General features: G+C 48.4%; 15 protein-coding genes across 15 annotated transcripts in view; 11 read left to right on the forward strand and 4 right to left on the reverse strand.

Annotated features, from left to right (window-relative positions):
• Positions 1-2179: 2179 nt before the first annotated feature.
• Positions 2180-5390, reverse strand: DFJ58DRAFT_750051 (glycoside hydrolase family 37 protein). The gene is made up of 11 exons (XM_041387714.1): positions 4996-5390; positions 4531-4942; positions 4334-4468; positions 4248-4282; positions 4127-4195; positions 3950-4076; positions 3698-3901; positions 3306-3642; positions 2908-3255; positions 2766-2856; positions 2180-2713 (listed from the first exon to the last, which is right to left on the reverse strand). The coding sequence occupies exons 1-11, from the start codon at positions 5233-5235 to the stop codon at positions 2441-2443; spliced, it is 2271 nt and encodes a 756-aa protein (XP_041236516.1). The 5' UTR covers positions 5236-5390; the 3' UTR covers positions 2180-2440.
• Positions 5391-6585: 1195 nt separating this feature from the next.
• DFJ58DRAFT_867515 (uncharacterized protein) lies at positions 6586-8833 on the reverse strand (the record flags this gene model as incomplete). The annotated part of the gene is made up of 8 exons (XM_041394214.1): positions 6586-6696; positions 6751-6900; positions 6952-7408; positions 7458-7627; positions 7688-8224; positions 8284-8349; positions 8403-8573; positions 8627-8833. The coding sequence occupies 8 exons, from the start codon at positions 8831-8833 to the stop codon at positions 6586-6588; spliced, it is 1869 nt and encodes a 622-aa protein (XP_041236517.1).
• A 250-nt stretch (positions 8834-9083) lies between these two features.
• On the forward strand, positions 9084-10181 carry DFJ58DRAFT_820518 (cytoplasmic protein). The gene is made up of 8 exons (XM_041391970.1): positions 9084-9155; positions 9206-9253; positions 9309-9476; positions 9532-9584; positions 9639-9689; positions 9747-9756; positions 9806-9945; positions 9998-10181. The coding sequence occupies exons 1-8, from the start codon at positions 9131-9133 to the stop codon at positions 10133-10135; spliced, it is 633 nt and encodes a 210-aa protein (XP_041236518.1). The 5' UTR covers positions 9084-9130; the 3' UTR covers positions 10136-10181.
• Positions 10182-10276: 95 nt separating this feature from the next.
• DFJ58DRAFT_820524 (uncharacterized protein) lies at positions 10277-10747 on the forward strand. The gene is made up of 3 exons (XM_041391971.1): positions 10277-10435; positions 10504-10584; positions 10651-10747. Exons 1-3 carry the CDS (start codon positions 10308-10310, stop codon positions 10694-10696), a joined length of 255 nt encoding a protein of 84 aa, XP_041236519.1. The 5' UTR covers positions 10277-10307; the 3' UTR covers positions 10697-10747.
• A 4485-nt stretch (positions 10748-15232) lies between these two features.
• On the forward strand, positions 15233-17384 carry DFJ58DRAFT_735505 (S-adenosyl-L-methionine-dependent methyltransferase; the record flags this gene model as incomplete). Its single annotated transcript, XM_041386647.1, has 8 exons — positions 15233-15485; positions 15536-15585; positions 15637-15736; positions 15790-16065; positions 16121-16358; positions 16413-16663; positions 16717-17184; positions 17239-17384. The coding sequence occupies 8 exons, from the start codon at positions 15233-15235 to the stop codon at positions 17382-17384; spliced, it is 1782 nt and encodes a 593-aa protein (XP_041236520.1).
• A 1563-nt stretch (positions 17385-18947) lies between these two features.
• Positions 18948-21932, forward strand: DFJ58DRAFT_908599 (common central domain of tyrosinase-domain-containing protein; the record flags this gene model as incomplete). Its single annotated transcript, XM_041395116.1, has 16 exons — positions 18948-19270; positions 19381-19435; positions 19486-19589; positions 19640-19814; positions 19871-19968; positions 20028-20111; positions 20161-20263; positions 20322-20339; positions 20400-20414; positions 20465-20489; positions 20550-20576; positions 20627-20709; positions 20761-20896; positions 20943-21070; positions 21113-21667; positions 21726-21932. 16 exons carry the CDS (start codon positions 18948-18950, stop codon positions 21759-21761), a joined length of 1965 nt encoding a protein of 654 aa, XP_041236521.1. The 3' UTR covers positions 21762-21932.
• A 21-nt stretch (positions 21933-21953) lies between these two features.
• On the reverse strand, positions 21954-23707 carry DFJ58DRAFT_820548 (uncharacterized protein). The gene is made up of 11 exons (XM_041391972.1): positions 23589-23707; positions 23438-23532; positions 23278-23369; positions 22995-23218; positions 22860-22944; positions 22705-22799; positions 22639-22645; positions 22478-22584; positions 22397-22425; positions 22243-22346; positions 21954-22191 (listed from the first exon to the last, which is right to left on the reverse strand). Exons 1-11 carry the CDS (start codon positions 23645-23647, stop codon positions 22093-22095), a joined length of 996 nt encoding a protein of 331 aa, XP_041236522.1. The 5' UTR covers positions 23648-23707; the 3' UTR covers positions 21954-22092.
• Positions 23708-25425, reverse strand: DFJ58DRAFT_917883 (2OG-Fe(II) oxygenase). Its single transcript, XM_041395554.1, has 11 exons — positions 25285-25425; positions 25138-25232; positions 24994-25085; positions 24716-24939; positions 24577-24661; positions 24424-24518; positions 24357-24363; positions 24205-24311; positions 24111-24139; positions 23944-24047; positions 23708-23885 (listed from the first exon to the last, which is right to left on the reverse strand). The coding sequence occupies exons 1-11, from the start codon at positions 25332-25334 to the stop codon at positions 23784-23786; spliced, it is 990 nt and encodes a 329-aa protein (XP_041236523.1). The 5' UTR covers positions 25335-25425; the 3' UTR covers positions 23708-23783.
• Positions 25426-25467: 42 nt separating this feature from the next.
• Positions 25468-29741, forward strand: DFJ58DRAFT_820580 (uncharacterized protein). The gene is made up of 4 exons (XM_041391973.1): positions 25468-26133; positions 26187-28015; positions 28038-29517; positions 29571-29741. Exons 1-3 carry the CDS (start codon positions 25551-25553, stop codon positions 29514-29516), a joined length of 3891 nt encoding a protein of 1296 aa, XP_041236524.1. The 5' UTR covers positions 25468-25550; the 3' UTR covers position 29517; positions 29571-29741.
• A 738-nt stretch (positions 29742-30479) lies between these two features.
• DFJ58DRAFT_820585 (uncharacterized protein) lies at positions 30480-32688 on the forward strand. Its single transcript, XM_041391974.1, has 13 exons — positions 30480-30496; positions 30656-30714; positions 30775-30941; positions 30997-31016; positions 31065-31097; positions 31158-31254; positions 31508-31650; positions 31703-31757; positions 31809-31907; positions 31968-32078; positions 32136-32179; positions 32239-32264; positions 32324-32688. The coding sequence occupies exons 3-13, from the start codon at positions 30917-30919 to the stop codon at positions 32439-32441; spliced, it is 771 nt and encodes a 256-aa protein (XP_041236525.1). The 5' UTR covers positions 30480-30496; positions 30656-30714; positions 30775-30916; the 3' UTR covers positions 32442-32688.
• A 2290-nt stretch (positions 32689-34978) lies between these two features.
• On the forward strand, positions 34979-36955 carry DFJ58DRAFT_750060 (uncharacterized protein). The gene is made up of 15 exons (XM_041387715.1): positions 34979-35116; positions 35187-35196; positions 35252-35271; positions 35321-35353; positions 35417-35513; positions 35571-35599; positions 35656-35686; positions 35748-35780; positions 35833-35909; positions 35962-36016; positions 36068-36163; positions 36224-36334; positions 36392-36435; positions 36495-36520; positions 36580-36955. The coding sequence occupies exons 1-15, from the start codon at positions 35051-35053 to the stop codon at positions 36695-36697; spliced, it is 846 nt and encodes a 281-aa protein (XP_041236526.1). The 5' UTR covers positions 34979-35050; the 3' UTR covers positions 36698-36955.
• Positions 36956-36990: 35 nt separating this feature from the next.
• DFJ58DRAFT_200914 (uncharacterized protein) lies at positions 36991-37480 on the forward strand. Its single transcript, XM_041379201.1, has 2 exons — positions 36991-37401; positions 37455-37480. Exon 1 carries the CDS (start codon positions 37143-37145, stop codon positions 37359-37361), a length of 219 nt encoding a protein of 72 aa, XP_041236527.1. The 5' UTR covers positions 36991-37142; the 3' UTR covers positions 37362-37401; positions 37455-37480.
• A 2947-nt stretch (positions 37481-40427) lies between these two features.
• Positions 40428-41467, forward strand: DFJ58DRAFT_735512 (uncharacterized protein; the record flags this gene model as incomplete). Its single annotated transcript, XM_041386648.1, has 9 exons — positions 40428-40456; positions 40518-40537; positions 40603-40679; positions 40711-40786; positions 40838-40933; positions 40994-41104; positions 41162-41205; positions 41265-41290; positions 41350-41467. The coding sequence occupies 9 exons, from the start codon at positions 40428-40430 to the stop codon at positions 41465-41467; spliced, it is 597 nt and encodes a 198-aa protein (XP_041236528.1).
• An 11170-nt stretch (positions 41468-52637) lies between these two features.
• Positions 52638-53724, forward strand: DFJ58DRAFT_201082 (uncharacterized protein). Its single transcript, XM_041379202.1, has 4 exons — positions 52638-52682; positions 52735-52815; positions 52871-53093; positions 53150-53724. The coding sequence occupies exons 2-4, from the start codon at positions 52799-52801 to the stop codon at positions 53396-53398; spliced, it is 489 nt and encodes a 162-aa protein (XP_041236529.1). The 5' UTR covers positions 52638-52682; positions 52735-52798; the 3' UTR covers positions 53399-53724.
• An 8258-nt stretch (positions 53725-61982) lies between these two features.
• Positions 61983-65473, forward strand: part of DFJ58DRAFT_847386 (uncharacterized protein) — a gene marked incomplete at both ends in the record, with an annotated part of 5270 nt that continues 1779 nt past the window's right edge. The window contains 16 exons of the mRNA XM_041393448.1: positions 61983-61999; positions 62058-62078; positions 62162-62211; positions 62308-62376; positions 62449-62489; positions 62556-62624; positions 62735-62765; positions 62788-63376; positions 63453-63849; positions 63932-64055; positions 64108-64280; positions 64329-64381; positions 64493-64558; positions 64609-64781; positions 64841-65090; positions 65267-65473. The exon at positions 65267-65473 is cut by the window's right edge and continues 401 nt beyond it. Of these exons, the coding sequence (XP_041236530.1) occupies positions 61983-61999; positions 62058-62078; positions 62162-62211; positions 62308-62376; positions 62449-62489; positions 62556-62624; positions 62735-62765; positions 62788-63376; positions 63453-63849; positions 63932-64055; positions 64108-64280; positions 64329-64381; positions 64493-64558; positions 64609-64781; positions 64841-65090; positions 65267-65473 (2330 nt within the window). The remainder of the gene's footprint in view (positions 62000-62057; positions 62079-62161; positions 62212-62307; positions 62377-62448; positions 62490-62555; positions 62625-62734; positions 62766-62787; positions 63377-63452; positions 63850-63931; positions 64056-64107; positions 64281-64328; positions 64382-64492; positions 64559-64608; positions 64782-64840; positions 65091-65266) is intronic.

Raw genomic sequence — 65473 nt, forward strand, 5'->3', positions numbered from 1 at the left:
AACCTGCAAGATGTCAAACCATTGAACAGCTTGCCCAAGGCTACGTCGAAAAGGTTCTTGGATGATTTGGCCCTTTGTAATGAGCAACCGTCTGAGAGACTGATGAAAAAAAAAGACTTACATCTCCACGTGTCATTTGAAACCCTCTGCGAGCATAGTGAGTCTTGAGAGCAGATGCAAGCGCATGAATGGCATCGCAGGAACGCTCGAATAAGGCTCGATAAAACGCAAGTAGTTCGATGGAAATGGCCATGCATGGTTGAGAAGGCGCGGTAGGAAAGAGGCCGTGGTGGATGAGAACTTGTGCGAGTGTTGAGCATGCACAGACTAATACATCTACAAGAAGGAAACCTGCAATCGTCAGTTGGAGCTGCTTGAACAAATGAACAACTCACGATCAAATAAAAGGCAAATTATCGAAATTCGTCGCGGTGCGCAACTACGCTTTGCACAGGCAGATATCACCGGGCATGCTTCTGGAAGAGGATGCCCGTGTGTTCTGGCTGAATACTTCAAGAACACTTCTACCAGGGTAGGTACAAGTGCCTTCCAAGCGCTATGGAGATTGTTGGACATCTTGTTTGGCAGGATGCGACGCCCAGGGTTCTCATGCTCCAAATCTGTAGGGTCAGAAGTGCCTGGGTCAGGCTGGTCTGCAATGACTACATAGTCGTCTGAGTTAGCGTCATAGATGTAATCTGTCAGGTCGTTGTAATTAGAATCGTCGATACTCATCGCGGCTTCGGATTGAGGAGGGGTGGAGACAGAACTAAGATTTTGGGTATGCAGAACTGGGGGTGGATTCATCAGGGTGGCCATTTGGTCAAGGAGACGCTTATGCTTGGCATCGACGCCAGGAATGTGAACAAAGCCTGAGTTTTCTTCAGGTCTCGAGATTTCTTGGGGCTTATAAAATGAAGGCCAAGCCCTGAAGATGTTGGCAGAGTGCCACGCGCATTGCGAGCGGGGGGCATGGCTAGTAGTGGAGGACAAGGAAAAGGAAAAATTGAAAAGGACTTAGTGCGTGAGCAGAGTACTGTCAGGCACGAATGGCAGCCTTAAGGACATATCGACGAGGTTTGTGATCATCACAGGACATATTGACGATGTTTGCGATCATCACAGAGGAGTGCCGTGTATCCTGGGAGGGCCAGGATGGTTTGTCGAGGATCCCAGGAGGCGCTGCAGGAGGAAGCAAGGTATATTTGGTGGTACTAAAAATAGAACATCTCTGAGGCTAGGTCTACGAGATAGGGTTTCATCTAACATAATAATACCCTCTAAATGACCTTTAATACCACCGAGAAGTAATGCCTGAGGTGCACTACTCTCACTCCCCAATTTGCGCGCTTTCGAAGCTCGCGATATATATCCATGGCCTCATAAGGAATTCAAGGCATTTTTGACGCGGTCAAAGTGTCCTCTGGAGAGCCTGACTCTCGGCTTCCAAGTACCAATAAGAAATGAGCAGCGAGCGGAATACATTGCCCTTATTCCTTCTCTCAAAGTACTAGTAGGTTAGAGGTTACTTGGCGTAAACGAACTTGTTACGGATTTGCGAAATGACGATGTCAGGTTCAGATGGAATCAAACTTAAACCGTTATGATCTCTATGTATTCCACGCAAGTGATTTAAACTCAGATTCTATAACGACTTGTGTGCTTTCCATGATCAAGATGAGTCGCTGACTTCAGGGAAGCACCACGCCGTGACGTTGTACTTGTCTTTTTAAGGTGCGTCTCATGCTGTGTAGGCAAAGCATCCAGATGGGCAAAATGGTATGCGCATTTCGCACACCTGGATGCTTTGTTCTAGGCGCTACATCGTCGGTTATGACAAACAGTTGACCAAGTGTTGCATTTCCTAGTTATCAGCATCCAGATCGTGTTTGAGTGTGGATAGCAGCTCGCCTGACGTCTTGGCATCCCGGATTTCCACCCCAATGTTGCCTCCTCCCATCGCAATTTTTGTGTTGTCTAGCGAGTAGATCGCCGCATGCACTTAGTAGTCCCCGGTTTCGATTTCCAAGACTGTTTCGCCGGTCTTGACATCACGTACTCTTGTCGTCCCGTCCGAGCATCCCGCTCAGCACTTTCTCAACATTTGGACTCCGGCACACTGACTTCGCCCAATCAGAACCACTATATGTGACACACTCCCAGTTCCCGAATCGCCATGATGCAATTGACTTGATGCGAAGTCCGCTGCAAGTCTCGATTGCTACGACTGCATACTAAGAACCCACGGCAAGAATGCCTTTGGTGGAGTGGCGTGCTCGCTGCTGTTGTATATTTGTAAAGTGACTAGTAAGAGTCACGATGGATTTCTACACACCACAAGGGCAAAATAACAATAACAGTGTACTGGTGTAACAAATTTGCGACATACTCTGTGTACGCGAGGTTTTGGACCTCAGCCAACAATCGGCATCTACAACATCTACAAGAAGATCCAAGATGCCATAAAAGCCGTCACCACGGCAGTGATAACGGCCCCAGACGATGCCTGTAGACCGACAGCCGCGCTCGTGCTGCTAGTATTATTAGTAGCAGTAACGATGACTGGTGGGCATTGCGGAGCAACGAGCTGCTCGCCGTATGTCGAGGCAACCCAAAGAAGCACGCCGTTCGTCCATCCGAATCCAGCCTGAACGGTGTATTCACCGCCATAACCAGAAGAGTCGACATTGAGGTTGGAGAACTTCTCGTACATCTGCATTGCACGTGAGTATGTGGCCTGGAGAATCAGATCGAGCATTACGGACGTTACCGGTGTTACCAATGCTACCAGTTACATTTAATTCATTAGCTGGGAGCTGGGGCAGCAGTCCTGGGATCGAACCACCAGTGGCATGCCTGATGAAGTCTCAGCATTGCTTTATTGGAGAACAAGTGTATCCCACTTACCAACTGCAGAGCACACTAGTGTAATATCTGTTAGCCATCTCGCGTTGAAGCGTGTCCCTCCACCCTTCGCCCGCAGTGGCATTTCCGCCATTAACAACAGTACCGTTTAACTTGTTGATGTCCGCTGCTGGACCAGTTGCAGTCGCGTTCGCATTAGCTTCTGCTACGAGGAAAGGTTGACCAGGAAGCTGAGCTTCCGTAAAGTCAAGTTGGCCTGCCGGAACAAGATCATATGTAGATTGATCTGAACTGGGTGTAGGCAGCCCGTTGGTGGTAAGATTAGACGGAATAGCCCGGAGTGCCTGCATGATGATGTACTGATGTGGAGGCCAAGAGTTCGGGGCGTCCCTGTAATACACGTGCCATAAGGTCTACATGGAAAAGGCGTAGAGAATTACCATTGCAAGCCCGTCCAATCGACAAAAGTAACCGGAACTGAACCATTGTACTTGTTCATCACCAAATTGACCGCTGCGAAGTAACCAAACGCGTTGGATTGAGAAGCGAGGACTTCGTCGGGGATGATACCGTTCCAAACAGGATAGAAAGTCGCGGCCGTAAATATATCATTGCGTGCATTCGAAGTCAGGTTAAAGTCGTAAAAAGCCAGCTTGGCTGGGTCCCAGAGGAGGTCGAGGATACCCGCACGAATGCCGGCAGCGACCTGGAGGTGGGTGCTGGATGCGGTCGCATTGGACGTGCCATAAAGCTCAGCAAGAAGTATATTGGCCTTGTCTGACATCCCGAAGTTCCCATCAACAAAAACGCACAGCAAAACAAATCAACATACACAGAATACTGTTAAGACAGGTTGGGATGTGGTTCTTCACATTGAGCGAGCGCAGGCCAGGGTTGCCAAGCTGAGGGATAGCCTCGAAGCGTGAACTATAATCCCATCCGGTCTCAGCGCCAGACGCAAGCTCGCTGTAAAGCTCGGCAGCCTGATTATCCGTAAGAGGTGTAGAAAGCGTTGGGTCATAAACGGTCAGATAATCTAAGTTGAGAGATAAGTGGGGGGATCAGATTCAGTACGACAACCCACCAGTGAGATATGATTCGGGTCGAGGAGCGGTGTTGTTGACTGCATAGTGTGCCATCATGTAGGTCTGGTTGGTGTACGGGCTCGTAACTTCAATTGTACGATTATTTGCCCACCAGGCAAGCTCAACCTGGACAGATATTCAGAATCCGTACTCCACAGACACAATAAGCTACTGACCTCAGCCAAAGGAAGAGCACGTTGTAGAATCGAGGTATCTCCAGTCACATTAACATAGTCATATACCATCTGTGTCACGTTTTGATGCCGATCACATCGAAGAATGCTAATCAGAACTCACATGAATAAAGAGAGGTGGTTGTGAGCGGTTCAAGTCTGTACCACCGACAATGAGATGCACCGACTCATTCAAAACAGTCTACTCACAATAGATACGACCACCATTCGGAATGAAACCGAAGCCCTCGATCTCATCCATGAAATTTTGCAAAGTCGCGTTGACAGTGTCATATAATTCCGACTGAATTAGACCCTGAATGATCCAATAGCTGTCCCAATAATCTGTTGAAAGCCACCAGATATCATCGATATCCACCTGAGCAGAGACATAGAGAAACACGAACATTGTTCTCTAAAGCGACCACCGGGAATAACGAATGTATGGTTCAGGGGAATGAGCGAGCTTTCGCACGAGCCGCCGGGATATTCGTTACAAAGAGCAGACTGATTGGTGTTACGGGCAAGTTGAGTCCAGTAATCGTTAACAGTTTGCGCAAACGCATTCAACAAAGGGTCCGTCACGTTGTTGAGGAACGCTGGAGTAGGATTGAAGTTCGTGAGAGTAGCAGCTTCCAGTTCAAGCCCTTCTCCAAGGAAATCGTTATCAACGAAATTCACGATCTGCCCTTCGGTAACCGTCGACAAGTTGAAATTGCTGAAGTCTGCAAGAACTTGCTGAGAAGTCTTGCTGGTTGGCTTGTCTACGAACGTCTTCGGATCAGTGTACACCTGAGCAATATTGACTGTCTGTAGCAACTGGGTAGATGTTAGTACTGGGACCCATAAAGTTGATGTAAACTAGAACGTACTGAACCAGCGCAAAATATTTGACCAATGCACCATCCTTGGGTTGGGGGTAGTGGTGCCTGCGAAGGTAGAGTGGCGCCTAGTGGTGCACTAGGGCTAGCCACCGCTGTCGAAATGGTCAACGTTGGCACTGCGGTGCCAGGCGCAGTGGTGGTGGTACTAGTATTGGTGGCAGCCGCCAATATGGTAGGAACAAGGCCGGCGATGACCGCAGCCTTCAAGTTCAAGCTCGACACCATCATGAGCGCGGGATATGTATGTCCTAGTCACCAGCGACTCGAGTAGCACCAGATATCGTATATATACAAGGAGCTCGTGAAGCCTGCCACGACGCAGGCTAATAATCGCCAGCTCATGGGACTTTTTATAGGCGCTCCGTGCATAACGCTACCCTGGCTACAAAACATTGACAAATCCTGGTAATTGTTGACGGAATCAGATGGATGGATCAGCAGTTGCCTTGACCAAGGGTCTGCTGACTGGTTGCAAATGCACTGCTATATTACCCAGATCTCCCACTGACATAATAAATAACGTTTCAACGCACGTTCCGATGAGCTAGTAACCGTCAAGCGTTTGAAACTGCCATAAAATATGGAAATCAGAATGGAACAAGATAACTCATTCGAGTGGCCAATCGGTAGGGGCACTTCCCGAGTGATGAAAGCTGAATTCATGCAGTGGGAGCTTGACCTTGTGGCTCGGAGCTACATAACGCCGCAATACATAAGGTTTCGTAATCAACTCACGCCTTTATTTAAAATCACTCATGTGCATGATCATTGGCCATGGCACACTAGCATTCGTCCAGCAAATTCCCCACAGTGCAGCACATGCCAATATACCAACTAGCCAGCAGACCCCGGGCGCTCACGAAATAGCGCTTCACTAGCTAAACCCGCCCATGTCATAAGTAAGCATGTGGACGTACCTGAAAATCCCTCATCGTCAAATCGGTAGCGACAGCAACGAGGTCAAGTCGAACGTCAGAACGGATGTCACGTTCACCGGTAAAGCTACAGAAAAATATGGTCGAAGAAAATCTTGGCAGCCACGGTCGAATAACATTTTGCTGTAGTCCGAGGCAAGCGGCTTAGATCGGGTCAACGAGACCAACAACTATCAAAGAAAAGGCAAAACTCAACGAGTCGAAGGGTGCTTCAACAGGAGGGCTTGTTCAACAATTGTACCTTGATGCGGCGACAGCGGAAATAGTCAGGTCTAAGCGCATATCTCATTACTTATTCCCTCATCAATTAATAACTCCACACTGGTAAGCAGATCTTGAGAACTCAACAGCAAGGTGCCATGTGCAACGTGCGCTTTGTTGAAACATCCCAAAGGTCTTCACCGTTCGATTGATACAGGTACGCTCAGAAAGAAGTATCATTCGTCACGGGAATAGGTCAATGACGTACTTACGGATGCACCCTTTTAGCCCTTCCGCAACCTATCAAGCATCCTAAATCCTCATCTGGCGTAGTGTAGTTGCTTCTCGAAGCTCATACACCTCAGCAGTCATGATATTAATGCTACAACGCACCTGCCCTCCTGAGCAGAGCAACCCCAGCGTGCAAAAGCCCACCCTCTGTTCAATCGACCATCAGCTTTTCCGTGTGCAGGCCTTCGCCGTATGCCATGCTCTCGAAGATTATTTGTCTCCAGATGCTGATGGTGAATTCTTGTGCCTCTTCTTCCAAAACCTGTCCATAGATGTTTAGTAAATGCCAAGTACACCAATTATATGCAAGGCGCACCGGCTCCAGCCCTTCGATAAGCTTCTGAGGTCCCTTGTGATCCTTGAGGTGCTCTACGACAAACATGACGAGGTCGTCATCCTCTAGTTCACCGAGATAGTTTACCATTTGGCGTCGTATCAATGGCTCCAGCTTGCGGTCAATCATGGGCTATGGCACATTATTAGCAGGCAGCTTGTACACGCAAAACCCAATCCTTACATCTGAAACACCATCCCATCTGACTTTCGCCTTGAATAGTGCCTCCCTATTGTGGGGTACAGATTCCTTGATCATCTGGAGGCGTTCTTTGGCCTTCTCGCCCTCGGTGGCGCTGAAGTCAAGCTTAACGAGCGGTACCTTCCGCTTCTTGATGCCCTCTTCCTCCTCCTCTTCCTGCCCGAACACAGTCGATTTCGTGTCCTTTGGAATAGGTTCTGCCTTGACAGGCGGGGGGTTCAGTGACACGCTAAGCTTGACTGGCGCACCGTCATCAAGAAGCATGCCTGCTTTCCGCTGCTCTTCGGCGAGAGCTTGCATGTCCTCCATCTGGCGTGCGAGGAATTTCTCAGACTCGACACGAAGATTCTCTGTCTCACGTTCTTCATAGATGCGGGACTCGGCATCCGTTGCCTCCTCTGCGGTAAGTCTACGGGAACGAGTCTGTCTCCACCGTGTTCTGACATAGACTATGAGCGAAATCACGCAACACAAACTTGTAAACGCACCTGTCGACGTAAAACATTTCATCACTTTCATCATCATCCCAAACGTCCAGACGAGCTTGCATCTCAACACGATCTCGCTCTTCTGCCTCTTTAATTGCGGTCTGACGGGCTATCGAACGCTCCAGAGCTGCTATACGGGTACGCTCTCGGGGCTCGTAGCGACGTTCACGCTAGATCGTGAAGGTTAGCATGATGATTCTGTATCTGACGAAATAGTCACTGCAACTTACGTCCCGGAAGGAAACCTCCTCATCTCGCCGTCTGGCTTCCTTGCGGTCCTTTTCGAGTTCCTCGTCTGTCTTTCCACTCTTGCCTGGCATACTCCGATCATCAGACCCCATTGCAGCGGCGCCATCTTCGGCTTTCACAAACCCCACAGGTTTGTTGTATCCCTGCGCATCCTTTCCGCGAGGAGCAGATTTACCTGGAGCAGCCTGTGGTGACTGTGGGGTTTGTGGCTTTCCCCACTCGCGGACTTTCGGCCCGCTTGGGGTAGGTGTAAGCTGAGGCATGGCGTCACGAACGTCGCGCAACTTCTCCCGCTCCCGCTTTGCAGCTCGTTCACGAAATTGGGCGATTTCGGATATGACAAGACCACGCTGCGTCTCAGGAAGATCGGCTTCTTGAAGATCGTGTAGATGTGGTGGGATGACATATTTTTCTTTATCGAGAAGACCGCTGTTGGCTGCTTCTTGTGATTGCTGATTGATCTCGGCGACTAATTCATCGACCTTCATTTTTGCGTGTTGCAACATTGTCTCATCAGCCTAAGCGTATCGCTCGTCAGCCCATTGACGGTCAGATAAAGAGAGTGGGGAATAATTACATCGGTTTTCATTTTTTGTGCAGAGTAGGCATCGAGAAAAAGTTTCGTCTTTTCATCGGCTTTGATCTGGATATTCGACGTAGGCTTGAAGGGAGAAATAGATATAAAGCACGACGCACCAGCAATTTCTTGTTCGCGCACCCATCCTCGAGTGCCGGTAACTCAACACCCTGCAAAAGAGCAAGACATCGTAATGCAGAGTCAGGATCTTCGAACTCAGCAAATCCAAAACCCTGCGGCTTGTTCGCTGGGGTGATAAGGCGTTTGAAGGACTTGACGGGGCCACACGCCTTGGAAGCCGCTGTAAGCGATTAACATGAGGATTTGGACAACTGATCCTTACCACAAGAAGTCTGTTCAGAAAGCTATCGGTGACACCACCAGATATTGAGCCGACAAACAGAGACGTCAGTTTCTGTGCTTGAGGAGGGACGAAGCCCTGGTGAAGCATTTGTTGCTGCTGTGCGAGAGCCGACATTGAGGGCCCCTGGCCGTATGATGGCAAAGGTGGACGCAGACCAAGTCCTAACCGATTTGGAATGGGTTGCATTTTGATTGAGAATGTATCTTGAAGTAACAGAAATTTGGCAATCGATTCTTTGGAGGAATCAGTAAGACTCCATCAAAAAATAGAATCAAGACGCACAAATGAGATACTGTAAGCGTTTGTATAAACAGTCAGAACAGTAAAGCAAAGCGGAGCTCGAAGCAAGTTTGTAGCTAGTGGATGTCACCGGTAAGTAAGCGCTCGTTGTGGTTCGCGTGCAAGGGCAGCAGCCGATGTTTCCCACGCTCTTTCTTATTAGTTTTCTAAAACTACATCGTCCTCCCTCAAGTCACAAGCGTAATGGTCCTCTTCTTCACTTCCACTGGTGAGCCCTTCTGTCAGTTCAAGTTGCTGTAATACCGATTTCCGGTATAGTGGTTGATCCGCCAGCAATGGTTTACATGGGCAAGGATAAAGTCGAGAGTGAGCCCAGCAACACCCATCACATAACACACTGAAATTCACCATCCCAGATCAGACGAAGATTTGATCAAATATGCATGGCCTCAAGATGTGTGGTTTCACGTCGACAAGCTGTCCTCAGCGCACGTCTATCTTCGCATGCCAACGACCATGACCTGGGACAGCATTCCCCAGGCGCTTTTGACCGATTGTGCGCAGCTAGTGAAAGCTAACTCGATCGAAGGTTCGTGAGCATATTCAGGTCATCTATCCCCTGAATATTGATTTTGGATACGTAGGAAATAAGAAAGACAACCTCGCCATTATTTATACTCCGGGGAGTAACCTCAAGGTGGGCCTACCACAATGCTCGCACTGGGCGCCCACCTGAAGATGTTCATACTAGAAATCCGGAGATATGGCCGTCGGTCAGGTGTCATTTCATAGTGACAAACAAGTGCGTGCGCCTTTATCTCTCGATCGTCGCCGTCGGCTGAATGTTGTTGATTTGCAGGTCAAAAGAGGTTCTCAAGTTCCCCAGTCAATTGTTTTTATTGCTCAATACTCCCTCAGTTCACATCCCAAAGCGAGAAAATCTAATCGTAAACCGTCTCAACAAGACAAAAGTCGAGAGGGATGTGGATCACGAGCAAGAGCGCGTAGACCGGATCAAGAAAGAGAACGCAGAGAAAAGAACTACAGCTGCTCAAAATGTTCGCTTCACATTATCTCCCTTTTAAATCAAACACTAATCTAAGAATACAGAAAAAAGCTGAAGCAGAGTTGGCCAAGGCTAGAGAAGCGGAGAAGGCTGCCCGGTCGTATGATTTATTATTCGAAGTCGAGGAGGATCCTGATGCACCGAAGCTTACCGGAAAAGCTATCGAAGAGGACTTCATGTGATCGTGTAAATCTAACTCAAATGATATTGTGCTCGATGTTTGGTCTCGCGTCCGTTCGTATACCCTTAAAGCACGAATGACCGCCGGCTCGGTGGATATGGCGTTCACCACGTCATGCGCGTTTTTGCTATTGGTCTGTCCTGTTCTGCATCCCTCTGTGTAGGGTCGATGTCATGCGACAAGAGTTTCTTTGTCTCCTCCCGTTGACTTTTTTCTTTCTCGCAGTCGACCGAAAGGAAGTCCTCGTACTGACCAAACCCGGGTCGATTAATGAGAAGGAGATTAGTGATGAGATTACCAAGGTGAGATAGGTCGTGATTCTCGGTTTTGTGTTCTCATTCATGGTCATTTGCGTTTTTTATATATACGGAATACTGGTGTTCCGGAAGTTGTGGCAAAGGTCCAAGAGATGTGTCAATCGCAAACCCATTGTAGACCAGTGGCAGTTGTGTGAGTGATGGTATTTTCGTGAATGGGAATCTAAATTAATGGTCTTGCGCTGCCTTGTTACTCCAGAGCGTGCAAAGCTCAACGACGAAATGTTCTGGTGGCCATGTATTAGAATGACTGTAGCATTAAATCATACACGTCACAGAAGCGCGACAAGGATCACACTTCCGTCTCTTGCAAATCTAATCCAGAACTGATAGATAAGACTTTGACAGTCAGCAGCCCTGACCTCCAGGTCAGACGGATCATATCAGAGGCATGCCCACGGACAGCTTTAGCATTCAGATCGCGGCTATTACAAAAAGCTCATACCCAATTTTTAGCGCTGCGGCGCCGGAACCAGTGAAAGAGCGATCATTGTAGGCGAGTTTTTCGCAGCAGTGCTGAAAAATTATGCGATTGTGTCTATGAAGATACTTTTGAGAGGTTGCGATGCTCGAAGAATGATAGTCTGACGCACCGTTCTCGTCCACAGCATTTTCGACTGCCTGTGTAGTTCCGGATGTCCATCGTGAGATGTGCTTGGAATGAACTCATGATATTGATTACCCCCGGTGGCAGGAGTAGTCTACTCCGACTCTACTTGAGGGATGAATTGATATCACTTGATAGGAACTAAAATTTCGGGGTATAATCAATTCTTCAGGGAATATCTATCGATATCAGTGCTGTGAACAAAATGAAGGACTTGATTATGACAGGCATTTATGGACAGGCACTGATGGAAGCAGCGAAATGAGATCCACGCTGTAGCAACGTGGTGTGGAGCAAACGATAACACAGCGGGGGTTTCGACATTTGCCACATTTTGCCAGTAGTGAAATCACATTCGAAATGCAATCTAGAGCGCTCCAGAGCGTTCCAGGCTAGGTCTAGATGTGCTTTTGATTGAAAGAGGTAAAATGTCCACACCTCCGATGTGTAAGTATAGTATATAAAGAGCCTACATGAATTAGGTTATGGGTAGAAATCCAGCTCTACTTACGACGCATAATATCGAGGACGTAACCACAGAGTACGCTCCTCGTCAACCTCAAACGCTACTGACCGTCCATCTTCCTGTCTAGAGACATGTCAGGATTGCTCGATGTAGCAAAAAAAGCATATCTTACTGTAGGACGGGGCGCGACGCCAGCGCAGACAATCCAGCCGACGCCAACGAAAACGATGCGAGTGCACAAGGGTGCAGTATTAGCAGTCGCGTTCTTCAAAGACGGTCGACGTATCGTCACTGCTTCCAAGGATAAAACCCTGCGAATCTGGGACGTGGAGAAAAGAGTATTGGTGGGAGGGCCATTCGAGGGACACAGTGACTATGTGCATTCAGTCGCTGTATCGCCAGACGATAGGCGAATTGCGAGTGGTGGAGGAGATAAAATCATCATCGTCTGGGACGTCGATAACAAGCAAAAAGTGATACTCGGTCTGCTGGTAGGGCATACAGGCCGCGTTCGGTCTGTGTGTTTCTCCCCCGATGGAAAAAGACTCGCAAGCGGGTCATATGATAGGGGAGTTATTATATGGGATGCTGAGACTGGCGCCGTCCTATCAACACTCCGGGGTAAGAGTGCGGTGTTGTGTGTCGCCTTCAGTCCAGATGGGCTAAAATTAGCATCCGGCGGATCACGCGGTAACGTTCGAGTTTGGAGCACCAATGGCAATAATGCCGAGTTTCTGTTCGACATTGATGCTCATCACGATAGGCTTCCAAGCATGGTTCCAAGCGTTGTGTGGTTGCCCGACGGCCAGCAACTTGTCTCTGTATCACATGACAAAACAATCAAGTTTTGGGACTCGTCGAATGGGACCCACCTCGGTCGATCTTGCACCGGTCACACCGACTATATCAACTCACTTGCCATTTCTTCTGATGGCTCCTTCTTTGCAACCGCCTCGGATGACCGTACTGTGCAACTGTGGAACACAAAGTTACACAAGCGGATAGGACAGCCACTCAAACACACCACGTGGTTTTCATGCGTCGCAATTTCTCTCAGTGGAGAACTGCTCGCGAGTGGAGACTATGATGGAAATCTTCAGCTCTGGTCTATCGAGGACACATTTTCTGCAGCATTCGAGATAAATTCCTCATACTTTGCGCACCGCAGTAAGGTGAAGTTGGGCCAAAAACTGTACGCGGAGGCCCTTTCGGACGCGGAAAAGGTGCAGACAATGTCCATCATTGATTTGACAAATGTAATGATATTCGCAGGTCATTAAGCTCAACCCTTCGTCTTATCTCGGGTACGAATTGAAGTATACAGTGCTTCGTGGAGCACAGTGCTATGATGATGCATTCGAGGCCTTCACAATCATGCTCTCCAAGTTGGATGATACACCAGACCCGCAGATACGACGTAAGTCCCAAACAATTCAAGCGCCGACTTGAAGATAATTTATCTTTTCTGCAGAACTACGCCAGCAGTACGTCGGTCCGACATCCGAAGTAGATGATGCTATTCGACGAGCCATTGGCGCCCAACTGAAAAATGCCCCACTTCGTCTAATCAACACCTCTACTGGATGTTTGTGCAATCGAGTTGAGCAGATCAACGCATTCATGGAGAGTACCGAATACAAAGAGCTTTTGCATTCACCCGACATGCATGCGCCCTTCCAAATTCAAACAGAGCCCATCGAAGAAGCAGTCGTGAAGTACTTCGGTTGGGTCATGTTGTCCCATAGGTGGGGAACCAAGGAGCCGCTACTGTACGACATTCAGGACAGGGCCATATACGACTTGGATCCGGTCGGAACCGTTGTGAAGTTGCAGGAGTTCTGCAAAGTCGCTCGCGATGCGGGACATCGTTGGGCGTGGAGCGACACATGCTGCATCGACCAGAACAACAATGTTGAGCTCGGAGAATCAGTAAATTCCATGTTCATCTGGTATCGCTGCTCAGCGCTCACTATCGTCTACCTATCGGACGTTCCTCCTTCATCAAAGTCTGGCGCGCTCGCAAAAAGCATTTGGAACACTCGAGGATGGACCGTTCAGGAGTTCCTCGCTCCTAAGATCATTCTCTTCTACCAAGCAGATTGGACCCTATATCTCGACGACCGCTCACGCAACCACAAGCAGTCTTACAGTATCATGAGGGAGTTGGAGCGTTCAACTGGCATAAATGCGCGGGCGCTCATTGACTTCTGTCCGGGGACAAGAGATGCCCGAGAGAAACTTCAATGGGCGTCAAACCGTGACACCACGAGGGAGGAAGACATCGCGTATTCGCTCTTCGGCATCTTCGGCGTCCACCTTCCTGTAATCTACGGAGAAAAGAGAGAGAACGCGCTTGGACGACTCTTGCAGTACATCATATCCCGTTCGGGCGACATCGCAGCCCTTGATTGGGTGGGACAATCGTCCAATTTCAACAGTTGTCTCCCAGCCGAGATTTCCTCATATAATGCTCCGTCATGCACGCAACCATCTCTATCTGAACATGACGTGGAGATATCGGTCTCCACGCTGCGAAACAATATTGTGGCTGTGAAGTCGGCTCCCAAATTGTATACCCTTCTTGAAACTCTCAGCATTCCTCGTTTTGCAGACAACAGACTGCAATTGCCTTGTATTGTATTTCCTCTGACAGAAGTCAGGCGGAGGCCTGGTCAAGACGGGGCCAGATATTGCACTTATGACGTCAAGGCAGACGGGCTACAAGACCTGCTGGTCACAACGGAAGACAAGCTTGTTCAATTCTCACCTAAAAGGCGTATTCGACAGACATTCCTGCTTATCCGTCCGTGCAATCAGTATGATCTCGAGTTGGACGACTTTACAAACGAGCCGCAGAGCGTGGACGACTTTACAGACGAGTCACAGAGCGTAGACGATTGGACTGACGAGCCTGGAGATGACGAACTGGTCACCAGAGGGTTGAGGTTGCTCGTTCGCCTTACTCGTCCTTTTGGCGCATTTTTACTAGCGCAACAGCGTGGAGGGGAGTATAAGAGAATTGCTTCGGATAATAATATCATCGCGCAAGCCAGAGACATGACTTATGTTGGTGACATGATGGACGTCAGGACGCTGGAGATATTGTAGCTGCGAAGAACGGGTCATTTTCATTTTATACCTTGACAACACCTAGTCCACATGAACAGCATCCCTAGAATTTTGCATCGCATCAATCGTATCATATTGTCTCGTATGCAAACAAGCTAATCCCCAAACCAGACGTCCTAGGGTAGAGGAGAGAGTGCTTGCACCAGAGCTTTATAAGACTGCTCGTTCAGATTCGTCCGGTCTTCCTCAAGTCATGTTGACACAATTGTGCAGTTCATAATGCAACAGACTATCTTTGAATGATATCCCACCGCGGAAGATTCACACCGTGACAAGCACCGCCAGTTCTCTAGATCATGTATAGAGAAAGTGCTAAATAGTTCGTCATGTTTCACCAATGTACAACTTACACAAACGAACGTGCCTGGCTCCAAGATAAATGCAAGTATCTCATATATATAAGCCTGCGTACCTCGATTAATATCCCCAGTACTTCATAGTATAGGTTCAAACGAATATACTTATGCCAAGTTCTTCCCTTGTATATATTAGGCAAATTGCCTCCTGTGATATCGGTAATCGGATAGTTTGGGTCCTCGTTTCCTTCTGGCACCTGCCTAGACTCCACCAAAAAAAACTATGACCATACGTTTTGCCGCAGCCACAATCCATACAACAGGGGAGGATGTAGACGATCAATCAGTGTCATCTGAATCAGACTCAGATTACGCCGAGGAAGACAACAACTTCGAAGATTGGGTATCAGATCAAGCGCAGAATCAGTCTTGCCGGTCACTCTTCGAGGACAAGGCCTTTCCTTCAGCTGCTGCTGCTCGTGCACACGATAAGGATGTCCATAACTTTGATTTGCGCACCATAAGCGCGAAACTGGGTTGGTGTTCAAATTGTCGTGAATTTTCAATCAGTGACGATCAAGCCTAGAATTGGACCTTCATCAGCGCATACGATTAATCAATTTCATCAGAAAACATGTACGATTCTATTCGATCTCTCACGTGTCGTCGACTGACACACAGCTTCAGGCGCCTATACCAGAGGACATCGGGAACCTAACAGGGGCGGAGACTTTCTTCTCTTCAGATGAGTACCTGATCCCACAAATTGAAGATGATCCGCTACTTCGTGCGTATCATTACGTCTCTCCCGTCCTCCATATGGTACTCAATCATCCAAAGAGCTAGAAATGGATGACTGGTCAGATGATGAAGACCTCTCCAGCACTGACCAACGCCCGGCACCACCCGCTGATCTACCAAGCGCGCTTCGGCAGATGCAGCTCCTTGAAAGGAAGCTCGCACAGGCTCATCGGGACATGGCAGAATACCGCTCACTCGTCGGTCAACAGTTTGACGCGGAGCGTTTCGCAGAGATTATCAACGAACCGGGTCCTTCATCAGGACCGTTGCCGCGAGATGACGACACCCATTATTTCTCCAGTTACTGCGAAAATGGTGCGTGATTTTCCAGGGGTTAAGAATGTTTCAAGATCTCATGTGCTGTGAAAAGACATCCACGCTGTTATGATCCAGGACAAAGTCCGCACTTCCACCTACGCGTCGTTCATCCTCACCAACCCCATCCTATTCCGCGATGCTGTCGTACTCGATGTTGGATGCGGCACCGGAATACTCTCCCTCCTCGCCGCCAAGTCAGGGGCGAAGCACGTTTACGCAGTCGATGCAAGCGACATCGCCGAGAAGGCTGAACGGATCGTTAAAGCAAACGGGCTAGAAGATGTCATCACGTAAGAGCATTTATTCTCCCTGTCTGCTCTGCATGACTGATCACGCACGCGCAGCGTCATTCGTGGAAAAGTTGAAGAGATCTCCCTCCCGGATGATGTCGAGCACGTCGATATTATCGTCTCCGAATGGATGGGCTACGCATTGCTCTACGAATCCATGCTCGACTCTGTGCTTCAAGCACGCGACAGATTCTTGAAACCAGAGGGAGGCGTGATGGCCCCGAGCCAGTGCCGGATCATGTTCGGGCTCTGTGAAGGTAGCGAAATCTTGAAGGAACGCATAGGATTCTGGAGTGATGTTTACGGTGTGTATTGTTCTATTTCGTCGGTATTGTATGATTCTCAAAATACGTCGCAGGCTTCGATTTGTCGGTCATGGCAAACGATGTTTATGAAGAAGCCATCGTCGACGTCGTCGGGCCCGAAGCAATAGCGAGCGAACCTTACCTCCTCAAGGACCTCCACATAAAAGACGTCACAACCCGCCAACTCGACTTCACTTCCCAATTCACCCTCGTCTCAACTACCCCGAAACGCACCAAAATCCACGCGTTTGTATTGTACTTTGACACGTTCTTCACGACGACGGGCGAGCCTGTCGCTCCCGAAGTGCCCGTCAGGATAACGAAGGAGGGTGATGTGGCACTCGCTGAGGTATGGCCTGTGGGTGGGAAAGCACCCCCGCAACGCCGTGCAAGCACGGGTCCCGGTCTCAAGCAAAAGGAGGATAAGAGAGTGACGAGCTTCAGCACGGGGCCTCGTAGCCAGCCGACGCACTGGAAGCAAACAATCTTCCTATTAAGAGATCCGATCCATGCAGAAGACGGTATGTTGCACATCTCCACTCTGAATCTAGATGGCTTAAGCTCAACGAATGCAGGCACCATTGTGACGGGGTCGTTCTACTGCAAGAAAAGCGCTACCAACTCTCGCGAACTTGATGTGGAAATCCATTATTCTGTGAGACAGAATTCTGAGACGACGGAAGTTGGAGAGACTGTCGTTCAGATATATAAAGTGCGATGACATTTGTTGCTTGCTATAAAATATTGTATACAGGTTACTGTCCGTAGATAGCCCCAAGTTCGTTGCTGACTAGCACATAGCACATCATCTTCGGGTTCGACGTTTCGCCCACTTTGTAGAGATGCAACTTGCATCGGGGAGTTGTTAATTGGTCGCAGAGTCGAGGAAACCAGAATGTGACAACCGTGGTGCAGAGACAAACCACTTGCAATGCGAGGTCACGCGTTTTGACCGTAGCCGTTATAGTTTGCTCGAGCTGCCGAGGCGTGTCACTTGACTTGATCATGATGGCGTTGACCAGTGCTAGTGCTAGTGACCCTCAAGGACGACGATCTGCTCCGAGTACTGAGTGACTGTGTCAATCCGACTCAATCGTCCGAATCCAACCCGGAGTCTGATATGAATTTCTTTCCAATTTGACGGAGAGTCGCGGAAGTGAAAACTGTTTGATTGTGTTTGAGTGTTGTTGCCTCAGGCTCCGACTTCCCATCACTGGAGAGGTATGTAATGTTGGTCTATGCAAGTGACAGCCATATGGACATGGACTCGAGTTGAGAACATCATATAAGGTGCAGGTGCAAGCACCTTGCACTTGGTTGTGGGCGGGGGCCAGCCGTACAACAGCAGCCGGTGCAAATTGTTGAAACTTGCAGTGATTAGCATGACCAGGTAGAAATTTGTTGATTTCTTCGGAGTACTTACTACTGTCCGCCTTACATTGGTGCCCACACTTACACAGCATAGCACTCCAAGAGCAAGCATGAAAATATCTGACATGCGAACCTAGAGAAGAGTACCAGTTGCATGGGCATTGGGCACGTTTCCACTCAATCGTGGTTCAAATATTCACATTTCGCTGTGGCCAAGGATTCTGCCTAATCTGAAACATCGACGATCATCCCAACTCCCCTTTTCTCCCTACCTCCACAGTACTAGCGGTGGATGAGGGACCTGGGGGAAAATCTTACACCATTTTCCAAATTTTGCTAGGAGTTTGCGAAAGTTGAAGGCAAAATCTCATCGACTCACGCCAAAAGTGATCCTGGAAATGTTCGATGATATACCGTGACTGGCCAACGAGAGAGATAGATGTCTTTCCGCGGTAGGCTTCTTAGCCATTTTACCTGCTTCTTACGTCTTGGCTAATTGTCTTCAAAAGTACTTGAGCTGTCTTTCTACTGAAGTTACTGAGAATGTCCTTTAGTTCGCCCATGAATCATATATAAATCCCCTCTAACACATCGATGGTGCCTATAGTACTCGATTCTGACGCTCCAGTAGTCGGGTGCGTTGTTCATGAGAGTACGGGTCCTGAACGTTCAAGGATAAGGCGTCAGGAAATTACAAACCTCTACCCGATCCAGCCAGCTCTCAATCAACCATGCCTTAACAATTCCCGCAAGTAGACATCTCCAGTCATAACCGCAGTATCTGACTGACCGCTCCACGTAAGTGGGCTCTATTTATGTGCCTGTAGTGGGCATTTAAATATGACTCTTACTACGAGATGATGGAACGCCAGGTCAATTCTAATATCTTGCTGCTCTCTGACCTACTTCAATAATGAACTCTGTCGAATACCACTATCCCGTGATTGGTCGCAAGGGCACTGGAGGCGTATTTGATCGCTTGCCTATCGAGACATTGGAGAAGGACCACCCTTACCAATTTGCATTGTTCATCCTCGCCTTTGCCGCAATTCAGCAGCGTCCCGATGCTCCCCAAGTCATGGAAGAGCCTGCAGGCACCTTCATGGAAATTGCGTCGATTCACGGAAGGCCCTTCATTGAATGGGCAGGCGACCGCAACAAGGACACCTCAACTGACTATAGTGCTACTGACAAGAAAGATACCAATCCCGTTCCCGCCAGATTCGGAGGTATTTGGTCATTTCCATTGTAGTTTGCCGCAGCCTGACAATGCTGCCTGTGACAGGTTATTGCAAGTAAGCTAGTATGCTCCCCCTCGCTCTGCCGATTTTGAAACCTTTGTTTAGCCATGGCTCCGTTTTTTTTCCCACTTGGCACCGCCCATACGTCATGCTTCTTGAGGTATGCTCAACAAATGATCGTTACTGACACGTTGCTCGATGGTATTGCAGCAATCCATCGGAAACATCGCTGATCAATTGGCCCACGATATTGAAGCTAAAAACCCGCATGAATGTGGAGTGTGGCTCAAGGCTGCCAAGGAACTGCGCTTTCCGTGCGTACTAAATCATTTCTAACTTATTCAGACGATTATATTCCACGCAGATACTGGGATTGGGCCGAGAAGGATGTTTCCGAGAATGGCCTTCCTCCTGTTTTGTACGAAAACAAAGTGGAAATCGTGGCTGCTGGAGGTCAAAAACAAATTGTTGATAATCCACTCTCATTTTTCTCGTTCGTCGATGGGATCCCATCCGACTTTTCCGACGAGACGCTCAGTGTATGATACTTTTGCCTTTCCATATCGCGGAACTTGCTCAAAAATGTGGTCAACAGACGGGACAAGTGGCATACTTCTCCAAGTGGCACAGGACATACCGCCATGCTGCTAGTACCGCGAACCCTGAAGGCAGCAACATAGACCAGTTACAAAAGTAAGTATCGATCGAGACATGATATCGCGCGATGCGGGAACTGATTTGAACTTTGTAAGGGCGTTCAAAGCGGGGGCAAAGGATCTAAGAAGCAAAGTCGCTCAGCTCTTTGCAGTAAATGATGACGAGGATTCTGCATTAGCGTATGTCTTAACTTTTGCTAGTCTTATGTACTGACTGACATCTTGATAGCTGGGACGAATTTTCCAATCATACTACGGAGTCGAAGAGAGAAATGGATGATTACAACTCTGGGTCGCTTGAAGGTGTGCACGATGCTGTTCATATATTGGTTGTAGGTGACATACATTTGTTTCAACCTTTGAAATATGCTTACTCCAGCAATGACTTAGGGTGGAACCGGACACATGGTTAGTTGTAAATTCCTGTATCTGAACGGAACTGTTTATCTTCGTTAAACATACTTACAGAGTGCCCCGGACGTTGTGAGTAACGCTCTGACCCACCATAACGATGTTGAGCTCTCTTCAAATAGGCCGGCTTCGATCCTTTATTTTTCCGTGCGTAATTGGGCGCAAGTTACTTACATGCATGACTTACATGGCTTTGTCCCTCTCCAGTTCACCATTCCAATGTGGACAGACTGTGTATGTGCGATTTGGTTCAAGGGTGTTTTCTTGTGACTGAATTCCCAAAGTGGCGCTATGGGAGTGGTGCTATACCGAGTACTGGATGGAAAGCGGGTATAAAATCAAAGGGCAATCATACCCTTGGACACAGGTATTGGGTTGGACGATGTCCTGATGCAAGTACTCAGTAGTTGTCTTATAGCAACTCGGTACATATGCGGAAGTTTACAACGCACAACTCCTTCCAGACGGGCCACTCCAACCATTCCGAACGGAACAAGGAGACTACTGGACCTCTTCTCAAGCTCGATTTTTGCATGCAGACGCGTACCCCAAGTGTACGTAGCAATCTTGTCTAGGATGACACAAGCTCACCTCGGTCAGATTATTCGTATCCCGAGTTTGCAGGCATTGAAGTTAATCGAGCTGCTATGTCAGCCGACGAGCGTGCCTTGGCGCGCAAGAAGGTTGCGGCCCACTACGGGTTTGATCCACAAACCACGGTGCAACAGGTGACAGCGCCCGCTTGGACACAACTTCCTGTTCCAGACAAGGACCATCCTGCTGTGCCAGTCGACCATACCGTTATTCCTGAATATCGCACATTTGCTGTGCATGTGAAACTTCTGGAGCATGCTTTCAATAGCTCCTACTCATTCCAGCTCCACCATAAAGGAAACGATCATTCGGCTCCGCAGATCGTAGGCACCGTCACAGTCTTTGCACGACCAGACCATTCCCCTTGTAAAGCGTGTATTCTGCGTCGTGAAGCGGGAACTGTAATCCACGGCATTATTCCCATCCCTCCCGCATTGATCGAGAGTATCATGAAATCGAACGCTGACAGCAAAATGGTGGCTACATTCGACCAGACACTCGCTCACATCAAGGGAGAGCTCTTTGGAAAGATTGTGGATGCTACTGGCTCAGAGCTTGCCAGGGCTGAGGGAGGCACAGAGGCCCCCCAGATACCAAGCCACCAAACCACTTCTCGCAATGTTACTCCCATAGAAATCTCTCTGGTGTCGACTGCTGTTGCTGAACACAGACAGGACAAGGGTCGTCCTGTCTACATATGCGACTGGCAGCACCACGACGGTGTCTTTAGCGTAAGCCTAAGCGTATCCTTGATTTGGGTAATTTTCTGAACATGTATTCTTTCTACAGGGTGGATGGCAGGCGACTCACCCGGCTGCGGCGTGATGCAGCATGGTTGACAGCTTTAGGTCTTATTCGCAAAAACAGCGAAGCTGTAAATTAATGTCAGTGGCGAAATAGGCTTTTACATCTTGGACTTTCTTGAGCTATATGAGTTCTGTTACGCGTCGTGTTCATGTTGCCCAGCGCGATCTAACTATAGTGCTTGTATTTCCGAGACATTGAGGGACTGTTAGTCTAAGTGCACTTGCAGTCCATCACGGGAGACACGTCACGTACGATCTCTGCCATGAGAGGTCCCGCCTAATTAAATCTCATTGAGCCTAACCCGAGACCAAATAATGAAACCATTGATAAAGTTACAAGCTCAGGTCGTCTAGTAATACATTTCCTTCAAGCGTCGATTGACATACTCGCCGGCTGATACGGGTCCATACCTCGCGGGTCGCTCGGCAGATACACAACTTGCAATAGGCTGCTCAACTGTCTCAACTGTCGAGTATCCAGACAATAAACAAGCACGAACCTCGATGTTAACATCGTAATCGGTGCCGAAGAATAAGGGAATAGAATATCGGTCAATGCCATTCCTATTGACAGCCCTGTGGACCGTAGACTTGAAAATATCATCTAAAAATTGAACGCTGAGATGAAGTCATAGCATGGTGCGAAAAACGTACTTGTCCACCTAGCGAACTGGTCACCCAGGCTTGTACAAGACAATCAGCCATTGAAACCGAGTTAGGAGCAGGTCTGATCACTTAATAACCAGCGTTCCATCAACGGGTGGGGCTTCAATCCACTGCTTCTGGGAATTCAGAATTTGCAGCGCTTGGATTCCTGGCTGTTGCCAGAGTATCGTGAAACACTGCAACACAATTGATGCGAATCATGACGGAGTTCCGAGGTAATTGAATCGCACCTCAAAGCTAAATGTTTACAAGGCATCAATATGGTAAAAGAAGGAAGTCAGCAATGAATCACACACTCCGTGTGGGCACCAATGCCGACGATACGATCATCCGCAGGACCTGTTTGTGGGGGGTAGTGTAACATGTTCATAATGGCGGCCGAGTTCTTCGTCTGCAAAACATTTAATCAAAGTCCGAAGATCTCATAACATTCATTGCAACGGCACTGCACCTTGTCGTCAAAATATCTCTCTGGCAAATCCAAAGATAGTGCGAACAATGGGAAAAGTATCTTTCCAACAGCTACTGCGGCATGGCTAACGAAGCTATAAGTTGATATATCACCCATCAAGGCGGAAGTACCCACTAGTATTTCAACATGCCTTCTCTATACCCTTCGGGACGCTCGGGCCATACATTAGCGCCCGCCATGGCACCATCATTTGCGCGCTTCTCGTCATGGGCCTTTGCCTCGAGCTCCTCCCAGCCAATTTGGAACGCTTCGTGCAGGTCGCCTCTGTTCCCAGGTTCAATGTTGGCATCGAGTAGTGGTGTGTATCCTTTGAAGTTGGCGACAGTCTTGTGGTTGAGCTATACAAGAACACTGTCGATTAGTAATTCTGAAGAGATGAAAGCTTCATGATCGACACCTTAAGCTTTTCCTCAGTTGGAAGCTTGAAGTATTCCTTGTTGACTTCAAGGATATTAGCTATATATTCCGGTGGTATCCCATGGTTCTTGACTGCCAGTAAATGTAAAGTGACATGACGTCGCAGAAGTGTTGTTTCTATGCGTCTACAGAAGGCTTACCATAGAAAAACCCTACATTCATACATGCATCGCGTATCTGATACGCAAGGCCTTTCCTCTCGTTCTCATCTGGACTCGTTGCACGAGAAAGATCGCTGCGGTGAAGTCAACAGAGTCGTTCTTGGCAAATGAATTTGACCAGTAAACAGACATGATTGGTATATCTTGAAAAGCACCATCGATAACGGACGCCGACTCTGTTAAAGACATGATTGTTGATGAAGAAGGCGGGAAGGAAGAAGATAGAAGTGTTTCTCCACGTTGTTCCGAACGAAATAAGATAAAGTTTGTACATCATATTCGCCGAAACCTGTATCCGAAATGCTCCCAAAGTAGCAACTACAATTTACTTATTATACATGGCTTTCAATCGTTGCTTCACATACTCTCCAGCGGTGATGGCCTGATATATTGCTGGTCTTTCAGCTGTCACGCAGGTATAGATTGGCTGTGATTTGTCGAATGAGACCCATCAGATAGCGTAAAACAATATTCAGTTGACTGGCCTCAATGTTAACCTCGTAGTCAGTGCCGAAGAATAGTGCGATGGAATACCGATCAATAATGTTCTTGTTGGCGGCTCGATGCACGGTAGACTTGAAAATGTTGTCTGTACAACGTGATCAGCACCCCGTGTAAATCACTTAGGACAGTGGGGTCTACTAGTACGCACTTGTCCAACGCGCAAACTGATCTCCAAGACTGATAGTCTAGTGTTAGTAACCGAATCTAGAAAATAAAGTAGGAAGCACGCGAAATATCCGTACTTGATAACGAGGGTTCCTGGCAGTGGTGGTACGTTGATCCATTGTTCATGAGAGTTCAAAACTTGGAGAGCCTCAAGGCCTGTTTGTTGCCAGAGAATCGTGAAACACTGCCCATGGTTCAGTATATAACGAACTCAGACATTTGAACTCACCACAAAACTGTTAAACCCGAATGGCATCAAGATCATGCATCGACAGGATGGCTTCGAAATGACTCACTCAGTATGAGCTCCGATTCCCAGTATTTTATCATCTGCAGCATCTGGCTGAGGCGGATAGTGGAGGGTACGCATGGTAGCGGCCGAATGCACGGTCTATTCAAATAAACTATGACCTGTGCTAGACACCGTACCCGGCCACGCAGAGACCAACCTTGTTGTCGAAGTACGTTTCGGGTAGGTCGAGCGCCAGCGCGAAGAGGCAAAACAGCTTCTTTCCGACGGCAAGGGCAGCGTGACTGTAGACTGCATCGTGAGTTTCCGATGTCTCGAAAAGCGATCATCAACTCGACTAATAGTCCATGCAAGCGGTTCTAAAATCTTCAGGTCTATCCGGCCAGACATTTGCACCTGACATCACTCCATCGCGAGAAGCGTTTTGAACCATTGGATCCCCAGATTTTTCTTCCCAGCCAATGCGGAAACCTTCATGTAAGTCACCTTTGTTGCCTGGTTGGATGTTTGCTTCCAATGGAGGGCTATAGCCTTTGAAATTTAGTGCAGTCTTATGGTGAAGCTAGTCGTGGATGTTTCATGCTGTCAGTCAACTGCAGCATTTGGATAGACACACTTTCATCTTTTCCTCAGCTGGAAACGAGTAGTACTCCTTGTTCACTCTAAGGACTTCGTCAAGACAATGCTGTGCTATGCCATGGTTCTTGACTGGAGTTCACGTCATAAAATGCGAGACGGACAGATACCAGGCTGGGCGTACCATAAAAGAATCCAACATCCATGCATGCGATTCGAATTTGTTGTGCCAGGGCACGTCGTAGAGCTTCATCTTCGCTAAATGCATCCTCCAGATCACTAAGATTCGAGGCACCGTCAAATTTGCGGAGAAATACAGAAGTCACCGTACATGATTGGAATACTTTCAAATGCCCCACCACATACAGATGCGCATGACATGGTCCAGGATCAGGGCTCTTGGCCGCAGTACTCACTTCACAGATATCGATTGAAGTTGGTAACTTGATAAGGCAATAAGTCGAAAGTTTAGCTAAATAACATACTATTATTACGTAACTGCATACTTTGGAAATTTTTGTCCCTTTGCCCACCAAGCCTGATGAACTGGCAGTACACTCCTTCTACTTATGACCTCCTTGCGTTTTGCAACTGCGAATGTCTTCCGCTGAACGCTCCCTGATTGGCTCTGTATTTGAGCGCAAGACATCTACAGCCCAAAGCCTACCCTCTCCAAGATTCGCAAAAACTCCTGGCTCAGGGTTTCCAGCTGTTCAACACAGGTCAAAGAGCGCATTTGCTCGTGCCAAAGAAGAGGAAAGGGGCAGTAGCAATGTCAGGCCCACAACTGTACCCCTCGTAATACCTGCGGGTCCCGTCGGACAACCTCAATCTCGAGACCTTGAGGTAGATTCACACACCGCTGATGATGCTATACGTCAACAGATTAGTGAAGAGAACGAGCGCAGAGTGGCCAATATGACTGAAGAGGAGCGAGAAACAGAGAGGCGCGAGGTTTTAGAGCAACTGGGAAGTGGTGCAGGAGACCTTCTGGAGCGTGTACGCGCTGCAAGATCAAGAAAGACAACGAAGGCTCCCGCTATAGCTGAAGGTATACTTGTACAAAATGAGCAGGCTCCAGAGGTTTCCCGCGAAATACCGATCGTTTCTTCACTACCTGGTCTTGCTATCAGACGCAACCTTTCAAGGGTCAAGAGCCTGGAAGATTTCGGGAAAAGAGGCACGTCGCTCCCCGGGTCTGATGGGTATTTTAACACGAAAGCTACATCTTAGCTCCCCCAATCCTGGTGAAAAGCAGTACTAGACCTTCGTCGCCCAGTAAAGCTGGTCGTCAACTTCGCTTTGCGGCATTGACGCCTGCTGATGTCTACGTGTATGAGTCTGCCCCAGTGTCTCCCAAACGAAAGGCCCTTGCGCTCCCTCCGCCTCCAGATGCTCCAGACTCATCAATTGTTTCTCTGGGCACCTTTAAAGAGAATGGTTTGCCGCGGAAGCGACCCCTTTCTCCTACAACTCATAAGGGTAACGACAGGCCTGTACAGAAGATTACGAATGATAGATCAGAGCCTGAGGAAGGCACTCCAGAATATATTCGGAGACGATATTTCCCAAATGTGCCTGCGGACAACCCATCAGTGTCTTGGATGAAATCTTCGTCGTCTAATTCGGAGCCCGTTTTACTCCGCTTCGATCTGACGGGTGCTCCCATACCTGCAGAAATCTCCGCCACTTTGCCTTCTCATCTGGGTTTGCACCATCACGCGGATGGAGATCACGCAGGGTACACTCTTGATGATATATTTTTTCTGTCTCGCTCCACTGTCCCCGCGCAACGCACCACAATGCTTAATATCTTGATTGGAATCGCGCGCCGGTTGGGCATGCAAGCGAGGGACCCTCACTACGCAGACAGGATTTCAGAGCTACAGGGGAAGGAGGAGGAACTACGAAAACGTATTCTCACTGCCGGACTCTCCGCGATGAACGAGAAAGGTGGCGTCGGTGTCCGGGCCATTGAGGTTGTCTGGGAGTGTATTGTCGGCTGGAATGCCCTGTTTGATGCTGAGCGTGCCGAGTTAGATCTCGCTCCTGCCATCATGTCCGTTTTGCAAGTGCCCGACTTCCTCACCCAAGCCACAGAACTCTTCGCGCAAGCATCCTTACCCCCCGAATCTCTGGCCCAACTTCTGTCCATTGTCTATCAGTTATCGCAGGAGTCGAATAATATTGCTGAATCAATCGTGAAGACCCCTCGGTTGCTCTCCGCCCTAATACAGACGTTTCTTCTTACGCCCATACCACCCCCATCAGACACACCCCTGCCTAACCCTGTCGCTCTCCGGTGCCTCATTGTCCTTGCGTCATCCTCTCGGACCAACGCTATGGCACTATGTGAGCCAGCCGATGCTCTTCTTCGTTTTATTACTATGCTGCCTCCTACTTCGCCCTTCCCCGAGTCTCTTGCCACAAATCTTCTCATAGAAACCCTCCGCCTATACGCCACTCTTGCCTCCTACGGTCTATATTCGCATATAGCGACATCTGCCGCTTCCTATTTTGCTTCTTTGTTCATCTATATCGTCTCATCTAACTCGAGACCGCTGAAAGTGGCATGGGCAGGACTTGTGGAAGCATGGATAGTTTGTGCCACGGATCCCCATCACACGACTCCACCGCATGATATCTTGTGGAGCCAGGTGACTAGCTGGGGCTGGGGTGCCGAGGTACTTCAGTTTCGCCAGGGAATAACTGAAGGGGAAGCGGAAGTATGGGCAGCCATCTGGAGTGCTTCGTCTGCATGGCTCGAGGGTGCTCGGGTCAACGGCATCAGGGGAGGGGAGGGAGAGCGTGCAGAGACTCTCAACACAATCCAGGACGGCTTTATCAAGGGAGTTGAACATAGCGTAGTAACAGCTTCCCTAGAAGCTCTGCGCACTGAACTCGCACAGATACATGACACACCACTACCAGAGCGATATCAGCGCCTGCAGCGTATTGGCATGCATGCGCGCGTGCTTTCCTCTGCGGTCCGTCTCTGGCTTGCATGCACGGCTATCGCGAACACCGACGCGAACAATACCGCACCGCTTGGTACCCCCGCCGTTTAACCTTCCTTTCACTGAGCTATCGTCCTTCTGTGCCTTTGTCGTCTCGCATTCCCTTTGGTCGCTTGTTACAGGTGTTGAGCAAGCTGCCTGCAAGCACCTGGCGACATTTTTGGCGTATTTCCATAGATTATCGCGACATATTCCAGGGACCTCACCTGATCTCTGGGTTGCACAGGGTGTGGCAATTCTCGAAAGGCAGCTCCCTGGAGAAGAAGAGCACGCTTTTCAGATCCTTGGGGCTATTTTAGCGATCCTCACGCCACAGTTCCTCGGCGCAATGGCACCCCCTAGCATTTGGGAGAAGGGCGGATGGAGCGTGATCAAGCCTTTTCTGGACTACGCAATTCGCCCGAACCGGGAGGTATACATTGCCCCCAGCGACGTCACACCGGAATCGATCATGCGGTGTACAACTCTTCGCCTTCCGTCGTCCAGCTCCTTACCATCTGTCCCCGATGAGCATCGCCTAACTGGCCTTCCGTTGCCTCGTGTGTGGCTTACCTCACCAATTGACCATCTTCTCCGGTCCGGGTCTTCGCCCGTTTTTAAGGCACTTCCTTCCTCTTGGGACGCATCGGAAGTTGACATCGTTCGCACGTCGCTGCTGCTTGCCAAAGCTACGCAAGAAATTGTAGTGCGATATAACTTAAGCCAATTCGCCCTGAAGCGCTCAGAGATGGTTTTTGCTTGCATGAAAGTGTTCATGCTCGAACACGGCCAGCAGCAGGAATATCCCTCGTCAGCAACAGGAGACGAAGAAGAAGTGTTCCGAGATCACATTGTTTCGAAATTAATGTCTGACCTCCTCGCACCTTTTACCCTCGGTGCTACCTCCACTTCGTCACCCTCATCCAAATTGCCTGATATTGACCTGGAGCAGGCCTCTCTGCCATTCCTCGGATCGGGCACACCTTTTTACCAGTTCTACACGGACTTCCTGGCACTATACGACGCTATCTCCTTCTCACACCCGATCTTTGCATCCCTTCTCCTTCCACCTCTTGCGCTAACCTATCCCATCGACTATCGTCGGATACTATGGGCAGACTTTGCGCATGTGCTGCGTACTGTACGTACCCCTGTGGACCAGGTCGTCGCAGGGGATCTCAGAGATTTCTTGTACCCGGTCGAGAAAGGTGAAATGATCGGAAAATACGTCGGTCCGCTTCTCCAAGGATCAGTGGATGGATTCCTGTGCCTTGTTGCGGTACATCACGTGGCGTGCAATATCTGGCCTGATCTTCGATCCGAGGAAGTTGGGGCTGAGCAGGAGGATGTAGCCAAGAAGCTGTTGAAGTTGGTGGTGGAGAAAGGAGATGGACGCGTTGTGCGTGAGGTGCTGAGGTATCGACAGGTTCGTGAAGAAACGGTTGTTTATCCCCCTGCTTGCTTTGAAACAAGTGGGGAGTGGATAGCAGACCGAGCGAAATTTGCTCAGCAGGCGCTGGGCAACGAGTTGCATGAAAGACTTCAGGGCGTGTTTTATGGCCCGTAGTGTGAGTTCTTTGATGTTCATACATCGCTGTTACATATTCTGACGACTGGATAGAATATTGGATGTTCAAATGCGGCGGCTGAGGCATATGGATTACATCTCGGTTGCCCGTTTAATATTTATCACACGACAAAACCTGATAACTTGCATCCCACCGTTGGGGGTTCCTGATGCAGGCGGCGGATTGTGGTGATAGAATGAATCGGAATCGTTGCTTGAAATGAATCTCCGCCGTGTGATTTTGAAATCAATTCTCGGAAATAACACAAGCTGTAGTACTTGTTCCTTGATGATCGCCATGAGCACTGCGCTGAGCCCATCCTTCGGAACTTCCAAATGATTTTTCGAATATCAAGGTGAGCACGCCCTGTTGCGGGCTGCATGTATGTGATGGCTTCATTCTACATCTGACCACACCCGTACATCCAAAACGGTGTATGATGTCACGGCTAGCCCGCATCTCAAGCTGAGGACAGTCGGCGTGATCTAGACTCGTGACCAGCCCGTCTATGATCACCAGTCTAGGCGTGATCCGCGATAGCTTAGTTACCATGCCACAATCTGATTATGTTCCCATCCAGTAGCTTCAGTCAGAAGGCGCAGGATGATAGTATGACCGACTAAAGAAGCTAATCAAATTGAACAGTTTGCCGGGCCATCTAGCGGTTTGGGGATTCGGTGGGGATGGAGAATCATTACTGTGATTACACTGATTCGGACCAGAATTTGGAAATTTTACTGACTGTTCTAATAGGGGCGCTCACATACATATGTGCTAGCTGCTTTTGTGAGGAGTTGACCTTGTGGGGCTTGTGTGGGGCGGTGCAAATGCCATGCCAAGCGCCTCTGTTTAGTCCCTCCAATAACAAATAAAAGAGCTAAGTGAAATTTTCAAAATCTGGTCTATCGATTATGAAGATAATTCTGTAATTCTAATAAGCGGAAAGGTTTAAAATCATATATAAGTACATAGGATGCAGAATATTGCAGTGAGTGCTTAAGCTTAAGATCAAGCTTACGCTGTGACACGAAGCAATCTACTTTTGGTAAGCGCTCACAGCCTCACACTCAATGGAAACTCCGAGTCCCGACCATGGCTGACCAGTACTACAACGCCATCATAGAACCGTTGATCATTAATTGGCGTTGTTGTCAAGCCCGCAATTTGAATCGACTATCTATTTCACCATGTTGATGAGTCTGCAGTTTATGCTTATAAGAGATAAGAAGGTTCATGATGAGGTGTGCACGACTCAAGCCCTTTCAATTTACCTCTGAATGCAGACGGTCTCCTACTATTCAGCTGACGATATCGCAGCGGCAAAGAGCCTACAGTTCTTGACGGTGTGTCACTTTCTTGCTGATATGAGGAGGGTAATATAACAACAGACATTACCATCATGATGTGCTGCCAGTACACATCCAGTGCGTACTACTGTCTAAACTCTTCTTAGATCCCTGTTCTAATTTGATAGCTTAGCGTCGATGGCTACGTTCTGGGTAGGGTTTCCCAAATATTTCCGTCCGCTGCTAGACTTGCTTATCCAGATCTATGATTATGCTTGTTCACTTCACGAAGAGGTAATATATTGCTTTGTATATGCTTTGAATTATATGTTGATATTGATATGCTCTTCAAAGTTGACATTCCTGCTTCGATCACGCTTGACCATGGTAAAAGGCCTTTATATTGTTACACGATATGTCCCCTTTCTCCTCCTCATCACGGACTTGTATCGTGCGTTCAGCTCTAGCACACATCTCACCGATTATAAATTGACACACTGCGCTTCAGTGTACTTCACCCCGATCGAAAAACCCAAATGTGTGTGAACGTGCAGTGGACTTGACCCACTGATGAATGCTTACTATTTTTTGCAGAAATGTCAGACAGTGATTACCATCTACTCATGTACGTGCTCGGTACATACTCCATGAACATTCTTGCCAAACGCTACTCTGCCCTCTCACAGGTTTGGGCGTCATTTCAGTCGCTTGCTCCGAACGTATATATCCCTTTCCTGAGATATATACATGTTCCTGTCTGATCCATCCAGTCTTTTTTGTGCTCAGGACATATGCGCTCTGGAACAATAATAGAACAGTACTCATAGCCATGTTGTCCGCCTTTTTCGTGAGTCCCCTCAGCCTCACCGCACTCCAAGATTGTGGTAGATGTAGTACAGGCTGTGACAGTTGCATCCGTCGTCGTTGATTTTGCCACTGTCGACACCTCACTTGGTTTGCACCACCTCTTACCACTATTCGCGTTTATTCACTCCACTTTCCTAGTTACGATCAGCGCCATCCCAGGCATCCATGGCTGCTACCGGTCCTCGTCCTTCGTCCGAGTTTCCATAATGTTTATTCTCTTGCTTGCGTTTCAACTAGGTTTGTCACCGGAAACCAACGTAAACAGGAAGCATGCGCGCTGATTGATGTTCTCCCCAGGACTCATCTCCCTCACGATCATACGTGCCGTACAGAGCTGGCGGGTGGTCAACGGCCTTCTGTATGACGTCCTGGTGAAACATAATATATTTTACTATACATGTGCTCTGCGTAAGTCAGGACACACATGATTCCGTGTTCATCGAATAATGATTTTTGTTTTGATAGTCCTCACAGCCGTTAACGTCACAACGCAGATGCTGTTTTCCCAGGTGTGTGGAACTCGAGTGCCCTTCAATATGATTGAGTTGTTGATGTTCTGCACTCCCAGACTGCATACCGCTTTGTCTGCGAAGTGTATGTACCTCCTGATCCTGCTTGCGAACTCCTAATCACGACACACACCACACGTACAGTTTCCAGTTCTTTATCCTCGCGATCCTTGCTACGCGCATGCACCTCTTTCTCTGGCAGATCGACCGGCAGATGCATGGCTCTGAGGCCCTCGTGCATATTTCCATGTCCGACATGTAACCTGCGGAATGCACGGTCACGACGGTGTGACGTCTCATCGCGCGGATTATTCGGTGTTGCTGTGGAGTGAGGTTTGGACTGGATAAGATGACTCTGAATCGTGGGGTGACTGGGCTTGTTCGGGATGCGCTTAATTTATAGGCATTTTTGTCGTCGGCGAGAGCCTGAGCTTACATTTGGATGGTCTTGGTCTATTTAATGTCCATGGGTGTCGATTTTTCACTGTAGTCCATCCATGTGAATTGGCAGCCTTCGAACGCTACCCCAGTTAGGTGCAAGTCTGACTCCGAGTCTGTGGGCTTTACTGATGCAGGACGTCACCCGATTAGCTCGAATCTAGCCAAACATCAATGTATCAAGCTCCGGAGTCACTGTACGTAGAGACTTATTGTCCACATGTAAAGTTAGAACCCTTGGGGTTTCTGCCGAGTACAAATGTCACATGAGAACCCATGTAAGTTACATGCTAGGCACAGCCCTGAACGTTAACTCTCGAATCTTAACCTTCAGAGAATCGGGATACTTAGCTTCCTGAACATCCGCAATGATGGTCAGTCAGTAAGCGAATGGAGGGATTGCATAGTTTCACCCGTCGTGAAAGAATACCCAAGCAGTAGAATGTGATGACCTTGAGTTATTGGACTGATACTTGTGTGGTTTAGGATTTGTATAAGGGTGGATCTGAAAGGGCGTCAACAAACGAGAAAAACCAAAAACCCCTGGGTCGAGAGTTGATGAAGGTGAGGATTGAGAATTCACTGTATCCACATGCAGACCTTGGGAGTCGGATGATATTACGGCGAGTTCAATGCACCTCGACAATTCACACCCGATCTTCGTATCCCTTCTCCTTCCACCTCTTGCGCTGACCTATCCCATCGACTATCGTTGGATATTATGGGCAGACTTCGCGCATGTGCTGCGCACTGGCCAAGAAGCTCTTGAAGTTGGTGGTGGAGAAAGGAGATGGACGTGTTGTGCGTGAGGTACTGGAGTATCGACAGGTTCTTGAAGAAACAGTTATTTGTCCCCCAGACTCCCCCTGCTTGCTTTGAAACAAGTGGGGAGTGGATAGCAGACCGAGCGAAATTTGCTCAGCAGGCGCTGGGCAGCGAGTTGCATGAAAGACTTCATGGCGTGTTCTATGGGTAGTTGTGATGAAAAGAGCGGTCCGAGTGTTTCCGGGACTAGCGGACTTTCAACCTGCGTTATAAAAGTTGTCAGTAGTTCTGTTCCCTGTTTTCGACCTTGTTTATTCTACCACCGCAGTCTTGTAACCAGCAATCTATCTTGTTCCTTTCTATAGGATCGTTGTCAGAGCTCCAACAACAGACTTAGGGTGTTGACAGTAGTGTGAGTTCTTTGATGCTTATACATCGCTGTTACATATTCTAAAGACCGGATAGAATATTGGATGTTTAAATGTGGCGGCTAACTTAAGGTATAAGGATTATATCTCGGTTGCCCATGTAATATTTATCACACGATAACACTCTGATAATGTTGGTGTTCCAGATGCAGGCGACTGTTTGTGGTGATAGAATGAATCGGAATCGTTGCTTGGAATGAATCTCCACCGTGCAATTCTGAGCTCGAGGTCAAAGTAACACAAGCTGTAATACTTGTTCCTTGATGATCTTTTTTTTTTTGATCCTTGTTTATTGTCCGTGGGGGCGAAGCCCTATGTTAGACAGTACATGCGGTATTGCAATCTATGGTACTCTATGTTTGTTTGCATTGTGGGTATCTTGTAGTCCTGGTCCAGGCTTGCGCGAGGACGATCAATGCCGTCTGTAGGCGATTGCTTGATGATCATGATGAGCACTGCGCTGATCAGAGCCCATCTGAATCCCTCAGAACTTCCAAATTCAATGAGTTGATATCAAACGATGACGTTCCGAATGCCAAGGTGAGCATGCTCTGCTGCGGGCTGTGTATGTGATGGCTTCATTCGACATCTAACCACGCCCAAGTACTTCAGACAAAACGGTGCATGATGTCATGGCTGGCCCGCATCTCAAGCTGAGGACAGTCGGCATGATTCGTGATAGCCATGCCACAATCTGATCGTGTTCCAACCCACTAGCTTTGGTCAGAAGGCGCAGGATAATGACCGACTCAGGCTATGTATAGCAGAGACGCTGTGCACGTACATACTAAATGATGTTAGCTATTTTTGTAAGTTGTCAACCGGCTTTTGTGGGGTGGTACAGCATATCAAGCGCCTGTGTTTGGTCACTCCAATAACAAGCTAAGTGAATTTTGGTCTATTCATGTCAAGATACCAGGCCTGTACTTCTGACAAGCAGAAAAGTTTAAAATAGGATGCAGTGAGTGCTTGATCAAAGTCAGTCTTTGCCGAAGCGTGTGATAATGAAGTAATCTACTTTTGGTATAAGCGGTCACCGCGGTGGACTATGCAAAACTCCCAAGATCGATTGATCATAGGCCGGCTGACCAGCAAACCAGCGTTGATCATTGACGTTTTTGTTAAGCCCGCAATTCGAAGCGATTGTCACCATCTTGACGGGTTCTTGGTTTTTACTCATAAAAGATAAGAAGGTTCATGATGTGTGCACGAAAGCCCTTTCAATTTACCTCTCGAACGAATGCAGACGGTCTCCTACTATTCAGCTGATGATATCGCAACAGCAGAGAGCCTGCAGTTCTTAGCGGTGCGTCACTTTCTTGCTGATGTGAGGAGGGTAATATAACAACAGATATACTATCATGATGTGCCACCAGTACACATCCGGTGCGCACTACTGTCTGAACTTTCCTTGGATCCCTGTTCTAACTTGACAGCTTAGCGTCGATGGCTACATTCTGGGTAAGGTTTCCCAAACTATTCCCGTCCGCTGCTAGACTTACTTATCCAGACCTATGATTATGCTTGTTCACTGCAAGAAGAGGTAATGCACTGGTTCGTATACGCTTCGAAATATATGTTGATAATGACATGCTCTTCAACAAAGTTGACGTTCCTGCTTCGATCACGCTGGACCATGGTAAAAAGCCTTTATATTATTACACGACATGTCCCCTTTCTCCTCCTCCTCAACGACATGTATCGTGCGTTCAACTCCAACACACATCTCACCGATTATGAATTGACATACTGCTCTTCAGTGTACTTCACCCCGAACGAAAATCCAAATGTATGTGAACGTGCTGTGGACTTGACCCACTGATGAATGCTTACTATTTTTTGCAGAAATGTCAGACAGTGATTAGTATTTACTCATGTACGTGCTCGGTACATACTGCATGCACATTCTTGCCGAACGCTGCTCTGTCCTTTCACAGGTTTGAGCATCATATCAGTCGCTTGCTCCGAATGTATATCTCCTTTCCCTGAGATATACACGTGCTCCTGAACTGATTTATCCAGTCATTTTTGTGCTCAGAACATATGCGCTCTGGAATAACAATAGAATCATACTCAGAGTCATGTTGTCTGCCTTTTTCGTGAGTCCCCTCAGCCTCACCGCACTCTGAGCTCGTGATAGATGCAGTATAGGCTGTGGTAGTTGCATGCGTCGTCCTTGATCTTACCACTGCCGACGCCTCACATGGTTTGCACCACTTCTTACCACTATTCGCGCATATTCACTCCACTTTCATAGTGACGATCAGCGCCATCCCAGGCATCCAAGGCTGCTACCGGTCCTCCGCTGTCCAAGTTTCCATAATGTTTATTCTCTTGCTTGCGTTTCAACTAGGTTTGTCACCGGAAACCAACGGAAACCGGAATCACACGTGCTGATTGATGTTCTCCCCAGGACTCATCTCCCTCACGATCATACGTGCCGTACAGACCTGGCGGGTGGTCAATGGCCCTCTGTACGACATCCTGGTGAAGCATAATATATTTTACTATACATGTGCTCTGCGTAAGTCAGGACACACATGTTTGCGTGCTCATCGAATAATGATTCTCGCTCTGATAGTCCTCACAGCCGTTAACGTCTTAACGCAGATGCTGTTTTCCCAGGTGTGTGGAACACGAGTGCCCTTCAATATAATTGAGTTATTGATGTTCTGCACACCCAGACTGCATACCGCTTTGTCTGCGAAGTGTATGTATCTCCTGATCCTGCTTGCGAACTCCTAATCACGACATAAACCACACGTACAGTCTCCAGTTCTTTATCCTCGCGATCCTTGCTACGCGCATGCACCTCTTTCTCTGGCAGATCGACCGGCAGATGCATGGCTCTGAGGCCCTCGTGCATATTTCTATGTCTGACATGTAACCTGCAGAATGCACGGTCACGACGGTGTGACGTCTCATCGCGTGGATTATTCGGCGTTGCTGTGGAGTGAGGTTTGGACTGGATAAGATGACTCTGAATCGTGGGGTGACTGGGCTTGTTCGGGATGCGCTTAACTTATAGGACTGCATTTTTTTGTCGTGGGCGGGAGCCTGAGGTTACATTTGGATGGTCTTGGTCTATTTAATATCCATGGGTGTCGAGTTTTCACTGTACAGTAGTCCATCCCTGTGAATTGGCAGCCTTCGAACGCTACCTCAGTTAGGTGCAAGTCTGATTCCGAGTCTGTGGACTTTACTGATGCAGGACGTCACCCGATTAGCTCGAATCTAGCCAAACATCAATGTATCAAGCTCCGGAGTCACTGTACGTATAGACTTATTGTCCACGTGTAAAGTTAGAATCCTTGGGGTTCTGCTGAGTACATATGTCACATGAGAACCCATGTAAGTTACGTGCTAGGCATCGGAAGTTGGTGGTGGAGAAAGGAGATGGACGCGTTGTGCGTGAGGTGCTGAGGTATCGACAGGTTCGTGAAGAAACGGTTATTTATCCCCCTGCTTGCTTTAAAACAAGTGGAAAGTGGATAGCAGACCGAGCGGAATTTGCTCAGCAGGTGTTGGGCACTGGGCAACGAGTGGCATGAAAGACTTCAGAGCGTGTTTTATGGGTACTAGGTACTTAGTGTGAGTTCTTTGATGTTTACACACCGCTGTTACATATTCTAATGACTGGATAGAATATTGGATGTTCAAATGTGGCGACCAAGGTATTCCCGCTACCTTCAGGTAGAGGGTCTTTCTTGAGCTTTCTTGTCATGTTTTTCACAAATACCCATTAAATGGTAACAAGTTCTCACGGTACCTCGTGCGGTTCAATTCCTTGGACGATGCTGTGATTACATCAGCATTGCTTTGATTCGAAGGTCTCGACTTCGTCGCTTCGCGCGATCTGCCTGCTTCTTCATCTTTTCTTACTTCTCAAATTTTACTCCACCGTCTTCGCCAACGAAGTGTCATACATTCCATCCCCTTTCGAGCCTTAATCACCATATCAGATGGTTCTACGAATTTCTCCACTGATTTTTCATTCCTTGTGATTGACACGGCCCCGAGCGATGTGGTTTTTGGTTGTGACTGGATGACGTATTGTCGGGATATAACAGAGAATCATCGAGAAATCCGATTACCTGCACGTGAATGTTGCTCCGGTAAGTTTGTTGTCAGTCTTACAATTGATTGATGTCGTCATATGTTCAGATGATAACAATTCTGTATACGGATCTTCGGTCGACGGTCATAAATATTGCTATCCAGTCGGGTTCTTCCAAATCTGATGGCTGTGTCAAAGCAGAAGGCAGGATCCGAGAGATATTGTTCGAAACTGCTCGCCGTCACTGTTTTCAGCTGATGGTGTTCAATCATCACGAATCACGTATGATCACGGACTGCATATAGACTCGTCGCGAGAAGAAATGAAGGCCGATCTTCTGCGTCATTTTTTCCCGGCGTTTGCATCGAAGCAGGAGCTGTGCAACGTGCTCCTCAAGCTTGCGCGGTGATTTCTCAAGGATTGCCAGAACAACGTTTATTACTTGGTTATATACTGCGGGAGGTTTTATCCAAGTTTTACCCTCTTTATCATCGGCGTTGTCTGTCGCCTGTCTTAGGGATATGGTCCAGGCTGCGGGGAAGAAAAATCGCTTGTTCATGCCAACCGCGGAGATTTGATTCGTTTGCTCGCTGATCGATGTTTTCAGGTGATCATCTACATGCAAGAATTGTTCGTTGGATATGAGGAGGTAGCGGGCTCTGCCACGGATGTGGCCCTACACGACTTATATGGTTTTTTTTTTTTTTTTGCTTCAGAGTGGGGTCCTTTGGGGTCGTAGACCCTATGTTGGACATAGTCTCGTTATAAGCTTTCTGTTGTGCGTGATGGGGGTAATATACTAGGGTGGGTGATTCGGACTCGTACTCCGTCACATGAAGTGAGCAGGTACAAAAGGATCACTGCGGAAAGGGATTATGTCAGTATAAGGATAGTTAAGTGAAGTGCTCGGGCTATTGTGTTAGCTGTTGATGTTCGTTTGATGTTGCGTGCTGCACTTATATGGATTACATCTCGGTTGCCCATGTAATATATATCACACGACAAAACTCTGATAACTTGCATCTCACCGTTGGGGATTCCTGATGCAAGCGGCGGATTGTGGTGATAGAAGGAATCAGAATCGTTGCTTGGAATGAATCTCCACCGTGCGATTTTGAGGTCAATGCACGGAAATAACACAAGCTGTAGTACTTGTTCCTTGATGATCATGATGAGCACTGTGCTGAGCCTATCTCTCGGAACTTCCAAATTCAAAGAGTCGATGTCAAATGATGACTTTCCGTTTGCCAAGGTGAGTGTGTATGTGATGGCTCCATTCGACGTCTAACCACACCCAAGTACTTCGGAGACACTACATATTCAAAACGGTGTATGATATCACGGCTAGCCAGCATCCCAAGCTGAGGACAGTCAGCGTGATCCGTGATAGCTAAACTGTTACCATGCCACAATCTGATTATGTTCCCATCTACTAGCTTCGGTGAGAAGCTTCGCATAGGATAATGACCGACTAGGGCTATGTAGAGATCAGATGGGCCATCTCGTTTTGGGGAGGATGGATAATCTTCAGTGGATTACTTTGATTACAGTCTTCATATTGATAGACCAGAATTTGAAAATCGATATGAAGATAGCTATAATTCTAATAAGCAGAAATGTTCAATTGGGTGATCATAGACATAGATCTATCATGAGCGCTTTTATCAGCTCAAGGTCACTACATAGTCTTTGCCTTCAACCTTGCCATGATGCGGCGCACCGTGTGACATGAAGCAATCTACTTTTGGTAAGCGGTCACGGACACTTGGTACTATGAAAAACTCCCGAGGGCCGTTCTCGTTAAGCCCGCAATTTGACTCGGATGCGGCTGTCTATGTCCTCGTCTTGATGGGTTCGCAGTTTATGCTCATAAGAGATAAGATGGTTCATGAAGTGTACACGAAACCCCCTTTTTATCTCTCGAACCAAATGCAGACGGACTCCTATTATTCAGCTGACGATTGTCGCAACGGCAAAGAGTCTGCAGTTCTTAATGGTTGCGACCACTTTCTTGTGATATGAGGAAGGTAACATAATATAACAACATACATACCATTATGATATGCCACCAGTACACATCCGGTGCGTACTACTGTCTGAACTCTTCTTACATAAATCCCAGGTTGTTCTAACTCGACAGCTTAGCGTCGATGGCTACATTCTGGGTAGGGTTTCCCAAAATATACCCGTCCGCTGCCGCTGGACAGCTTACTTATCCAGACCTATGATTATGCTTGTTCACTTCGCGAAGAGGTAATACACTGGTTCGTATACGCTTCGGATTCTATGCTGATAATGGTACACTCTTCAAAGTTGACGTTCCTGCTTCGATCGCGCTGGACCATGGTAAAATGCCTTTATATTATTACACGATATGTCCCATTTCTCCTCCTCATCACGGACCTGTATTGTGCGTTCAGCTCCAGCGGGCGTCTCATCGATCATGAATTGACATAATGTGCTTCAGTGTACTTCGCCCCAAACGAAAACCCCAATGTGTGTGAACGTCACGGTGTAGTGGACTTGCCCCACTGATGGTTGCTTACTGTCTTTTGCAGAAATGTCAGATGGTGGTTATTATCTACTCATGTACGTGCCCGGTACATACTGCATGCACATTCTTGCTGAACGCTGCTCTGTCCTCTCATAGGTTTGAGCGTCATATCAATCGTTTGCTCTGAATGTATATCTCCTTTCCCTGAGATACACACGTGCTCCTGACCCGATTCACCCAGTCTTTTTTGTGCTCAGAACATATGCACTCTGGAATAATAATAGAATCGTACTCGTAGCCATGCTGTTCGCCGGTTTCGTGAGTCCCCTCTGCCTCACCGCACACCAAGTTCGTGGTAGATGCAGTACAGGCTGCGGTAGTTGTATCCATCGTCGTCGATTTTGTCACTGTCAACGCCTCACATGGTTTGCACCACTTCTCACCACTATTCGCGCATATTCACTCCACTTTCATAGTTACGACCAGTGCGATCCCAGGCATCCAAGGCTGCTACCGGGCCTCCGCTGTCCAAGTTTCCATAATGTTTTTTCTCTTGCTTGCGTTTCAACTAGGTTTGTCACCATAAACCAACGGAAAGCGGAAGCACACGCGCTGATTGATGTTCTCCCCAGGACTCATCTCCCTCACGATCATACGTGCCGTACAGAGCTGGCGGGTGGTCAACGGCCCTCTGTATGACATCCTGGTGAAGCATAATATATTTTATTATACATGTGCTCTGCGTAAGTCAGGACACACATGTCTCCGTGCTCATCGAATAATGATTTTTGCTCTGATAGTCCTCACAGCCGTCAACCTCCTAACGCAGATGCTGTTTTCCCAGGTGTGTGGAACACGAGTGCCCTTCAATATAATTGAGTTATTGATGTTCTGCACACCCAGACTGCATACCGCTTTGTCTGCGAAGTGTATGTATCTCCTAATCCTGCTTGCGAATTCCTAATCACAACACAAACTATACGTACAGTCTCCAGTTCTTTGTGCTCGCGATCCTCGCTACGCGCATGCACCTCTTTCTCTGGCAGATTGACCAGCAGACACACGGCTCTGACGCCCTCGTGTATATTCCTATGTCCGACATGTAACCTGCCGAATGCACGGTCACGACGGTGTGACATCTCATCACGTAGCTTATTTGGCATTGCTGTGGAGTGAGGTTTGGACTGGATAAGATGACTCTGAATCGTGGGGTCACCCGGTGGACTTGTTCGGAATGCGCTTAATTTATAGGATTGCATTTTTTGTCGTGGGCGGGAGCCTGAGGTTACATTTGAATGATCTTGGTCTATTTAATATCCATGAGTGTCGAGTTTTCACTGTACAGTAGTCCATCCCTGTGAATTGACAGCCTTCGAACGCTACCTCAGTTAGGTGCAAGTCTGACTCCGAGTCTGTGGGCTTTATTGATGCAGGACGTCACCCGATTAGCTCGAATCTAGCCAAACATCAATGTATCAAGCTCCGGAGTCACTATACGTAGAGACTTATTGTCCACGTGCAAAGTTAGAATCCTTGGGGTTTCTGCTGAGTACATATGTCACATGAGAACCCGTGTAAGTTACGTGCTAGGCACAGCCCTGAATGTTAACACTCGAATCTCAACCTTCGGAGAATCGGGATACTTAGCTTCCTGAACATGCGCAATGATGGTCAGTCAGTAAGCGAATGCAGGAATTGCATAGTTTCACCCGTCATGAAAGAATACCCAAGCAGTAGGATATGATGACCTTGAGTTATTGGACCGATACTTGTGTGGTTTATGATTTGTATAAGGGTGGATCTGAAAGGGGGTTAACAAACGAGAAAAACCAAACCCCCCTGGATCGAGAGTTGATGAAGGTGGGAATTGAGATGAATGACCGAGAGAATTGAGAATTAAATTAGCTGTATCCACATGCAGACCTTGGGAGTCGGATGATATTACGGCGAGTTCAATGCATCTCGACAATGGACATCGTGAGAAAAGGAGCACGACATACACAAGCTTGACCATTTGGACATATCTGATGGTCTGTTGGAGTGGCTGCTTCAGTGCTCAATATAAGAAACAAGACATGGTAGCCATCCTGTGGGGTAGTGATCATGGCCATTCGAGACGCTGCATGAGTACCACCAGCCAGATCATTTGACGGGTATCTCAATTTCATATGTCGTAAAACTCGCAGAGATACGAGTTTGTTTCCTGTGCAGAGGCGCAGGGAGGTGTATACTGTTGAGAAGAGGCGGATGATCAGACCTAGGGGGAACAGCTTTGATCAATGATATTGTGGAGGCGATCAGCCTCTGGTTTTGGGCGTCTAGTCCTAGACATCTACGAAAATACGAGTTCAGGAACGCAGCGCATGTCAAACATACAAATATACGCGTACCAGCTTAGAGAAAGACGCTCGCATCCCTCCAAGTCCATCTTCACCGCGTTCAACACAATCAACCTGCAATAAAATGTTGCAGCTCCTTCTAAGCACCACACCCAATCGAGAGTTTGAATATCATACAGACGGCATATACTCTGTAGTAGTTTTGCCTGATAAACGACGTATGATTACAGGCTCATGCGACAGGACGCTTTGTCTCTGGGACTTGAAGACAGGTGTGGTACTGAAAAGGATGGAGGGGCATTTCGATAGGGTGCAGGCATTGGCGTTATCACGAGATGGGGAATTGATAGCAAGCAGTGATGAGAGTGGAGAGCTCATCACCTGGTACGGGGAAACTGGGGAATCTCTCACCCCCGCCATAAAAGCCCACTCCGACGCCATCCTGTCACTGGATTTTTCTCCAGATGGAACAGTTCTGGCGAGTGGCTCATTAGATGGAACGACGAAGTTGTGGAGTACGAAAACATGGCGACTCAAAGGAATTCCAATCCGTTGCGGTGACCATGTCCGCTGCGTTCGGTATTCGCCGTCGGGCAAACTTCTTGCCATTGCCACACACCAGGACATCGAAATTTATAATTCAGACACGAAAGAATGCATAACACACTTCAAGGGTCACATACAATGGAACTTCTCGCTCGCATGGTCACCCGATGGTACACGTCTTCTCTCAGGAGGACATGGTATGATCCGACTATACGGGAGTGGGATACATCGACCTGGCAGCAGGTCGGTAAACCTTGGACGGGTCACACTCACGAGATTAATGCCATTGCGATTCATCCTGCTGGCACACTCGCCGCTTCCGCATCTGAAGACAGTAGTATCCGTCTCTGGCAGCTCTCAGAGTCAGATCGACCAACCATTGCTATCTTTCAACGCTCAACACCCATGACGAGATGTGTGACTTTCTCTATGGACGGAAATCACATCCTCAGCGGAGGTTATGACAAGTTGATCTCAGAGTGGGTGGTACCCAAGGATGCTTTGCCAGACGAAGCTCTTAAGAAATCAGCATCAAAGGTACTTTCCTGTTTATTTCCTGCTCTTTCACCAACTCATTTCACGCCTTTTGGTGCCAAGGTTCAAGTTTCTAATGCAAAGGCATGTTTCCATCCTTGATTCTGATAATGCAATTCGAGCATGCTTCGGCCACAGATCCTCGCAATTAATACAACTGCTCGTAATGCCTGTATAAAGGGTGACTTGTCTACTGCTGAAGCGCTTTTCACACAAGAGATCGATACCAATGCCAAAAACCACACTTCGTATGCCAATCGTTCATTCGTTATGGCGCGAAAAAGCGACTGGGACCACGCCCTTCATGATGCGATCAAGGTGAGATTCACGATTTATCATGGGCCCCTGATGAAAGTTTAACTTTTATTGCGATTCGTGACACAGTCCATCGCCATTCAGCCTTCCTTGTTAGGCTATATCTCCAAGGGAATCGCACTCCTGTGGAAAAGGGCAGATCTGGGACTCGATCAAAGCGTTTGACCTCGCGTTTATGTTCGCGAACGAAGACTCAAAGGCTATTCATTTCCTTCTCTTGATTAAGGCATGTAATTTTTTCCTTGCATACTCCGTCATTCCTTATGATGTTCAGGCCATTGCTATTTTCAATGCAGGCCAACATGAAGAGGCTATCGTACGGGTGCAAGAGCTAGCCGCAGCTTGTCCGAATAATGACACTCTTGCGTGTCGCGTTATCGAAGTCAGTATTATATTTTTATCAACCCCATGTCCTCGCGTTGATGCTGACCTTACTGAACTTTGCGCATCAGGCATACCTGCGTGTTCGACTCGGAATTAGTGCTATGGATGAATCACGTCACAACGAAGCTGTTGACCACTTCGCTGCTGCTGTCAACTGCATTCCTTTCTCATCTACTACATTGGCCATTCATTCTATATATGAGAACTTGGTGGTGGTGCGTTGATATGATTCCTGCGGACCTGTTTCTCATGCTGCACTCCGTGCTTTGTGCAGCTCTTTGGATGGGACCTAAAATCTTTGTGGCAAAACGCACGCCAGAAATGGTGTGATGCGCTCCTTCGGGCAGATAGACTTGAAGAAGCCTTGAAATCATACCGATACACGATGGATTTGAGTGACGAAAGTACAATGACCAGCTCCCTTGACTGGTCCAATGGTAAGTCCAAAGTCCGTAACGTCACATAGACTAGAACTCTGACCTACATTTCACTCAGCATTCAAGCAAGAATGCAGCATGCTCTATCTTGCCAAGGGAGATAGTGCCCTCGCTGCAAGTGATTATGACCGGGCTATTGACTTATATTCTGTGGCGATCGACCTCAATTCCACGAGTGATATTCTTTTTGCGAACCGCAGTAAGGCCGAATTGGAAAGAATGTTATGGGAGGACGCGCTTCTCGATGCGCACAAGGTACGATGACATCTCTTCAGGTTGTTTCGTGGTAGTTAATGCTCGCTTTGGTTATACATAAGGTCGTCGAACTCAACCCTTCGTCTCATGTTGGATACCAGTTGAGGCATACGGCGCATCATGGTGCACAACAGGTACGATGACGCTATCGCGGCCTTTCAAATGATGCTCTTGAAATTGAAACAGTGCTTCCAACGCACAAATCCGAAGTAAGTCCCAAGTGTCACATGCAATCAAGGTGCTCAACGTTTTCCTCAGAGCTGCGCCAGCAATATATCACACCCTCCAAAGCAGCAGGTGTCATTCGACAGGTCATCGGACACTCAACTTCGATACTGCCCCAATTCGCCTACTCAACACTGCCACTGGACTCTTATGCGACCGAGAAGCGCAGATAGACATGTTCGAAAAGAGCACAGAGTACAAGGAGCTTCTGTTATCGACTATGAAGCACCCAGACCTCCGAACGGCGCACATCACAGAAGTTGTGGCAACGTACTTCCGTTGCGTCATGCTGTCGCATAGATGGGGTAGGAAGGAACCTTCGCTGCAGGACATTCAGGACAAGATCGTGTTCAAGTTGGATTCGGTCGGCGGCATCGTAAAGTTGCAGAAATTCTGCGAAATCGCTCGTGATGCAGGGTATCGTTGGGTGTGGAGCGATACGTGTTGCATTGACAAGTTCAACCATGTCGAGCTGCAAGAATCACTCAATTCGATGTTCATCTGGTACCATCACTCAGCCCTCACGATTGTCTACCTTTCGGACGTTCCGCCTTCATCCAAGTCTGGTGCACTGGCGAAGAGCGAGTGGAACAGACGAGGATGGACTTTTCAAGAATTCGTGGCTCCGAAAGTCGTACTCTTCTACCAGGCGGACTGGACCTTATATCTCGACGACCACTCCCCCAACCACAAGGACTCCGCTACGATCATGGAAGAGTTGGAGGGTGCGACGGGCATAGATCGACAGGCCCTTGTGGTCTTCCATGCGGGGATGAATGGCATCCGAGAGAGACTTCAATGGGCATCGACACGCATCACCACGGTGCAGGAAGACATCGCATATTCGTTGTTTGGCATATTCGGCGTCCAGCTACCTGTAAATTACGGCGAGAAGAAGCAAAACGCCCTCGGACGGCTCCTTCAGGAGATCGTCGCTCGGTCAGGCGATATTACTGCCCTCGACTGGGTCGGACAATCCTCCGACTTTAATAGTTGCCTTCCAGCCGACATTGCATCATATGCAGCTCCACCATGCGTCCTGCCATTGTTATCGGAGGATGAGGTTCAGACAGCGGTCGCCTCACTGCGAAATACCGTACCTGCGGGGTCGGTTTCGACGCTTTATACCCTACTTGATAACATGAGCGCTCCTCGCTTCGCAAACTGCAGACTTCATCTGCCTTGCATCACATTCCGTGTCACGGAAGTCAGACGGAAACGTGATCCAACCCAAAAGACTCATGTAGTGAAGGCAGATGGGCTTTGTGACCTGGAAATCACAACCGACGAGAAGCTAAACCAGTTCTCGCGGGCAAGGCCCACTCGACACACGTTCTTACTTGTCCGTCCATGGGATCGTCGTCTCCTTGAGCTGCCTGACTTTGCAGATGATGCAGAGAGCTCGGGAGACTGGCCCGAACCCGAGTCTCCATTGGACGACTCGTCCGCAGAACAGGAGCTGGATGGTTCGGAGCCGAGTGAGCAGGCGTTGCAATTGCTTGTTCGCCTTGGGCAGCCTTTCAGCACATTTTTGCTAGCGCAGCAACGCGGTGGAGAATACAGGAGGATTGCATCGGATCATGATATTACTGCACAAGTGAAAGACATAGCATCTGTTCACAACTTGATGGAAGTCAGAACTTTGGAAATATTGTAGTTGAATGTGGATTATTCTAAGTTAGGGATGGATATTTTACCTTGTGGCATTCATGCATGCATGTACATAGCACAAATGCCCTACACGTTCCTTCAAAGCAGCCGACAGCATCGGAGAACCTATCTATTAGGCGCTTCCTCAAGTTCTCTGTCCTACACCCCTTCATCTTCGCTTGCATGTCGTATTTTGTCGACACAGAAAATCAATGATGCAAGTTGCAACACCCCACCACGCTTATCCCGAATGATGTCGCCGCGACGAACGGCGAATAAGGATCGCTCTCGCCAACCAATTTCCAGTCACCGTTACTACCGGGGTGAAAAGTTGCAGGGCCAGTTGTAGCTCGTGGAACTTCAAGTTCGTGCCGGTTCAATATGTGGAAGTCATGGAGCAGGGATGATTCAAAATACAACATTCGGAAAAGACGGGCCTACTAATTGAGCCCATGGGAGCACCTTCAACTGCAAGTCGCACCGTAAACATGTTGAAGAAGGTTGAAGACCCCGGGTCCGAACGCGAATGTGCAAGATACGGCCGGTTTGGACAGCTCGGTGTGCCGCTGCCAGTGCATGGCGGCAAATATAGATTCGACGTCTATGGTCCGTGCTCAGTGTGTGACCGAGTGGCAGGGAGCAGATGGTGGCGGTGGCGGCGGGAATCCGCGGGATGTCGGGCGCCGTCAGCCACTGACACCTTCAAACTCCCCCACCCGTGCCGAGCGTGCACCCCCAGACAGACCTGGTGTCTGCGCAGAACCAAGACCAACCATTTCAGACTCTCGCGAACAGAGACAAAGAAAAATGCAGAAGCGGGGATCTCGTAAGTTTCTAAATTACGACCAAATCTTAGCCGAGCCTGCCATCATGCCATGATCCAAGTACACAGGTGACTTGATCTGAATTCTGTGCATCAAACACGAGGGTAAGGCACAGTGCCTCAAATCAAACTTAGACTTAACACTTTTTATGAAGCTTCCACAACTCCTACTGCCCCAGCGCCAACCACTCGCATTGGTGATTGGAGTGTGCATCCCGTGTGAGTTGGTTTCAATTTGTGAGTGATGCTCTAAGCTCTTCTGCTAGGCAAAGCTGGCCACTCGCTTACCAGTGATTTGGATCATCGCAGAGATCTTCTAAAAACTCGAAAAACGCCACCTCCCGTATACTCAGTCACGCAGTGGTCCTAAACCGAAGAGAGTCGAAGATAGGCCTCCTCGGCAAGCCTTTCCCTTAGTGCAAGGTTGCTCGTTCTGATTCAAAAGCACGGCGAGTTGCTCTCGCATACATTGTCCACGATCTGCTCCTAATCGGGACGCAGGAGGTTGAACATGCCCTCCGCAATCAGTAAGAAGCAACAAAGGCCAACTATCGCTCTCCGCCATAAGATGCGAGGCCATACCCACGGCGTACAGGGTGTCGCGTACCTGCGTTGTGGTCAACGAATCATCACATGTTCTGGTGATGGCTCACTCCGACTATGGGACCTAGAGAGTGGGACACAGATAGGCCACGACTGGCGAGATGGTGAGGAGGATGAGGAGGATGCTGAGACCGGAGTGACTGCCATAGCATTATCTCCGAATGGTAATACTGTTGGGAGTGGATATCTTGATGGGAAAGTGAGGTTGTGGGATGTCGAATCGGGGAAGGTCACCGCTAAATGGACAGGACACACTCGATTCGTGCGGGCAGTGTGCTGGAGTCCAGATGGTAGGCGAGTGGCGACTGGATATGGGGACGGGACGGCAACAGTGTGGGCCCTTGAGAGCGGCGATTCAGAAACTGTCCTTGGCCCAATCAAGACTGGGCAACAGTGGGTGTGGGCTATAACATACTCACCTGACTCAACCAAAATTGTGACGTCGACGGGGGGATTCGAAGAGAGCACAATCAAAATCTGGGAGGTCAAGACAGGCGAGCTGCTCGCTACACTCGATCATGATCCAAAAGCAGTTTGCAGTTTTGCCTGGACATCAGATGAAAAGAAGCTTATCTCCGGGTCATTCGATGGTTCGATTAGGATCTTCGAAACCGCCACATGGCAGCAAATCGCAACCCTCCGAGGCCACACTCGCGTTGTCTACGCCATCTCCGTGTCTCGGAACGACTGCATACTTGCGAGTGTATCGTGCGACGAAACAGCGCGTCTGTGGAATCTCGGCACCAACCTCCCAGTCGGTCAACCCCTCCCGCACGATAATCGCGTGGGATGCGCAGCCTTTTCCGCTGATGGAAAGTTGCTAGTCACTGGTTGCTGGGACAAAAGCGCGTACATGTGGGATACCCATGCAATTCTCAAAGAAGCAGGCCTTCAAGAACTCTTGTATCATCCCGATGTGAGTGAAAACAATCACCCACTCTATCTTCCTGATGATGTCCGCTCTTAGAAATTGCGAGATAGACACGAAAAGAAGGTTTATAGCGTCCTATTACTCTTTGGTGAAGACCACGCTAATATCCTGCTCGCAGGTCGCAGTCGGGAAGTCGTTAATAGATGTATGTGACATGTTTTCAACCTTTCTGGTAGATGTTAATGCAAGTCCAAAATCCAGTCCGATGCTCGACGATTTCCAGACCAGCTCAAGGACACTCTTCAACCACCACGGAGTTTTTTTGATGACGCGCGAGACGGTGTTCATGTGCGCCTATCAGCATTTCAATCTAGTAGTTTTATTCTCACTTTTATATTTCAGTCGTCTGTGACACGCGATATCCATGCTCGTTTCTCTGGTCACCGCCCTCTCACACCTTCGGGGAGTCCACGTGCACTCCTTGATCACATTTCGTTGTCCTTCAGTCGCTCTCAGCCAGACAAAATCGACATCCAGCATCACACTAAACCATCTACCATCCCTCGCTGTGATCCTAGTTCTAATGAAGTTGCTGCAGTCAGAGACAAACAGGTATGTACTTATTAAGTTGTGTTTCCGAATGTCGAAGTCGAATCATCTCTGAAGGCATTTTTTGTTGCTCCGCAGCCAGAACTACATTGGGACACGGCGACAGCCCCGGCGTTGCCATCACACTCCCGGTCTGCCGCCACCTCGAAACAACCTCCTGCTGGCAGTACTATCACGTCAGGTGCAGTAGGCACACACTCAGAAGCCGCTCTAGTCATCAGGAAGCCAACATGGTGGACTCGTTTCTTGTTTTCTGCCTGTTGTGTATCTGCTGAACCCATTGATGGTCGTCAATAAAAACACGGTACATGGATGAGTAGTTTATGCTCATATTTCATTCTTTCTAGTAATACTTATTATATTGTAAATTTCTTTCGCTAGCACATCAATACCCCAATACCTATCCAATTTAAGAGATCGCTTCTGATTATTTCCATGTCCGTCGTTCATTAAAAGGAGTGTTTAATACTTGTATTAGTTTCATAGTTGTCTCCGACTTGACACTTTGATATGTAGCAATTGTGGAGACTCGAAGTCACGAAACAAAGTATTGTGTGAATTAACCAGAGCAGACTACATAAAAATTCTTGTAAACTGTACGTTCGTCTTAAGTCGCAACAAGCACCAATAATGCGGTGTAATGGCATCGAGGGTAAGGACGAAATATTTGGCGCTAAGTCGATGTGACACCAGTCCCTTATACATACCATCCTCAGCAGAGGTAACCCTGCTCAAAGGCGAAAGTGAAACGGCAAACCAGCGATGTCGCTGTCCTGAGCCATGATAATATCATCAACGCTGCAGAGTTACTGAAATGTGAGGACATTATGACATTACACCCATCACAGCCATGCCGACAGTGTCCTATTTATATGCTATAGATATGTGCACGGCGGATTGAGAATATGGCATTTTGGGAAGACTGTCAAGTACTCACAGCGGAATTGACTATTAAGTGATGCACAAGGATATCGCCCTGCCCTGCACATGTGCTAAGGAACACATTGGTTTGAAAATAGATACACGGCAGTGCCCTGTCAATCAAGTCGGTCCTGGGAATGATACAAGAATATGTACATTGTACATAGCGTCTGCTGAGCGTTTTATCCACGCAGCACATAACCTGTCAAATGAATACAAGGTATCATAGCGTTAACGCATGTGATGCACCTCGATATAAAATAGGCGCATTAATTCCCAACTCCAAACCAGATAACCCACTGTCCCAGCCTGTGCCTCTGAGTGGTCATTGAAAGCGCTGAGTTCATCTGAAGGGAGCCCCTTGTGAATGATACTCTTGGCTCGTCTGCTAGGCAAACTGATCACACGACTCACACTTCTTAAAGAACACTGCAGCAACTCCTGAAAGCATAGTCCTTGAAGCCTGTGTTAGGACCGAAATCATCTAAGCAGTTTTTCTCGTCAGAGTGCATCGTGCTCTTGCTGACAAGAGCTGAAGGAAGATGATAGCTCGTCACTGACAAGGAATTTCTGGCTTTCTGGATAAATTGTCTCAATTCAAAGCTTCCTATGGGCTAATACATCGTTCACGATCTGCTGGACTGAGACCCGAAGCACCAACATGTCTAGGTCGATCAGTGAGAAACAACATACACCAGCGGTCACGCCTTGCCAGACAATGCGAGGCCATACCAGCTTGTTAGAAGGTGTTGCACACTTGCACGATGGACGGCGGATCATCACTTGTTTAAGGGACGGCTCGCTTCGATTATGGGACCTTCAGAACGGCACATAGATAGGAGATGACGGCGAGACGAAGAGAATGAGGAGATTGAGTGGGAATATGAATATGAGGAGGATGAGATGTATGAACTGGTATCATCGATGTGGGCCATAGCGTTGTCTGGAAGATTGTTAGATGTCGAGACACCGGGAAAGGTTATCGTCAAATGGACAGGACACCGGGAAAATGTGCGGTCAGTGTGCTGGAGTACAGACGGCGAGCGAGTGGCAGTCGGACCCGCCGACGGCCGCCTAGCAAGAGTTTGGGATGTCGAGACCAAGAAAACCGTAGGTCCAATGGAGACCGGGCACGAGTCTGTCACGGTGGTGACCTACTCACCTGACACGACAAAATTTGCAACGGGTGGATACGACGATCATATTGCAATCAGAATCTGGAATGCAAAAACAGGCGAGGCGATCTTCACACATGAATGCGAAGAGGAGCGCGATCAAGTTTTCAGCTTGATCTGGACTTTGGACGAAAAGAAACTTATCTCCGGATTACACCATGGCTCGATCAGGATATTCGACACCGCCACTTGACAACAGATTGCCCTTCTAGAAGGTCACAAAAATGTTATCAATACCCTCTCCTTGTTCCCGAACGAGTGCCTCCTCGCAAGTACATCCCAGGATAAAACAGTGCGTCTCTGGAATCTCGACACGAACCTCGCTGTCGGACCAGCCCTCGAGCACGAAGATGTTGTGTCAAGCGCATCTCTTTCCGCTGATGGAAAGTTGCTGGTCACCGGTTGTCATGACCAAAATGCGTATGTGTGGGACATTCACACTATTCTCCGTGAGGCTGGTCTTGGAAACATCTTGTCTGTGAGTGTACACAGACACCGATCACCCACTTTATCTTGCTCACAATATCCGCTCTAGATGATCCTCAAAAAGAAAGTATGTAGCGTATCATGCATCTCCGGCAAAATGACGCTAATGTCCCCCATGCAGGGCATGGCTGGAAAGTTCTTAATGGATGTGCGTGGCTTGTTCCTCTACCTTTTCAGCTAGTATAATTTCGACATCTTAGACCGATGCTACGCGACGTCCAGCCCGCCTCAACGTTGCCCATAGACTAGCGCGAGGCTTTTTTGATGATGCCCGTGACAGCGTTCGTGTGCGTCTATCGGAATTTCGATGAATCATTCTCACCTCCATATTATCAGTCTTCCGAGTCCACGACGCGTGGAACTCATACTCATTCCTCTGGACGCCCACACTGTTTCACCGTTCTGGAGTTCACGTGCACTCCTTGGTCATCTCTTGTCCCCCTTTCGTAGCTCTAAGAATGATGGTGAAGCAACCGAACTCCATCAACGGCAAAAGCGAACCCTCTTCCCTCGTCGCAGTCCTCCTGCTGTCGAAGTACCTGCAGTACGGGACAAACAAGTATGGTTTTCTTTGGGTATATTTCCTGTGTCCAAAGTCCAATGATATCTATACAGGCGTTGTTTGTCGCTCGGGGTCCAGAACAAGATAAGGCGCAGCAGCAACAACCTCATCGCCTAGCTCAAGCATTGGCATCACAGACTCAGCCTACCGCATCCTCGACGTCCACAGCACCCCCTGCTCCTGACCCTAATACTACCAAACCAGGTGCACCAACCGTGAAATCACGAATCTTCTCGGTGTTGGCCCATCTCGTGCTTTCTGTCTGCTGTGCATCTGCTCAGTATACTGATGGTCGTCGATGAAGATACAGCCTGAGGACAGGTCTTCATATTCGGTGTAGTCTTTCGCTCCTGCATCAATCACGTCCATTTAAAGATCACTTTTCAGTTAGTTTTTACATGACCTCCTTGCACTTGAGTTGACGTCAGAACTATCCTGTAAACTAGCCTTCTCCGTTGTCTCCACGTCTGCAGTTCTGTTTTACGAGTGCCTAATCTAGAAGAGATTGTGAACATTCTTACGATAGTCCGTCCTGTTTTATTTAGTCTACCTTAGTCAGACCATGTAGAAGGAAGACGGTCGTTCCTTCTTGATTATGTATTTTATTGGACTTTTATGGTATTCTACATGGTGGTCGCGTCGATCACGTGCGCGTCATGCGCGCGCGTATGGCACTGTGAGTCATCAACGTTCTGTTTTGCGTTGTCAACCTTTGTCCCTGCAGACTTCAACCATTGAAAATTCAAATGAGCGGTCCATTGCCCAATGCTCACAAGCATGATTATATCCTAATATCGAACGTTCAGTCAGCCACGTGAAAACATGCGCAATACCAATGGGCGTGTTGGTGAAATCGAACGGAGGGGCCAAAAGAGAGAACACTTGTTTTTTTTATTCGTGGTCTGACTCTGATAACGGGAGACAAGGAAAGGCTGGGGTTACGTCCGGGGCAGTATTTTTGGGAGAGAACAAGATCTCATGTGCGCAAGACTAAATGCCCATCTTCCTACTCACAATCTTTTATCAATGCCACCTCGTCGAACTCGACATCATATCTTCGTGGTGAAAGTTACTTAAGAACCTTGTGAGTATGTCGCCATCTACAATATACAGGCTTGAAGTTTAAGCTTTAAGCCCCAACCCGTTCCGACTTCCTGCATCTCAGTGCGATGGGCATACACCAATAATTATAGGTGAGAAGAATCGACACGATACCTGAAGAAATCGCTTGATGATGGATATACACTAAGCGTTAAAGGACAGTATTCCAAAACATTATCCCAGGAAGGTGACAGCCAGGCATAGCCCAGCCTCACTCTTCTTCCGCTCTCACGGTGAAGTAATCCAACTCCAGCAGCAGACAACCACCTCTCCTTGTGATACTCAAATCCAACTCCAGCAGCAGACAACCACCTCTCCTTGTGATACTCATCTTGTCGAGGTTCCTGCAGTTCGGGACAAACAAGTAAGTCTTGCTTGAGCTGTGTTTCAAAATATCTGAAGTCCCACAATTTATGTGCAGGCTTTGTATGTTGCTCCGCGGCCGCGACCCGCTAGTGGCAAGGCTTAACCAGCACAACAGCAGCAAGGCCAAGCTCAAACTCAAGGCCAAGCCCAGGTATCAACATCCACAGCTCAACTTACCGCCGCCTCGCCCTCCACAAGACCTCCTGCTCCTGTTAATAGTACTACCACATCGGGTGGACCAGGCACGCCGTCACAACCCGCTATCATCACCGAGAACCCCACACGGTGGACCCGCTTCTTTATTTTTGTCTGCTGTGTAACTGCCTATCACACGGATGGTCGTCAATAGAGCCATCGCACATGGACGCCCATTGTTATCTCGTTCATGTAGTTGCCCCATCAATAACGTCGATTTTATGTTTCGCATCCTATAGAGACCTTGCGCACCAGTAGGAGAGGTTTATCCAAAAGAAGCCCGCCGTGATGCGTGCTTGTTGATATCAAGCAGACTTGACCAACAGTTTGCGATTTGGATTGCGGTAGATTTCTGGATCATCATCGAGTAAGTAGTCGGGCTTCGACGAATCAACGGCTGGACGCTGTGCGTGGTTCGAAGTGTGTGCGTCTTCGAAGATCTTCTACTTCCCTCACGTATGTGCCTGACCGTCATTGCCTAGCTTGTGAACTTCTCACAGTTAATATTGATGGAGAACCGCGCGCTCATTATCACATTTCGGAAACAACGGCGATGGAAATGCTTGTTCTGTAGGACCTCGTGTCCCACTGCCCATGCACCTCAGGCATCAGTTCTCGGTGCCTATAAAGGGTCCAAGAGACCCGGTTTCTATGTTATGGGAAAGTGGTCTCTGAGACCCACCCTCCCCCCATCTATTAATAACACTTACTCCTAGCCCACCTCGCTTCCCTCGCGTCCCTCTAGCTCCACCCTCCCAGAACCCCTTCGCGCCTCTAAAATACCTAAAAACCCTCTCACGACACCTCTCGCAGACCTCTAGAAATATGACCCATACCTCCAGCGCATCCCTCACGTGCTTTCCACAAACTTAGCGTTGGAGCCTTGTTGATACTTCTTCATACTGGTATGTCCTTCTCTTATCTCCACAATGTCGTCCTCCACACCTCATCCCACTCGCAAATCTCAGCTCACATCTTCAGGGCTAGGCCACCACTTTGTGAGCCCGAGGAAAGCTCGAGACAAACGGAAAACACAAACATTGATCAAGATACCGGGTGCGGAGGCGAAGCGTCGCCGACTTCTAGCTGAAATGCAGCAACTTATGAAGCCGCGAGGTGAAAAAATCAGACCCACAAGTACTTTCTGCTGACCTTGCTCACGCTGGGGACTGCAATGATACCGCCCAACACATAAACATTGATGATGCCCACCCACTTCACTCCGAGGACGTCGGAATGTTAGAACCTCCAAGTCTTGACACCCCGGCAATTGACACGCCAGTCAAACGACGGATTTGCCAGATAAATCAACCAACTCACTGTATTATTCCTGGACGGCACTTGTGCCAACCCTCGTCAACCATTTACTTCGCTATTTCGGACGAACCCAGGGCAAAACTCTAGAGATCATCCGCCCAGTCATATCTGCATGTGAGACAACGTCGTGCTCACCCAAACAGACCACATTGGTTTGTTTATTCTTCGATCGTAAGCCTATCATTATGCAACAAAGACTCGGAGGTGTGCGTTGACATTTGTGTAGGATTTGAATCTATAGATGTACTAAGTTGCGCGTGCTCCAGTCTCCCGCAGGTTCTGGTCCACCATGGTCTATTCCCAACCGCTCCATCACAGCCTCGGATGGCTGTGTCTGTGGATCTACTTTCATTCTATCGCACATTGTTTGAGCGTTCATGTGATGCAATTAATGCTCTCGCATCAGCATTAAAGACTCATTATTCTCGACGGGGATTTCAGATGACAGACGCACAAGTAAGTTTCAATTGTGTATTTAAATTACTACTAACATGCTTTGGAAGGGCGGACTTATCCAGGACCCGTTTCGCAGAGGTCTCGGCTATGCTGTCCAGTGGTTTGACATACTGCAAGTCCAAGTCGAACAACAACTCGAGACCCTTCTCCAACAAAGCCGGGACCGCATCATGACCTTGCAAGCAACATCTGACGTCCCTGAAATTCATTCTCCTACCCTACATCCAGGTCGATGCGCGCCCCTTCTGGTTCAAAGATGCCCTGCTTGTTTCGGGGGCATACTTTATGGTAGATCCCCAGACGATGGAGGCGATATTCATGTTGCAACGGATGGGAATTTCCATCACCGCCACCGACGCGCAGCTGGCGATTGTCCACCCTTCTATGACCCTACATACTTTATCCCAAAAACCTTCGTTGATGGTATCGGCCGCCGGATAGACGCCCTACATAAGCATCCTCCAAGAACTTATGCTTCCCTCATCCCTGACGAGGCTGTGGACCAATGTGAAACTTCTTATGAGGCTGCTGACGGCAAGAAGCAGAAGACCGCGATGGATAACTTCGATGACACAGGTATTATGGCATTAATTTGTCGCCATGATATCCCGTTGTTTTTCGCTAACATCGATTCTCCTGGAGAACAACAGAAATACTCTGTAGCCCTCCTCCAACACTTGTTTTCATTACTCCCGCACCAGGCAACAGTTGTTGCTTTATATGACGTTGGATGTGTTCTGGCGCGATCCCTCGCAAAAGTATGCTATCACTAACGTTTAGATTGCTCGCTCACACCTCTCCAGTATGATATCCTTCCTGAAAGTATCACCACACGACTTCGTTTTGCGACGACTGCAATGCATGCCTACGGCCATGAGTGGGCATGTCAGCTCATTTATAACCCACGAATGTGCGTTGGCTTGGCCTGTCCGACGGGGAAGGGGACCGAGCGTCTTTGGTCGCGCTTTGTTCGCCTGATTGGTATTGAGAGGACCTCTTCCGTGCGTCCCGCCTCAATTTCATTATAACCCTATTCACGCGAAACCTTCTTTAGCGTCAACGTCGCCTCTGGCTGATTGATCGGCAAGCCGCAGCCATAGGGTCCGAAATGCGCGCTGATCTCGGTGATTGGATCAAACGTCGCCTTAGACGTGGCATCAAAGAACAAGGGTCTGCAGCACAAGATGTACTAGACCGATGCGAAATCCCTATCGACGAGTTACGGTCTCAGTGGTCCCACCAACGGCATTCACAGTTATCCATACGTGCTCGTGAGTTCATTTTATTATAGTGCATTAGTATTGATAAACGGTCCTCCAAGACGCTCCATCTCGCCTCAAGAAAGAGCTGGACACCGTGTTGGCCCTCCAGGCAGATCTCGATGCATCGGACAGAGCACTACAGACTACCAGAGTAATGCTAGAAAAAGAATCGGCCTCTGACGATACATTCGAAGCTCTGCTGAGCCTGGAGAGGGGACATAGTCGGCTAATGGACAAAGTTGAGGCTCTTTACTCATCTCTAAACGTTCATGATCGGTTCCCTGAACTTCAAGGGGTCAATCTTGATTTTGTTCGTACCCTTTTAATGGCGCGGGACCTCAAAATTAATGTTCGCAAACGTGCCGTTGCAAGCTTCTTCGAGTGGGACAAACTTGACCGCGCCGTTGGAGGCGCCCAACAAGCTCTAGGTGAGTTCGAACCCCATTGTTAATTACAGTGGTATACTTTGTTTAATTACCTACAGGCACTAAGCTCCATCAGCATACGCGCAAAGCTATAGCAAAGCGCCAACCTGCCCTCATGACCGCTATTCGAAAATTCAACTCCTACTGTGAACGGTTAGCTTCCCTTTACGAACCGAGTTGGGGGATTCCCCTGCCTTCCCCTCTTCCAACGAAACTTACGGAACTACGCAACGACCCTAAATTAATGGAAGATGTATGGATTACACCATCGGTAGGAGAAGTTCCCCGATGGTTGGAGGACTCACGCATCAGGGACGGTATACGTGCACTCCTCAAACGGGATCGATGTGAAGAAGAACATATCCGCCTCAGCATTGAGGCTGATAATCTTTGTCGTTTCTTTGGTGATGAGCTGGCAGCGCTCGAACTCGCTCTTCGGTTGCCAGAAAGGGAGTGGATTCTATTCTTCTAGCAACTTTTTGCTGATGTGTAATCTAACTTAGATGAACCGTTTGCTGTCCCATTACAGCAACGGCATGCTAATTTTGTCCGACTTCAATCTCGATGGTCCAATTCCTTAGCTTCTCCGGCATGCTTCGCTAGCCTAGTCAACAATGCACTGGAGGTAGCTACCACCCTCTCGGGAACCTCGCGCAGCACGACACTTCTTGCCATCAATGCTGGCATACCTGCAGTGCCAGATCTCGAGGGTGGGGATGAATTTTCCATTGCTGATCCTGACCATCCTCCTCCCATTGATTCTGAACAAACAGCGCTTGCTGACGTTCTGGAGGGTCAGATAGGCACGGTAGAGTGGGATGATGATGATGATGACTCAACTGATCATGTGCGCGAAGCTACTGCCGTCATTCATTGGGAACTTCCTGAGGTGGGTTGACATTTACTGTCAGGAATACGGCACTGATGTATCATACTAGAATCTTCTTGCGGATGATTTTAATGTTCCATTGCGTGAGCGCGGCATTCTCATATCAGGCAAAATTGTCTCCCGAGTACAACCTAGCTCGGATGGAATCCCGTATCAGATATTTGACCCTAGGGACATCGGTTTCCTTAGTTCTCCTACAGCACGCCTGAATGATGTATGCATCAACAGTTGTGCCATACTTCTCTGGCACTCTCAACTCAGGACATCGGGTGCACAATGCGCCATCCTCTCAACCCACGATCTTCCCCGTATTCGTTACAATGCGCCAGACAATGTCATTTGGCGCAATACATCATGGGTTCGTTATTGGGAAAAGGATATATGGGTACTTCCTATTCATCGTCCGTCGGGCATTGGGCACTGGGTGCTATGTGTCATCCGGCTGTCCACAAAAGAACTTCATCTTTTTGATAGCCTAGGTGACAGGCAGCCTTGGCAAAAGGACGTCGAAGTGGGTTCAATTTAAATCATGCGTTTGCGTTTGACTGATCGGATCTTAATGAAAGGATATAATGAGATTAATTGTTCGGTTCCTTGCTATTGCGCGCCAACACGAATATCGTGTTAATATTGACCTTGAAGGCTGGGTTGCTCGACCTTTGAACGTGAGTTTCATCCTCCATTTTTCACAACTTTGCCGACCACTTCGTGTTGTTTTAGGTCCAACGTCTTCAGAACAATGATTTCGACTGTGGTGTATGGGTTTTGGCGACAATTTTTGCTATTGTACGCGGCAAACATATTACAGGAGTACGAGAGCAGGACATGGACGATCTACGATACTATCTGCGGACTATGGTTCTTGCATTACCAGTTTACAGGCATGATTCGAAGTAGAGTAGTACAATAACAGGTATTATGGACTAAGACAATATGGATTCTGCCCAGTAACTAGCAAATCAACCTCCCTCTGGTAAGTTAAGATCCTCCGCGCGACACCATGGCGGTAGCACTCAGCCATAAGCTTGTGTCTTCCACATACCTGTAGGTTGTTAGCGATACGAGCATTCAGGTCATCCCAGCCTGCAAGCAACCTCTTCTGTGCGTCTCGAAGCTCCTCCAAAACTTCAGACGCCCCTCCTGCATCATACACAGCTTGACGATGAGCGCGAGATTCCCTATCCACACGCAAATTATGTCCGTGCATCACGTCAAAGAGATTCTGTGTAAAACGCTGTTCTTCGGGTGAGTCGGGTGGAGGCAGAGAATTGTAAGGCGGGGCTTTATCCCACTGGGAGAGATCCGAAACATCGATCAAGTCAGAACCATGGAGCGATTGGTGAAAGAGAAATGATTTGGGAAGAGGAGGATTGGCAAACTGTGAGATTGAAGACGGTAGAGGGTTGTGCAGGGCCCTAGGAGTTGTATGAGGTCCGCGTCGACCATGACGTTTGGCGTAGGCACGAGCATTCTGAGCCTGTCGAATGATCTTGCCTCTGCCAAACATATCAACAACGTTGCAATAACAAGTCACTGAATGATACCTACCGTTTTGACTGTAAATATGATTCCGTATGTTGACGAGCAGCTGCTAGTTTTTCTTCCGATGTGAGGTACTTAGCTCGGCGGCCCATGGTGAGGTTAGTGATTGGACAAATAGTCAAAGTCAACCAAAGTTGATATGAACATCTCGCTGCTGTACCACCTAGTTACCTGTTGAAATGTGATATGGCCATCCACAATGAAGTTCTTGTCAAAATCTTTGTATGAGCATGATGGGGCGTGTTGCTAGCGTCGACGAGGCTAGTCCAGACAGCGTGATAAGTGGTCAATGCCTCTACATATGTCTTTCAAGTTCAGCACTATTGGTATCTTCAATCTCATTGGCTCACAATTGCCTCATGTTTATGAAGGATCTTAGCACGGTTCAAACGTTCAATCTTCTTTTATACCTCCATGTCTTAAACGACACCGCTCACAATGTACGTATCAAAATCCAAACAAGTGAGCAATGGCAAAAAGAAGATTCTAGCACTACATAACCCCAAGCGTGACATCTCTCAGCCCCACTTTACTTCAAAGGGACGCCAGAAGCTCATCCACCTCTGCCTCGGCTTCATCTTCCCCACGAGCAGTCCCATCAGAACTCTGCGAACCTTGCCCAATGCAGGTTATCTGCGGAATGAGCTCCTGGACGCTACCTACCAGTGACAGGTCTCGTCCTGGATTGAAACTCGACCTCCAGGAGGGTGGGGGGAGTGGGACCTCAACGAACATCTTGAGTTTCTGCCGGTGACACATTGCGTGAGCCACTACAGGAGCGCGTGCACCAGATAGCGGCCCACGAGCAGGCCGGCACCATGCAAGAGATGATGCAGGATTTCGTCCACAAGACAATGGCCCAGGAGCTGGACATTGTGCAGAAGGTGGCTCAGGAGATGACCCAGGAGATGTCTCAGGAGAGCTGTGGTTGACTTTGAGGCGAGGAAGACCCAGCCGATCACATCGACCATTCGCATACCAGCGCCACCCATGGGTGTGGTCGGAATGAGGTGCAGGTGCTTCCTCGATGATGACACGGCTGCGGGAGGCCACAAGATTTGCGAGGGCACCTTGTTTGGTGATGGTCTTGATGGTGAGCAGGTTGTTCTTGAGGGCATCCGCAAAGACTCGATGCTCACGAAGCGAGAGGTCGTGGTACGCAACTATCGCAGATAAGATCATGCATGGCCTTCGATGATTAATCACAGATGCAGCATGCATGAGGCTGTTTGCGGGAGTAATTAAGTGAGGGCGCTGGGCGCTCGCCGCTGGCCAAATTTTTCACGCGGTCTGACCAAAAAGGAAAATTTGCTCGTCTGATTGCGTTGGTGGGATGACGGCTATTTGTAAGTAAGTTTCGTTCAACCACCGCACTCTCACCTACATCTTACCATTGTTTCCGCATCAGTTGGCAGTACGTTGGGTGGCTGTGAGTCTGTGACTCCATTAGTACGTTTCAAACTCAGTACTAGTTTTATTTTCAATCTGATTGAGTCTCGTTAACACCATTAGTGATTTGTACGGAACCCTCCTTGGAGCCTCGCCGCAAGAGGCACGATATTGTGAGTGTAGCTCTCTGACCCTCCACAGAGCCTTTGTAAAATCAATTCGTATCTCATATGTAGCCTCTCTATCAATGCTCATCTATCTCTTTTTAGTCTTAATGAACCGATGGTCCTTCCACCAAGCAACGCTGTGGTTATGCGTCTTAAGTATGAGCCCTTGGGGTACGTTTTCTTTCGCCTCCAGTATTCCCCTCAATTTTATTTAGCATCTTGTACAATTCGCCCAAAAAACAGATCTCCTCAACGTTACCCTCGTTGAACGTCCCTCTGTTCTGGTAAGCAACATTCTTTCGTGTTACTACTTGGAATGATGCCTATGCGCATGCTGCCCTCAATTTTAGTATTTTACGCGATCCGCTCAACAGACAGACCACCTCGACGTTACCCTCGTTGAACATACCCCCGATCTGGTAAGCGACACCCTCTTGTGTCAGTATGATGTCTATACTTACGATGCGCTGGAGATCAGGTTTCAAACTTCTCACTCCGATATATTCTCGCCATCGCCTGTTGTATATAGGTACGCATGCCCACGTACCAAATATTGCTCTGTCATTGACATCTTAACTGCAGACATGACGCAACAAAAGCCAGAAATGCCTTCTGGTGTCGACCAACAGCCATCTCCTGGTCCAAGCTACATGGGCTCATCCCCTGCATCCTTCGACTATGTTGAGGAACAGTTTGGCGGAGGTCGTCGATATGAAGCACCGCCTGCCGAGTTGACTCCCTCACGGCTGAGGACCAGACTCAAGGCCACAGTGCGGGACGTCGGTATTGTCAAGGACGCCTCTGCCCGACGCCAGGCCTATCAAAATACCTCTAACGACGTTCAGCTTTCCGTTGGTCCATTCCACCACGTGGTGCAGGACGGTGCTTCAACTTCAACAAGCGATACGTCATCGCTTACGCTGAACGTGGCTTACAGTCGGCACAACTCACCCTTTCCTCCACTACAAGGTCCTGCACAACTGCAGGATTTGTTTTACGGCCCTATGGACCAGCAGTCTCCTTGGATGCAGCAAAACCCATCTGGTGATTTCGGAATGATGCAGCCTGATACTTTCACGGCTGGATTACTCGGAGATCAAGCTCTAGGCATGGCTGGAGCGGGGCGACAAGTCGCTGTGGCCTGCACCGTCTGTGACCAACGTGCAAGACGGTAAAACTACCAATGCGCAGAACACAACCCACCTTGCACCTCTGCCTTCACACACGCCTTTTCATTTTCCCGCCAGTTCATCTGGTCAGCCTCTCATGTCTCGCGGATGTTCGCTGGATCCAGCAGGCCAACCGTCTTCGGGATTGATGCAGAACTCACCATTCACCCTGCATCCTGCACCATATGTACCGCCTCAAGATCATGCCCATCCTATTCCAGCCACAAACATCATCCCGCCAACACCACTCAAGGATGGTGGCGGTAAGACTCCTGGTGCCTCTGCTTCCACTGATAATGCACTCCTTGCCTCGACAAGAGATCCTAGTCCAAAGTTGGACCTAGGTCACTATTCTCCGGCCACCACCTACCGCGTTCGGTTCCCTGAAGAGAGTGAGCCGAGAATGCACCAGGAGGATCAAGCGGTAACTGGCCGCAGGTCAGCAGATATGAACGCAGCACTCGACACTGGGTTTGTGGGCATTGAGCGTCACTTTCTTGAGCTTGCAGCGTCCACCGCCCTCCCCCATGACTCAACTAATCAATTTATACCTGAAGTCTCGAGGACGCAGTGTGAACGGCACTAATTACTGGAATCTGTACGCCAATTACTTCAAGGACCACTTGCAGGAGGAGCTCGGCCGCTGTGAAAAAGAGAAATCAGAAGGCAGTGGGACACCTAGTAAGTTCATATGAAACTACGGCATGATGCTGCATGCTTATATTCTTCATAGGTGCAACATTGCGAAGAAGAAAATGCTACGAGAAATTCAAGGACACCTTTCCCGACACCTATCAAGACATCCTATCGAAGCATGAGGAAGTAGCTCTCCTGAGCTCGTCTCCCCAAACTATTGCCCAGCGCGGACAAGCATTCCAAAAACACTATCGGAGTGTGACGAGCATCGTGCGTAATCTCTGCCGAAGTGACAACATTGTCTAACATATGTTATAGCTCGAGTCCGGCTCCGCTAGATTTGGATTTGAAGCAGCCGTTTGTATTATGTGGTAAAGTGGTTAATGAAGACGGTTCGCTTGGTCATTCTTACAACACACCTGGTGCTGGTGGGGTAAGCTCATTTTCACCTTCAACGTCAACATGTACTCAGTAACTCGTAGTTCTGGGGAAATGCGATGCCGTGCCAGCGATGACATGATCATCGGTCATTTAAAGGCCCACGTGTAGTAAGTACATTTATGTTCATGCTACATGATGCTTACATAGCCCTAACCAGTAACACCACATCGCTATCTGCAGTTGATGATGCCTTTCCAGAAACCGGGGACGATAGCCATCAAAAACAGACACCGACCGTTACCCACGACATAGACCAGGCTTCTGATGTTGTGGAGGGAGGACGGGAGGATAACTTGAAATTCGTGAAGCAGGAAATCACCAGGCAAGCTGGTATGTGCGACCATTGCCACTCATCTTCATTTAGACTGATATATCCTGCATCGCACCAGCCAAATTTGGCTGCAAAATACACGGCGGAAAGATTTTCCCTTGGAAGCTCATGCCAGCCGCACTCGTGGAAGCCAATCTCAGCATCCAAGGATATCCTGCACACAAGTGCCTATTTCCCGGTGAAGCTCACAGTAAACATGCATTAAACAAAGGCATTGGGGCGCTGATGTATAAGGAGATCGCTGCGCTTGTCGATTCGTTGAAGGCAGGCACTATGCGCATCATCAAATTTCCCCGACGACGATCGAGGTACGTATCATATTATGGGTAACAATGTCATACTTACACGATATATAGCGGCTGCAATAGCTTCAGAGAAGCCCATAATCGAGGGCGAGGCACCTCCTTCTGAATGGCCCCATCATGGCGCGCGACGGTTGTTCCTTGACGGCCATACTGATCACAATGGTCTTCGTCGCCTCAAGCCCAGCACAGCAACTACGAAGGTCAAGAAGGGTGTTTAAAGCACCCAAGCACCCTATACCACCCTCCGAAGATGAACCCTCTGATGATGAATCATTGGAGGGTGTAAGTGTCAATGATGCAGTTGGAACTTCTGCGCTCGAGCCCCTACCTCAAGTGAACGTGCGAAAGCCTAACTACAAAATGCGAGTCGAAGTTGTACCTCCACC

This window comes from Suillus subalutaceus, assembly GCF_016647625.1.
Source record: "Suillus subalutaceus strain FC151 chromosome Unknown DFJ58scaffold_217, whole genome shotgun sequence".
Taxonomy (NCBI): Eukaryota; Fungi; Basidiomycota; class Agaricomycetes; order Boletales; family Suillaceae; genus Suillus; species Suillus subalutaceus.

Bases quoted from the DNA above. Each gene is read 5' to 3' on its own strand.
- DFJ58DRAFT_750051 (XM_041387714.1), bottom strand. From the start codon at position 5,235: ATGATGGTGTCGAGCTTGAACTTGAAGGCTGCGGTCATCGCCGGCCTT. The intron at 4,077-4,126 runs GTCAGTAGCTTA...ATATCTGTCCAG, and splicing joins GTGCTCTTCCTTTGGCTGAG to GTTGAGCTTGCCTGGTGGGC. The intron at 3,643-3,697 runs GTATGTTGATTT...TCGGGATGTCAG, and splicing joins CTGTCTTAACAGTATTCTGT to ACAAGGCCAATATACTTCTT.
- DFJ58DRAFT_820518 (XM_041391970.1), top strand. From the start codon at position 9,131: ATGGTCCTCTTCTTCACTTCCACTG. The intron at 9,254-9,308 runs GTGAGCCCAGCA...ATCCCAGATCAG, and splicing joins GGGCAAGGATAAAGTCGAGA to ACGAAGATTTGATCAAATAT. The intron at 9,585-9,638 runs GTGGGCCTACCA...TGTTCATACTAG, and splicing joins CTCCGGGGAGTAACCTCAAG to AAATCCGGAGATATGGCCGT.
- DFJ58DRAFT_820524 (XM_041391971.1), top strand. From the start codon at position 10,308: ATGCGACAAGAGTTTCTTTGTCTCCTCCCGTTGACTTTTTTCTTTCTC. The intron at 10,436-10,503 runs GGTGAGATAGGT...TTTATATATACG, and splicing joins ATTAGTGATGAGATTACCAA to GAATACTGGTGTTCCGGAAG. The intron at 10,585-10,650 runs GTGAGTGATGGT...TTGTTACTCCAG, and splicing joins TGTAGACCAGTGGCAGTTGT to AGCGTGCAAAGCTCAACGAC.
- DFJ58DRAFT_820548 (XM_041391972.1), bottom strand. From the start codon at position 23,647: ATGTCTTTAACAGAGTCGGCGTCCGTTATCGATGGTGCTTTTCAAGAT. The intron at 22,426-22,477 runs GTGATCAGACCT...GTCTTGTACAAG, and splicing joins GATGGAACGCTGGTTATTAA to CCTGGGTGACCAGTTCGCTA. The intron at 22,192-22,242 runs GTTCGTGCTTGT...ACAGTTGAGCAG, and splicing joins ATTACGATGTTAACATCGAG to CCTATTGCAAGTTGTGTATC.
- DFJ58DRAFT_917883 (XM_041395554.1), bottom strand. From the start codon at position 25,334: ATGTCATGCGCATCTGTATGTGGTGGGGCATTTGAAAGTATTCCAATC. The intron at 24,940-24,993 runs GTGTGTCTATCC...ATCCACGACTAG, and splicing joins CAGCTGAGGAAAAGATGAAA to CTTCACCATAAGACTGCACT. The intron at 24,140-24,204 runs GTACGGATATTT...CTAGACTATCAG, and splicing joins CCAGGAACCCTCGTTATCAA to TCTTGGAGATCAGTTTGCGC.
- DFJ58DRAFT_820580 (XM_041391973.1), top strand. From the start codon at position 25,551: ATGTCTTCCGCTGAACGCTCCCTGATTGGCTCTGTATTTGAGCGCAAG. The intron at 26,134-26,186 runs GCACGTCGCTCC...GCTACATCTTAG, and splicing joins GGAAGATTTCGGGAAAAGAG to CTCCCCCAATCCTGGTGAAA.
- DFJ58DRAFT_820585 (XM_041391974.1), top strand. From the start codon at position 30,917: ATGATGTGCTGCCAGTACACATCCA. The intron at 31,908-31,967 runs GTTTGTCACCGG...TGTTCTCCCCAG, and splicing joins CTTGCTTGCGTTTCAACTAG to GACTCATCTCCCTCACGATC. The intron at 32,180-32,238 runs GTGTGTGGAACT...CTGCACTCCCAG, and splicing joins CGCAGATGCTGTTTTCCCAG to ACTGCATACCGCTTTGTCTG.
- DFJ58DRAFT_750060 (XM_041387715.1), top strand. From the start codon at position 35,051: ATGCAGACGGTCTCCTACTATTCAGCTGATGATATCGCAACAGCAGAG. The intron at 35,687-35,747 runs GTACGTGCTCGG...GTCCTTTCACAG, and splicing joins AGTGATTAGTATTTACTCAT to GTTTGAGCATCATATCAGTC. The intron at 36,436-36,494 runs GTGTGTGGAACA...CTGCACACCCAG, and splicing joins CGCAGATGCTGTTTTCCCAG to ACTGCATACCGCTTTGTCTG.
- DFJ58DRAFT_200914 (XM_041379201.1), top strand. From the start codon at position 37,143: ATGTCACATGAGAACCCATGTAAGTTACGTGCTAGGCATCGGAAGTTG.
- DFJ58DRAFT_201082 (XM_041379202.1), top strand. The intron at 53,094-53,149 runs GTATGGTTTTCT...ATATCTATACAG, and splicing joins CTGCAGTACGGGACAAACAA to GCGTTGTTTGTCGCTCGGGG.